Raw genomic sequence first — 72,089 nt, forward strand, 5'->3', positions numbered from 1 at the left:
GAAAATTAAAACTATTTAGGGTTGAATTGTGTTTTGCAAAATAATATCTTGAAACCCTAGAATGTGATCTTATGTGGAAATAGAGTCATTGCATAAGTACTTACTAAAGATGTAGTTATAATGGATTAGGGTGGACCCTTAATCACATGTGACTGAGGATCTTACAAGAGGAGAATGCCATGTGAAGACAAAAACAAAGTGGAAACAACTTGTGATGACAGAGGGAGATATTGGAGCTATATTCACAAAAGCCATATAACACCTGGGTCTAACAGAAGCTAGAAGAGGAAATATAGCACTCTTCTTAAGGATTCCAAGTGATTACTCCTCTACCAACAACTTGATTTCAGACTTCTAACCTCTAGACTTTGAGAACTAACTTACTGTTGTATTAAGCCATATAGTTTGTGACATTTTTTATGACACTACTGAGAAAAAATAATAAAAAAGTTGGCGACACTTTACAGGGAGTCAATGGAAAATCTTTTAACAAAACAAAGTAATAACTGAAGAAAAAGAAACATAAAAGTGGCAACATGAAAGAGAAACTTCATGGGGCTGGGGATGTGTCTCAAGGGGTAGCACGCTCGCCTGGCATGCATGCTGCCCAGGTTCGATCCTCAGCACCACATACAAACAAAGATGTTGTGTCCGCCGAAAACTAAAAAAAAAAATAAATAAATATTTAAAAAATTCTCTCTCTCTTTTTTTTAAAAAAAAGAGAAACTTCAAATTGAAGGTGAATGGAAAACAGCATTGTAAAGCAAGTATAGAAGAAAATCAATCCAAATTTTAATAGTGTGAGTCAAGGTTCAAGCATAATAAGCTATATCAATAACACGATTACATCATCAATTACAGATATCTTCCACTTCATTATGTTTTAAACCTGAAGTCAAACATATTGGAAGACTTACACCACCAAAACAAATTAATTAATATGAAAGAAGGGAAGCAAAACAAAACAAAAACTCTCCATTTGATTTGATAAGATGGCAAGAATTCCACGAGTAAAAATAAAAGTTAATTCCTGGTAAAATATACATACTAGCCTGCAGAACACTAAGCATGGAAAAAGACAGAATAGGGGTAGGTTCCTGATAAGGATGCATCTATGGTTATATATTAGATTTATAGAGACTTAATACAAGTAACTTTATGAGAATTATACAAAGAAGATATGGTAAAGTATAGTAAAACCTATCATAAGTTACAAAGAAAATGAAGCAAATGGAAAACAATGTAAGAGTAAATTTAATAAAAAAGAAAATTTAAGAAGATCATTACATGAGAAAACTAAATATTTAATATTTGGGGACATAGATTAGTTTGAATGAAAGATAATTGAGAATAAGCAGATAGAGTAAGAGTCCTCTGCCCTTCCCTAGTCTGCCTTTGCAGGAAATAAGTTCACATTTTGAAGGAGTCACTGGGCATTCTCTACAAGGAGCAGGAAAGCAACCCTTATCACCCGAGAGAGAGGGATGACAAAACCAACATGATTCAGTAAAAATAAACCTTGTTGTACACATTCTCTGTCATTAATGTTCCCCATATATTAATCTACCTACACTTTTTATCCTTAGAATCCAATCCTCCCTTTTCTTTGTGTAGCTACTGCTCTACAATTTGTCACATATTCTTATAATACTATGTAGCCTCTGACTCTGATATAACTGCTTTGGATTTTAATCTTTGTGTGTGTATCTAAAGTCCCTCGGTAAATAATAATATCATCATCAAATAGATTAAGCATTTCTTTTTTTCTTTTTTCTTTTGTTAACCAGTTTTTTTTTTTTTGACAGTTTAATTTGCAGGTCCCAGTTACTAAATCTCAGTGGGTAAACAAAAAGTATTTTCCTCTTTTACATATCCATAATTTACCACAATGTCCAACTAGAAGTAAGATTTATGTGGGAAATATAAATGTTGCATAATAATTGATTCATAAGAATGACTGCATAATGAGGCTGGTGGAGAAGAGTAGAGTAGAGTAGAAAGGCTACCTGTATAAAATGTTTAATAATAACAAATTGAAAATTCAGTAAATAATCCCTAAACTTAATAAAATATGATATTTGTAAATGCCAGATGAAAGAACTAAACAGTGTAAAGTAGAAAGTTCTGGAAAGTGAATAGAGATATGGCAGTAGGGAGAGAGAGTTCAGGGAACTGCTTACTTTACACTGTCTAAAAACCAGGCCTACTAATTACTATTTTCCAATAAAATTAAAGCATTCTGTGATTTTTTAGCAATGGCTTGGAGAAAGTGTAGCATAATTTTTAAATGGGTTTTATGAATGTAAACTTCTCTTTCTATAAAGCTTTCTTTAGACCCATACCAGGTATATGACATTTATCTCCTCTGTTTCTCATTTTCAGTAGTTCATTTGTTTAGAGTGCTGACTTTGGACTTTGAAGCCCGTCTGTTTAGATTCAAATACTGGTTATGCCCTATCTGGCTACTTGACTTTCAACAAGATACTTAATCTCTTTATACCCTCAGTTTTATTTATTTATTTAATCTGTAAAATGAGCCAGTGTGGTGGTGCAGGCCTGTAATCCCAGTCATTTAGGAGGCTGAGGCAGGAGGATAGTGAGTTCAAAGCCAGCCTCAGAAAAAGCATGGCACTAAGCAACTAAGTAACACCCTGTCTCTAAATAAAATACAAAAAAGGGCTGGAGATATAGCTCCGTGATAGAGTGCTCCTGGGTTCAATCCTCAGTATCCACCCTCCCTCCCAAAAAACATGGCATATAATAAACATGACATAAATATTTGTTGTAATTCATGAAGTCAAGTACAACTTTGGTTAATCTGCTCAATTTGCTAGTTACGTATAATGTAATCAAATAGTCATTTATTATTTATATTTGCTACCAAAGCTTTTTCTAGACTATAGTCTTATAAGTTAATATCCTCTTTAATTAGGTAATTGCTGAGATCAATCTAAGGTTAAAGCAAGCTAAAGACATAAAATACAGAAAAGGAGATATGAGAAAGTAGGGCAAAGGATATAACTTTAAAAATGCAGAGATGCTTAAGGATAGTGATGGGTCTAAAGATCCCTGAGATCATCAAGTGTTTTCAATATTATGAATAGGTATGTAATGATGAAGTAGGGTATTTCTAGAAAGAATGAAAGAACAATAAAAAATCCCTTAAGCCATACGTTTATTAAGGGATAATTTACAGAACATATTTTCAAAATAAGGATTCTTCAAAAGGAAGCATACAATAAAAGAATTTATGTTTTTATCTTTAATCATTCAAACGATTATCTGAAAAAGCCTTAATACATTTATAAGATTAAAGGTAAATGTGTTAAGAATAATGAAAGAAATGAATGATAAAATCAAATGGGTGAAAATAATGGACCATTTGACAGAAAAAAAATTGTTTTATGTCATTTAAATTTCCAATGTAATGACTTTTGTATTTGATATTCCACCATTTTAGAACTAATTCAAAATATATTTTAAGTATAGTTAAACTGTAACATAATCTAAGATCAAAATAAATCCTACAAGAAATAACAAAATAACAAAGTTTATCAGTTATAAAATCCCTCAAACAATCTTTGTCCACAGGAAAAAAAAATGCCAAATTACTTTGAAATTGAACTTTTTATGCCCAAGAAAATTTTAGAGGTTACTTAATTGTATTATGTTGGTTTCTTTGTAAGGTGTCATAAATAATATTTTATCTAGTCTTTTCTAGATAAATTTATAGACTATTGTCCTTAATCCTCTGAATTTCTAAAAACCCTAAAAAGTACATGAGTATTAAACACTCATAGTTTCTGAATAGGCTGTGGCCACTTTTGGAAATCCTACTCTGTCCAATTGACCTTTAAGTAGAAAGCAGTTAGTTTCCTTTATTAAAAGAATGCTAAGTGCCTAGAATGTCTCTGTATAGATATCAATAGTGAGCACTTTATAAATTGAAGTAGATTAAATTAAAGGTAAAATAAAGGTGGTGCTATTAAAATAATCCACCCCTCTAAATTGCCAAATATTATTTAAATGGCTGCATTAGAAACGATGGGATGTTTCTTCTTTCCCTTGTTAGGAAATACAAATGGACCACTAACTTGTAAAACTTACTCTTCTAGAAATATGAGCTATTTCTGTATATATGTGATCATATTTCTCAAAAACATGTCATTTCCCTCAAATATTAGCCGCAACCATGTGTAAAATAAACTATATTTTCCCAGTGAACTTTTAGTGCAAAGGAGATATATTCCTCCAGAAAAATGCAAATTTTTTAGACAGGATTTAAATTAAACCAACAAATAAAACTTTATAAACACGTACATTAAAGAAAAATAAATGCTCTTAGAAAACTATTTACACTCAGAAATAGCCACAACATAAAAGCCATGTTCACTAAAAATCCTGAAAATTTTGACAGAAATACCTGACTTGTGATATAAGGATATGTAGAGACATCATAAATACCTTCAAAAATTTGCTTATTTTTTATAAAAATATAACACTATAAGTTATTTATTCTATGATCCTTTCAAAGATTTACAGAAAATGTACCTGTATTAGCAATATGTAGGCTATTGGAGAAGAGACCAAAAGCATAATACAAGAAATTTACTTAGCCTATTATATGCAAATACCTCCATATTTAAAAGTATGTTTCCCAACTCTTTCTTGTTTCTCCATATTATGCTAATGAATAAACGCAGTCCTCCCTTGGCATGTGAGGAGGATTGATTCTACGTATTCCCAAGATATATACCAAAATCCAAGTAGCCAATTTTCTTGTGTAATATGGTACAATATTTACATAGAGCCTATATTTATTGTTCCACATAGTTTACAACTATCTGTATTACTCATACACTGTAAATGGTATGTGAGGAATTGTTACTTGTTTATGGAATGAAAATAAAAGTATATATGCCATGCAGAATTAATTTATTTGAATATTTTCTATCTGTGGTTGGTAGAAATTACATATGCTGAACTCATGAATATGGAGGGCTAACTAATTTACTTAGGATCAAAAATAAATAATTAAATGAATTATTGTTTGCAAATTTTAAATTATCCAAATATAATTTCAAAGCAGATAAATTTGACTAAATTCTTAGTAGAATTTTAGAGTGTTATATGGACGTAGTCTTTTATAAATAAAGCCAACATGTTTGAAATACAATGTGAATTATCAGATTGACTCTTAGTAATAGTGCTTAATTTAAAAAAAATCATATATGTGGTCCCCTATTGTTGACTGGGAATAGTAGGGTTGGTGGTTGTTTATGGGCTTGATAAAATCATATAATCATGCTTCAAGAAAATTAATATATAATAATATATAATTGTCAAGCTTCAAGAAAAGAAAATGTATGTACATTTCAAATGTGTTATACTTGGCCAGTGTTTTACAGCTTACATTATTCTGTGTATAATTTTTAACTTAACATAAGGTTTATGAAATATGACATAAACTTTGAAATTTGTCCTTTAAACTTTCTATCAGAATAGAGGATCCCACTTCTCTTTACAATTATATATGTACAAATTATTACAAGAATAATTATATAGAAATTTTGTTAGAATTTGTACATAAATTTTCTAGTCAAAGCACCAGAACAAGTTCCTAAGTACTAATTAGCATCTTTTATTCAACACTTAATTTCCCTATATATTATGTGGAAGCCAGCTATGAAACCTAACTGGAAAATGAGTTCATTAAGTTCAGAACAGGTTGAGGCAGGAGGATCATGAGTTCAAAGCCAGCCTCAGCAAAAGTGAAGCATTAAACAAGAAATAAGTATTAATTAGCCTAAGATAGAAATATAATCTTCTTAGTGATACATGTCAGCTGTTTTAATGTTTGAGAATTGCTAAAATAAGCCATGATACTCTTCTAAAAGCTATATTTATATACTTCTGTGTGTAGTAATGGAAATAAATAAGATATTTAAGAAAGTGATGTCACATATTTGTTGATTTTAAACACAATCATTAACTTAAGTATTTTAAGGAGATATATATATATATATATATATATATATATATATATATCCATAAAATACTGACTTAAAAATATATATATATATATATATATATATATATTTGATCATTTGTTTGCCTTTGAATATATTTGCTCTGAAATTTTGTGTTTCTGAAAAAAGAAAAGAATATTGTAAAGTTTAATTCAAATAATGGAATATTTTCAATGTATGAGCAAAAGAGGAAATCCTGATGAATTTATCTAATTTTAGTGAGAAATAATATACCACACAAGGGAAGAAGAACTACTCAATGTTGATAATAGCAGTAAATAAAATTAAAAATGTTTCAGAATGCAGTGTCACACACATGTAATCCCAGTGGCTGGAGAGGTTGAGGCAGGAGGATCATGAGTTCAAACTCAGCCTCATCAAAAGTGAAGCACTAAGTAACTCAGTAAGACCCTGTCTCTAAATAAAATTTACAAAATAGGGATGAGGATGTGGCTCAGTGGTCGAGTTCTCCTGAGTTCAATCCCCAGTACCCAATAAAAAAATAAAATGATATTTTGACACATTAAATTGAAATATCTACAAGTTTTGAACCATGTGATTTTTTTCTTTAAAAATATTTTTTATTAACTGAAGCTGATCAATTTTCTTAGAAGGGACACAGAGCATACAGTGTATTCTTTAAAACATAAAATTTACAAGCTAAAATAGAAGCGTTTTAGTCTTTAATATAAAAAAAAAATGTTCATATGAAACTTGGTTTTCCAACAAGCTTTTGTTTGAGTTATGGACCCAGACAAGATGGGGCTCTGCTGTCTTAAGACAGATAGACCTCACCTGTCAGCCACCAAGGTGACATTTCCCTTAAAAACATTTTATATCATATCATCTCATGTCTGTTAACACAGCAAAGCCCAACGTTAAAATTGTATGAGAAGAGAAAATTATCCCTCAAATATCTGCAGCTGACTCTGATGCCCATGGTTTAGGAAATCAAGTGGTAAGTTGGCATCTACATGCAGGCACTCACCTAATCCCCCATGTGAAGAGTCTCCAGTGCCCAGCTGCAGTCTGTACCTTTACAGAGGCCTTTTTCCTTCTTAGCACAATTGCAAATATGTGTACATAAAATAAGGCCTCACTGCTTACAAATGAAAATATTTCTTAGACATAAAAATGGTTAACTGAAAACAACAGATGTTTAAAAAAAATAAACTTTTAGCTTCTGCTCTGCTTTGGTGTTAAATGCGACCTGTAAAGGATCACAGTCCTCTCTTGTTCTAAGGTGAAGTCACATTGATGTCTGCTTTCTGCCCTCCATATAGATGAGAAATCTGGCATCAAGATAACAATGAATACTCAAGTTGACTTTGTATTTTTTAATGACTGACAAAGGTATTCTTTCGATCTGACTCAAAGTTCTAAGTTACTTCAGGAACTGCTGTAGTGCTCAGATCCAGATCAGTGACCATCTGCTGAGATTCTGCCAGCAACCACTAAAGCTTATTTGTGGGTGAGAAGTCTTCCTTTTTGCTGGAAAATGCTGCATCTTTGTTGATTAACAAAACCTTGGAGAAATTATTTTTATCAGGAGGGGCCTCTGTCTCATCCTTTCTTAGGACAGACTTTGGAGAACTCAAACAGTGGGAATGCTGGATGGAGATTAGCTTACTTGTTGAGGAGTTATATTTTGTTGCACTGACACTTCCTGAACAAGTGCACACAGATTTATGGTGAGTAATTCTTAGCATTTTAGAAGGATTGAAAATACTCATCCATTCCATATCAGACATGTGACCTGGGGCTTCGATTATGAAGTTACTCGAGTAGCAGCACTTGGATTCACAAGAGTCTTTGTCACTCTGACATCCTTCATTCCTGGGGCCACATGAAATCTCAAAACTTTCCATCAGGTCATGACAGTCCCCATTCATCTTTTCAGGTGGCTTTGAATCAGAACAGTTGGCCAGGCCTAGGTAAACATTGACATCATGCCGCTGCTTTACATCAGGTAAAGATGTGGAAGTGTTCGAGAGCTGCTTCTCTTCATTCTGAAACCTAATTCCACCACCTTTTGGTGATGTTTCTTGGATCTTGCACATTGTGATTTTGTTTTTTTTTTTTATTTCTCCATTAAGTATTTGTAAATAAAGATGAGAAAACAATTATACATTTTCCCAATTCAGTATTAATCTGTAGTTTCTTCCCTTTGCATACCTCACAAGAAATCTTGTCTGGCCTATTTTGCTGAGCCAATGTGGTCTCAGATTTTGGATCCTTAACCAGTGACTTCCGATTTTTCTCCCTCTTAGCATCAACTTTTAGGTGGTTATTGTCAAGGTCTGATAAACATATGTCTCTACTGGATGACAGGGCCTTCAATTCCTCAATCTTTGAAGTATATATTTGTATTAATTACTGAGAATTTTCCACATTGAAACTAAAAAACTGCAGATCACTCTGTTGTTTTACATAAATCTGTCTCAAATTATGCAGTTCTGAATTTGTACATTCTTGTTTTGACTTGGTAATATCCAAGTAACTCATCTTTCCTTGTTTCTCTCTCTACTCATGGTCTTCAGAGAGAAGGGAAGAATGTGCTGACTTTTGAGCCATTTTCTGAAGCTGCAGTTGAGTCTTCTGAAAGACCGTTTGACATTCAGTTTGATTGAACTCAAAGACTTTTACCTTCTTCATGAGTGATTGATTATTTCAGTTCTTTTATATAGTTCTAATTTGCTGCAATGTTCCTCCAAATTCAAAACTTTCTGCAAATCCTCTTCCCTTGAAAGAAGTTTTCTTTGATGTATAGCAAAGATATCATTGAGTTCTTTATCTTGATCTTTTAATTCTCCAATGAGCACCTGTAGCTCCTTTCGTTATTTCTCAAGAGTGGAATGCTCAAATTCTGACCGAATGTTCTGCCACCAGGCTAAGAAGGTTGCCAAATGGATCATAGGTGTCACCTCAGCCTGCAGAGAGAATTGGTGCGATGAGTCACCTGAGAAAGGCCATAGGTGCGCCTGGCCAGAGAGGTGGGGGGTGACTTGGCCTGCCCCGGCAAGCTTGGCCAAACTTCCCCACCCCAAGTGATATTTTTAAAAAGGATTTTATTATACTATAATTCTAAGAACCTTATTATTTTCCATTTTATTTAAATATAGATTTGAATAGTACAAAATATTTCCTCCTATTTATCTTTCTGAATATTGAGGCTATCTCAGCACTGAAATACTTTCTGCCAGAATATCTTTGTGGTAAGCTACACTGTAATTGAAATAACAAATGTATCAGCATGCAATAGTGTATTTCCATTTTTCCATGTAGAATGCTCCTTAACTGAACACAAAAACGTACAATAAAAATGAACTAGGATGCCTAAGTAATTTTATATTATAAAATTATTATGTACGTATTTGGGACCTGATCTTATGACAGAATCTGGAGATTTAAGAAAGAACAATATAGACATTGTATCTATTATAATGGAAATTACATTTCAGTGGAAAACAGACCTTGGCTAAATAGTTTCACAACAGTTTTTGAATATTTATGATAAGTGGATCAAATGAAAGAGATTAGGAAAAATGAGAATATATAATTTGGGAGCATAACCTATGCAGAACAAAATTTTCATTGATAACTGTAACCAGATATTCCTGTGAGATCTTTGAATTACATTTTTATATTTGTTGCACAGGTTCTTGGAGATCTTAAGTCATTCGTTGAAAAAAAATAAAATAATTAGCATAATGATTAACGGTTAGTTAAGATTACACCATTTTTTTTCTCTCCAGTTTATGACAATTTCATCAAATAAAAAGAAGGATGATATACTAGTTTTATTCTCCCAATAATGAAGATATTTCATGGATGCTATAGAGCAGCTATAGCCTATTTATTATCATAACCTTTTGCTTAATGTACATTCACTTTAATAGAAAATAAAATGCTTATTAAATATAACAAAAACAACTTGTAAGTTTTTCTCATCTTTATAGTAGAATGAATAAATTGATTTATTGTAAAGAGAAATATTGAGGACTGAATACTAAAATAAGGCTTCACAGTATAAAGATGTAATAAATACATTACTTTTATGTTCAGTAGGGACACTGAGCTGGTTAGTAGGAATGGGACTGAGGACCAGCTAAATGACAGGTGTAATACTTAATAAATTTTTGTATTTGTATTTGATATAAAACAGTTGAAATAAGTAATAGTCTGTGTGAATACATAAAATCATCTCCCATCATTTGTAGGACCAAGACACTAAAACTGAAAAACATAGACAGCATGAAGACATTCCATTTTAAACAAGAATTGTCAAATGAAGAATGATTGTGGATAAAGATAAAGTGCATCACTTCTAGACATTGAAAATTGTTGGATCATGATTGATTTTTTTCTGTATCCAATAAGAATACATTGTTATTATGCTCGTTATATTTGAGTTATAGAGAGAAAGGCATTATCAAGCTTATAACTTACTTTTCTTATCAATGGTGAATGTAATGTTAATTAACATGATTGAACAAAAGCCTCAGACCAGTAGTCCCCAGGAAAGAGGTGACATTAAGTGACAACTAATGGGACAATCTAGGAATGCACTGACTGGCAATGTCTCCCTAATGAAGTTATAGACATCACTTCAAAATAAGTGGCAGGTGTGTTTAACATTTCTTTCTCTTTTTCATCTAATTGTTTTATATGAGATAAACTTCTTGATTGTCAAGTCTAGAGGGTAAAGTTAATATGAATGCTATTTTGCATATTTAATCTACTTCAAAATACATAACATAAGTTTAAATTGTCAATTTTACACCAAAAAATTCTTCTGCTCATGAGTCACTGCAATGGTTAATCTGGATAGTCAATTTGATTGGACTCAGACATGCCTAGGATTAAGACTCTGGTTCTGTCAATGGGAGTGTTTCCAGAGACGATTTGTATGTGGAACAGGAAAGGGAAGGGCACTCCCTCAATGTGAATGACACTATCCAATAGGCTGGGGAAACAGATCAAACAAAAGGAGAAAGCCATGTGGATGCAAGCTCCATTCTTCTTGAGTGGGTGTGTCTATTGCCTCTACCATGTCCCAGAAACATAGGATCTCAGCTCCTTCACTCTTCTAATGTGTACTCTGGTGAGAAATTCTTCAGGGAGTTTCCATGTCTTCAATCTCTTACTATAACTGCTTCATTGGTCCTGAGACTCCAGCTTGTAGGATTAATCACCACCTCTTCCCCAGCTTAAAGATAACTATTGTAGGTCTTAACATGTCTAACTTGAAGAAAATTTTAAATGCACATGGGAAAATGATATATTCTGCTTGTCAGGTGTAGTATGGTATATGATTTTTTAGAACTAATTATTAATAATGTTTCTGAATATTCTTTGAATTATGAATCTTCTGTTTAATATTTCAAAGTGAAGTATTATATAATCTCTTACTATTATGGGAGAGCTCTCCATTTAGATTTTTAAACTCATCAAAGTTTAATTTGCATATATTTTAACTGATATTTTGTACATATGTGCTTATGCTAGATATTGGTTTTGGTGATTTGTAACAGTTATCATTATATAATATCCTACTAGATTCCTTGTAACAATTTTTACTTGAAGATAACTTTGCCAAATATTAATACAGCCACTTATATTCTAGGTTTTTTTTAAATCTCTTTTTCATGGAATTTCTTTTTTCACCCATTTACTTTCAATCTGTGTGCATCTTTAGATTTCTAATGATTTTGTTGTGCTCAACACAGATGGGTTCTGTTATTATAAATATATTCTACCAATCTAACTTTTTAAAAAATTTTGAAGTTTAATCAATTTAGATTTAAAATAATGATTGAGATGTACAGTCAGGAGTACTGGTGTTTGCTGCTACTGATGCGGTTGGTGATTGTTGGGTCTGGAGTGTGGAGGTTCTCTGCAGCCTCCTGATTGGTCACCATGCCTAAGGTAACAAAGAGAAGAAGTACAGGAGGTTGGGGGGTAGTCACCAATCTATATAGTAGATAGGCAGCTCAAATTATTAGAAGAGCCCACAAACAAGAAAAAAAAAATAGAGAGAAGTAAAGAAAAGTTGAAGAATATGAAGGCCTTTCATCTCAGTCTTATTGGTGAAAACTACAGTAGTTTTTAAAATCATCTGGATCCCCCCAAATTAGAGTTTTCGAGAAAGATGCTTGTTAATTAGTGAAAAGTATTTAAATAGATTTATAAGTGAGCAGAAGCAGGTGGAGTTGCATAAGAGCATCAAGGAGAGGCAGGGAAGGTGTCACTATTTCTTGAAAACACTCATTAAGCAGACAATGGAGAGCAAGTGACAGCAGTATGAAGGGTATGGTCTTCAGATCCCAGACATTTTAAATGTAAATAATCTGAAAACTTTAGGGAATGTAATTTTTACCTGAAGAAATTGTCATTTATTAAAACGAGAAAACTTTGTGTTAATGATGCAGTTCCTAAGAAGGCTAAGAGGAAAACTATTCTAACTATAGACAAAAATTTAGGCGAATTGGAACTAAAAGATCAATAAAATTACTTAGATGAAGAAATGATTTTTGTGGCCAAATTGTCTTTATTTGAGGTGAAAATAATTTGAGATCTTCAAGACACCCTCATAAATTATGAGATATAAGAATTTGCTATTTAACTCACTATTTTACATAATGAGAGTCCCATTTGCAGTTAAAAATGTTGATATGATTTTATCTAATAATGATGGTTGCTTTTTATTTAAATTAAGTTGCTAAAGTTGATATAAGGTGTATTATGTTGTTTTCAATTGCTATAATGAAATAACTAAGGCTAGGTTATTTATTAAGAAAAGATATTTATTTAGCTCATGTTTTTGGAGGTCAAAAGTTCACAAGTAACATAGCATTGACTCTGGCAAGGGCCTCTGGCTGTATCAGTTCATAGTGGATGGCATTACAATCCATGCAGGAGGGTGTGTCAGAGGGTGGTGAGGCAGGACACCAGCGAGTGGGAAGGAATCAGTAGTGACTACTCACTAGGACCACCTCTTAAAGGTACTGCCATCTCTTAACATTGCCCACTAGGCACAAAGCTTACAGTCCATGAGCTCTTTAGGGACACACTGAAGCCATATCCAAACCATAGAAGATGTGATCTTCTAAAGACATTTAATCTGTACCTTGTGCTGAGGATAAGTAGCATGTCTGAAGACAAAAGATGCTTTGAATTATTCCCTTATGTGGATTTAGGTTTGCCTAATCTCCCAAAGGATGAATGGTCAGTAAACCATTTTCCAAAAGGTTCCTGTGGACATTTCTTAAATTGTGATAATAGCAAAATTGTGTTAAACTGATTCTTCTCTAACATTAAACCTATATTCTTTCCTTATGAAATAAGAAATGATGTGATAATGAATTCATATTCACCAATAGATTGTACATTATCATTTATTTTTTCCTGAGCCAGTAGTAAAGGTTAAAAACAAAACTAGTCTTTCTCTATGGTTATGTTGATGCTGATGCTTAATCTTTTATCTTTTGAAATGAGAATAAATGTTTCAGGCTTGCTCCTAAAACATATTGTTTTCTATTTTCTCATTGTGAAAAGTGTTAAGTTTCTAAGAATTTAAATTGACATATGATAGTATTTCAAGTGTCATGAAATACATGGATATACTAGAATTTTCTTTTTCGTGGAATTGTTAAATACAAGTATCCATTATCGTATATTTTAATGGATGCAATATAAATATTTTTGAGTATTTTCAATAAAAAGAAAACAGTGTATTAGGGCAATTTGACATCACCTGTCTTGTTAACAGTTTATATAGTGTCATAGCTTTTTTACTTCTAAAAATTCAAAATAAAATTTAATTAAAAAATTTTAAAAATGTGATGATTGATAGAGGACAGTTTTAAAAAATGTGTTTTATGTAATTCTGTAGCCTATGTTTCCTTAGTGTGGGTTACCTGAGATTTATTTTGTTCTTTTGAATAAACTATGTCTTACTGTTTTTTTTTAAAGAGAGAGTGAGAGAGGGAGAGAGAGAGAGAGAGAAAGAATTTTTTTAATATTTATTTTTTAGTTATTGGCGGACACAACATCTTTGTATGTGGTGCTGAGGATCGAACCCAGGCCGCACGCATGCCAGGCAAGTGCGCTACCACTTGAGCCACATCCCAGCCCTGTCTTACTGTTTTTTGATGTCTTCTGATGTTTTGTTGAAATTGGGTATTTGAAGAGACTCCCAACTCTCCCATGTTTTATTATGGCCATACATAGGTGATAACCAATATTAACCAGACTGGTGCAAAATTTCAATGCCTTCTTAAACCTTTTTTCTGGGGGGGATGTGTCTTTTCCAGGGCTATTTTTCATATTCTCCAATTCTTTCATAAGAACAGTTGCATTTATGTTTCTTATTTTCCATAGGTGTCTCAATTCTGCTTCTTGGAGTTTTAGATATTGTATTGTATTCCTCTACTCATACCAGTAATATAAGAACACCAGAGGAAAGTATGAGGGGAGGGAAATAGGAAGTACTTGGGATTGAAATGAAGCAAATATTGTAATGTGTATTTATGAGCATATCAGAATGAATCCCATTATTATGTATAAATATAATGCAATTTTTTTTAAAAAAAATCTCTTGCTTTTGGGCAACAAATAATCTGAAGTACTGCTGCAATTTTCTTGTATCACAAAACTCACTATTCTTTCTGATGCCTCCAACTTGATATCCAAACTATGCCATAATTCTCTCAGTACCCTACATCAAGTGAGATGGAAGTGTCACTTAGGTAGCCCTAGGACAAGTTAGACACTGCAAGAAAGCTCTCATTTTCTCATCCCATTCTGAGATAGGGACCACAAATTGGGAAGTATTTTTCTAGCTGTGTGATATCATGCCATGTAGGTGATAGAAAAAGACTGAATAAAGGTGACATAGAATTAACAATGACTTTTTTTTTTTTTTGATTAGCAGTTTGCATTACTGGTGTATCTTGTTAACTGGTTTCTACAGTTCCCACAAAGATACTCTTGTTTGTCAGTTATTTATTTGATATTTCCATGGAATAAACAGGTTGTGAAACATTCTAATCTGCCATTGTGCAGACCTAATCTGTCATCTTGCTGATGCCACTAAGTGGGATTTTTATAGATTTTTTTTTACCAAGTTAAAGAACATTTCCATCACTTAATTTGCTTAGAATTTGTATTATAAGTGGAGTTCTGTAGAGCATTACTATCTGTTTATGAAATCAGATAATTTTCTTCTTTATGTTTTAAATGAGGTTTACATAATTTTTCTTTATTAAATGAGCATGCATAGCTGCAAAAATTCACTTGATTTTAGTGAATAATTATTTTCATACATTCAGAATTTGATTTTTTGATTATTTTGTGTATTTTTACATTAATGTTCATGAGAGATCACAGTACATACTATTTTCTTCTTGTGAGATCTCTGCCTGGATTTGGTCTTAGTGTAATGATGACCTTGTAGAATGATTTAGGACATATTCCTTATACTTATGTTATGTGGAAGATATTATAAAGAAGTGGCTTAATTTCTGTTCTACCCATTTGTTCAAATTCACCTGTAAATTCATCTAGGCTTTCTGTTCTCTGTTTTGGAAAATCATTAATCATTGACTTAATTTTTTGACAAAGAAAAGTATATTCATATTATCTGTCTTTCCTTGTTTTACTAAGTAAATTAATTTTTTTTTCTAGTTTATCACATTTATGGGCAAATGGTTGTTTATAACATTTTTTATTATCTTGCTAATGTCCCTTGCTAATGTCAGTGGGACATTATGATATCCATTATGATATAGCTGATTTATGTATATTACTTAACCTTGCTAGAAGTTCATAAATTTTATTGACATTTTCAAAGAAGCAACTTTAAGTGTTGTTGATTTCCTCAGTGATTATTATAACTTCAATTTCATTATTTCTTCTCAAAAATTTTATTTTTATTTTAGTACTTTGCTTCTTTTATTTAGTTTTCTTCTCTTGTACTTCTTGTTTACTCAAGTTAAAGTTTAGAATATTGACTTTAGGTCTCACCTCTTCAAGTACGTGAACTAGATGCTCTAAATTTTGTTGTTGTTGTTGTTTGTTTTTATGTAGGCACTGTCTTTGCTATATCACAAAAATTTTGATAAGTCTATTTTAATTTTTTATTTACTTTGAAATATCTCTTTACTTTAAAGACTTCTCTTTTGGCCTTTGTTTTGATTTTAAATATAATATTTAATCTCTAAATATTTGGGAATTCACTAATTACAGTTCTTTTACTTATTTTTGCCTGAATTCCATTGTGTTTCTTTTTATATTTGTTTTCTTGTTTGTTTTGGTCGTAGTTGGACACAATACCTTTATTTTATTTTTGTGTAGTGGTTAGGATCAAACCTAGCTCCTGGCACGTGCTGGTCAAGCACTCTACTGCTGGGCCACAACTCCAGCTCCAAGTTGCATTGTGTTTTGAGAGCATATTTCAAATGAAGTCTATTGTTCTATATTTATTATGTTTTATATTCCAGAGTGTGGTCCACCTTGGCAAATATTCTGTTAACTTCAGAGAATGTTTGTTACTTTATTGCTGGATGAAGTATTTAAAAAATGTGAATTAGATTTAATTGTTCAATAATAAAATTGAATTAAGCTATGTTCATATTGAAATTTTACCTCCAGAGTCTGTGAAACACAGATTAAAAATTGTTGAAGTATCCAAGCATGATTGTAAATTAATCTATTTCTCCTTACATTTTTATTGTTTATTTCTAAACTTCATGTGTTATGATGCTCTTTTGTTAGGGACATATACATAACTTATTGTTATATTAAATCTTAAAAATTTGCACCTTTATTGTTATGTAAAGTCACTTTTTATTCCTGATAATTTTCATTGCTTTGAAGTCTTCTTTGTATAAAGTTAATATGAATATTCCAACTTTCTTTGAACTAATATTATCATTTTACCTCTGTCTCAATCGTTTTGCTAATCTCTCTATATGTTGATATTGAACAAGGATTTCTTGAAGAGAATATTTAATTGAGTTTTAGATCCTTACTCAATATAAGAAACTTTGTATTTAATTGGTATATTTAGACCAATGCCATTTAAACTCATTACTGAAATATTTGGAATAGTTTCTACAAATTTTTAATAGCTTTCTACTTTGTTCTTTTGTCTTCCATAGTTTTTATAACCCTTGGAGTTTTAACTGAGCTTTTTATATAATTTTAATTTTTGACCTCTATTAGCAGATTGACTGTTCTTTTTCCTCCTTTTAATTGTTGCCCTGGAATTTGACATATATTACAACTAATACATGTCTACTTCCCAATAATATCATACCAATTTGTGGTAGTGCAATTATCATAAGAAAGAATATTTATAATCTCTCTTCCTAATACTTATAGCATTGTTATTATTCATTTTATTTGTCCATAGCCTATACTCTCAGAATGCAATTATGTTACTTTTATTTTTAATGAGCGATTTGTTAGATTAATTAAAATGAACAGAATAAAATATTGTTTCATGTTTATTTATTCATTTTCATGCACTTATCTTCTCTTTGTATAGTTTCAAGTTTCTGACTCATGTACTTTTCCATTGTCTAGAACATTTAACATTTGCTGCCGAGCAGATATCTATTAGCATCAAATGTTCCTATGTTTTGTTTGACTAAAAGAGTATATTTTGCTTTCTGTCTTATATTTCATTGCATTTTTTTCATTCTTTTAGATTGGTCAAATTATATGGTCTGTGTCCATCTTTATTCAAGTTTTCATGTATTCTGTCATTTCAAGTCTGTTTTTACTCTCTAAACACTTTTGCATTGATAGTTTTCAAATCTGAAGTATTGATCTGGTCCCTTTTTTTTTGTTTTTCTTGTTCTATTGATATTCATTATGTGATGAAACTGTCTTCCTATATTCTTTGCTTCTTTAAGTGTGATTTATTAAGATCTTGAACACATGTAACAATAGTTATATATTATTAACTGATTAAATTTTAAACATTTGTAATTGCTACATTGTCTTTACTATTTCTGATATTAAGTGTTTTTCACATAGTGTCTGACACATGTATTTATTTCTTCCTGTGTAAGATTCATACATTTCTGTTGCTCTTCATATCTTATAACTTCTTGTTGAAAACTTTGCATTCTCAGGGCTGAGGCTGTGGCTCAGTGATAGTGCACTCGCCTTGCATGTGTGAGGCACTGGGTTCATTCTCAGTACCACATATAAATAAATGAATAAAATAAAGGTACATGCATCTCAAAAAATATTAAAAGAAACTTGGCATTCTAGGTAATATAGCATTTACAAGTATAAATTTTTCTCTGCAGTCTTTGCTTGGTTGTTATTATTTTTATAATGTTTGCTTAGAATGTGTTTTGGTTGGTTGCTATTACTTTTATTATTTACTAGGCAATGCTATCATAGTGAATTTGGTCACCTTTTTAGTATAAAAACATCTGAGTTCTTCCTTGGGACAGTAATCTCAATTTTTTTTCAAGCTTCCTTCTCCTTTTGTGGAACACCAGCTCTGGGTCAAGGGTGATGTGGGTCACAGAATTCTTGACTTACTTGAACTGTAGTCACAATCCTGTATGTAGAGGCTGTATATAATTACAAAGTCCCACTTCTTGGCCACATTCACCAAAAATTAAACTTCTACTTGGAATCATAGGGGATAAAAATGTTGTTTCATATCTTTCTAGATGAGATGTAGTAACCCTTGATTTGGAGATAAAGGTAGAGAGAACCCATTGCCTTAGCCATATCCACCTGGGGTAAATTTCTTTCAATATGATCTGTGGGTGAAGGAGAAGATCTCAAATATCATAGGTCTCTCTCTCTCTCTCTCTCTCTCTCTCTATATATATATATATATATATATATATATATATATATATATACATATATATATATAAATTTATATATATATATATATATAAATTTATATATATATATATATATATAAATACTAGTGGATTTTCTTGATAAATATTTCTTTATATTTTAGACAATTTTCAGAGACATTTCATGGTGGTGTTTTTCTAATGATTTTTGTTATCTTTTTTTTTTCACAAATAATTGAGTATTTGGAGCTCCTTATGCTGTCATACTGGAATTGGAATTCCTTAATTGATTTGTTAAAGTGAACACGTATTCTAGGGTGGTAAATTTCTCAGAAAAGAAGCATTATAAGTGCTTGCAATTGCATTGGTGGGAGTGAGGAATTTTTTTTCTTTTTCTTTTCTTTGTTATGTGACTTATTGTTTTAATTCTTTTTTTTTTAATTTTTTTTATTGGTTGTTCAAAACACTATAAAGCTCTTGACATATCATATTTCATACATTAGATTCAAGTTGGTTATGAACTCCCAATTTTACCCCAAATACAGATTGCAGAATCACATCGGTTACACATCCACATTTTTACATAATGCCCTATTAGTAACTGTTGTATTCTGCTACCTTTCCTATCCTCTACCATCCCCCCTCCCTCCCCTCCCATCTTCTCTCTCTACCCCATCCACTGTAATTCATATCTCTCCTTGTTTATTTTCCCATTCCCCTCACAACCTCTTATATATAATTTTGTATAACAATGAGGGTCTCCCTCCATTACCATGCAATTTCCCTTTTCTCTCCCTTTCCATCCCACCTCATGTATCTGTTTAATGTTAATCTTTTCTTCCTGCTCTTCCTCCCTGCTCTGTTCTTAGTTGCTCTCATTATATCAAAGAAGACATTTGGTATTTGTTTTTTAGGGATTGGCTAGCTTCACTAAGCATAATCTGCTCTAGTGCCATCCATTTCCCTGCAAATTCTATGATTTTGTCATTTTTTAGTGCTGCGTAATACTCCATGGTGTATAAATGCCACATTTTTTTATCCATTCATCTATAATAAGCAAAAATAAATAAATAAATCCAATCATCCATGATTGTGGAGAGCTCTCTTCCGAAGCACTTGCAGAGGGAAGATTAATTGGCACTTAATTGTAAGAAGTAAATGCTCACCAGTATATCAAAATCTGTGAGATAAACAAATTTTTCAAGTGGTAATTTTACATTCTTTACAAAATAAAATGAAAGAACAAATTGCATTATTCTGCTAACATACAAAACAATAAATTGCAACTAAACTGACAAATATGCATAACATATTACTATATTAGATAAAATTAAGCAAATACTTTATAAATTATTTTAATTTAGATGAAATATATAATTAAATTTATATAATTAAATATATATATAGAGAAAAATCCCACAATCACACTGAAATATAAGTGGTAAGATAATATCAAAGTAGCATAGGAAGTAAAAGTAAAATTAATAATTTTGTGACATTAATTTTTACAATCTTGAAATAAAAGATTATTTTCTTAGAATATGAGAATTTAAAAAATAACTCAAGAATTAATAGAAAACTTCAGCAGATGAGGACTAAATTTTAATTTAAACACATTTGAAAAGGGTTATTATATGAAATTTATCTTTCAAAAGAAAATTTTGCATGCAGATATTGCGATACATTTAAGAACAGATAATTTTGGAGTTAATTATTCCTAAATACACAGCAAAAAGATATTGCACAATCATTTTTATGGATCAAGATTGAGTGTAATAAAGAGCACAATATGCTTAAACCACTAATGATTCATAATATGTGTTTAGATAATAATCTTTGCTTTCTTTGTTTTTAAACAATCAAAATATTAAAATCAATATCCAAAAAAGACAGAAACAAGAGATAAGAAGAAAACCAGTCCACTTCATTGATAAACATTGCTGTTTATCTCTTTTGGAAAATATACAATTTAATAGAATCCAGCAAAAAAAAAAAAAAAAATATATATATATATATATATATATATATATATATATATATATATATAAATTACAGCATAGTTGCATTAGTTATTTTGTCATTATGATTTTTTTAAAAATGAATTCTGAGTAATTTATGAGGAAAATACATTTATTTATTTCAGAATTCTGGAGAGGTCAAGAACATGGTACCAGCACTGAAACAGACTACAGATGATATAAAAAATACAGCAGTACCTGGGAGGGTAAGATATCATATGAACAGGCATAAATCAAGAGGAAGAGGTTAGGAAGGGCAAGTAATAATATCCCACTAGGTTCTACATCTTAAAGTTTCTGCAATATTTTTTCTTTGAGCGGGGGTATTTACTGGGGATTGAACTCAGGAGTACACAACCACTGAGCAACATCCTCAGCTCTATTTTGTATTTTAGTTAGAGACATGGTATCACCAAGTTGCTTAGTGACTCATTTTGCTGAAGCTGGCTTTGAACTTGCCATCCTCCTGATTCCCAACAAATTAACCCTTGGGGGGGAATATTCAAATTATTTCCAAACTATAAAAATCATCACTTAGAATTAACCTGGCAGTACACAGGTAAATAAATGTTTATCTACTTACATAATTTACCATTTTTATAAAAATGATCTTAAATAATTGTTAAATGAATTTTATATAATATACAACTGAATTCCTTACTTTTTTTATTAACAAAAAATTTTAAAAGCCAATTTTGCTGTGATACTATCAAGAGATACTTAAACTTAGAAAATCAACATTTGATTACACATAGTATTATCCTATCAACCCAACATACTGACTACTTATAAATGGCATGCCTTTGTGTTTCTGTATTGTCTGTCTCTCAAATTTGAGTTTACTTATTATGCAAACTACCTTTCTGTTTCTCTTTTACTGTTGCTTCCATTTGCTTAGGCATTGGGAAAATGCAATATATGACAAAAAATTTGGTGTATGTTCTTGTTCATTTATCTTATGTCCCTGACTTAGTCACTACATTTGCAAATAATTGCAACCTTTGTAACCATGTTTATTTTTGTTATATTAAAATTTGTATTTTCTGAGGGTATACATATATATTTTACTGACAAATGGGTTCATGTCATGAAAAAGAAGACTAACTATAGCTTATATTTGGCAGCCACCCCCTTCAATGACTCCAGCTCTAACAGTGTTTCAATAAACAACTTCTTTCATTTTTGCTACTTATAACTATTGGAGACAATGATTTTCTTTCTGTTGTTTTTTACTGGTTGCCTTGATGTGCATCATTGGTTCTATTAATGCTGAAATAATACTAAGGATAGTACCATTATGATTTAGATATGAGGTGTCCCTCAAGAGCTCTTTATGAGATAATGCAAGAAGGTTCAGAGAAAAAATGATGAGATTATGCAAGGTTCAAATGAATAAGTGGATTTATCCACTGATGAATTAATTGGGTTGCATGGACTTTCTGTAATCCAGCAAGGAGGTCCATGGAACAGGGTAGAGGAGAGTGTCACTGTAGAGTCACGAATCAAGACCTCTGGAGACCAAGCTGAAAGAGGTCTGATTTCATTGTGTAATTACCATGTATATATATATATATATATATATATATATATATATATATATATATATGGGCAGTAGCTAAGCAGATTATAGGCAGCCACCAATATAATTTTTGGACATTTGTGGCAACCAATTGAGGAGCGGGCAATGGAGCAAGGACTGGGACTGCAACGTGGCATCATACTCAGGTGCTGTGCCTATGGGGTTAGCAGCCTGCTGCTCTCACACCTAGCACAAGGGGAGTGACCTTCCACTCAGGCACCCTTAATGTATAGCAAGTCCTCCATGCACTTGTACCCACATTGGATGGTAAATGTAGGCAAGTAGTGTATGGCTGGAGGAAGTAGATCACTGGAAGTTTGCCTTTGAATTTATATTTTGTCCCTGGTATGGGGAGGTCTCTTAGATTCCTGTTGCCATGTCCTGATCTGGTTACCTCCACCATGCTTTACCACCATATCATTTATCCTCAACTTGGGCTCAAAGCTATGGAATTTGCTAACCCTAGTTTTGACCTCTGAAACCATAAGCCAAAATAGACTTTTCCTTCTCTACATTGTTCTTGTGAGGTGCTTTGGTAGCAGCATTCAAAGCTGACAAAAATATAAGTTGGTGCTTAGAAGTGAAGTTGGTGCTGTGACTATCTTGACTATGTGTTTCAGAAACATTTGAAGCTGGTTTGCTGGAGGGTGGCGGTTGGTGGGGGTAGATTTAGAAAAGTTTATAAACACAAGCTGGAAAAGTTTTAAATTGTTGTAAGCAGAGCTTAATGGGTGATTCTGGTGGGAGTTCAAAAGACCAGAATGTTGATAGGACTAGGTAGAGTAAGATTGGAGTTTTGAGCTTTCAGAAGAGATGGAAGACTCTATTGGAAATTGAATACACAACAGTCATGTTACGTTCTGGCTAAAAAGTTGTCAACATTTCATCTATGTTCTAAGACTTTCTATGAGGCTGAATTTAAACAAGGCAGATTAATTAATCTGAATGCAATTTCAAGGGAACACAGCATTCAAGTTTTGGTATAGAAGTTGCTACCATCTTTTAATCAAGCTTATCATGATGATCAGAGGCAGAAAACAGAGCAGAATCATTTTTAAAACTTGCAGTTTGGCCATAAAAGTGCAACTAAAACTGGGGCTAACAAAGTTGTGACCTATTGGAAAAGGTGAATGAATCATTTTTTTAACTGCCCAGAGACAGAGGCTGACACCTGCCTTGGGAATTTCTCAGAGAAAAGGTGCTAATAGAAAACTTACCATTTAATGGTGACCCCTGTTCTATGGTAGATTCTATGCCCACCAAAGAACTTAATAGTTTAGTATCTTTGATTTCAAATGAGTTCAAATGCCAGCTGCCTGGAAGTAGAAGATATATGGGCACAAGCTGATAAGCCCTAATTAAGCTGTTTTGGTCACAACTTTGTTTTGTTTTTCTTTAAAAAAATAGTTGTTGATGGACACATTGTCTTTATTTTCTGTATCTATTTTTATGTATTGCTGAGGATCAAATCCAGTTCTTCACATGGGACAAGCAAGTGTTCTACCACTGAGCCACAACAACAAATTTTGTTTTGTTTATCTTAAAGAAGCTTTCTCACAGTAAAGCCTTTTGATGTTTAAAACCTATATAATGAATGTGTGGACCCTGCTCATAGTCAGCCTTCTCCCAGCAGGAGTTTGGCTGGTCCATCAAGTTCCTCTTTTCTATATTTGTGTCTGTCTTTTTTTATAACCAATCCCCTTATCAACCCAGGTTCAAGGAAACTGAGTAAATATCATTGCTGGATGTGACAGGGGCCATTAAAAATCATATCCACTAAAGTAATACTATGCACTTTATAAATAATAGGAATCATGGCTTGAGGGAATCTCAGGTATTGGCAATCTCACCTCAGGCTTAAGGGTTTCAAAGTAAAAATTTTATTTGAGAAGAGACCATTGGGGAACCATGCTTGCACATGCATGCCTAAAAAAATGTTGCACTGGACTCAGCTACCCAGGCTCTCAGAGGCTGCTGTGGTCTTGGTTCCAAGAGGTTTGGCTACTGCTTAGTAGGATAGCTGACAGTGACATTAATGTGGTGTTGGGTCTATAGGAATGCAGGATGCTAGTGGTAGGGCTTATTGAGGCTTACACATAGAATTCAAAATAAGGTTTGGGATACCAAGAAAACTATAGCAGGGTCAGAGTCCCTGTGGACAACTTCTGATAGGGTGATGTATGAATAAGTGTGATGGAAGTAAAGCAGCAGTGGAGAAACCTGAGCTTAACAGACTCTGGTAAGATGGAACATCTGCTGAGGTAATCTGAAGAATTTGTGCAAAAACAAACCAAAAGAGAGGCTATGTTGACTATAATCAGCAAGTCCACTGGGTGGAGCTGTATAAGCCCTTTGAAGAGAACATCACAATGCCACATGCCTCAGATATTGCATGTGGAATTGTTGAGAGCCACAGCCGAAGGGGCCCCAGCAAACTTTCAGCTGCCAGCAAACTTCCAGCTGCCAGCTGATGATTGGCTCACAGCGGCCCCAGAAAACTTCTAGCTGCCAACTGATTGGCTCCTCTGTGGTGATGCTCCTTCGGCTGTTTCCCTGCCCTTTCAGACCACGAACTGCTCATTGGGGGACTTTTTTTGGCTCTGCTCACCGACCCAGCCAATCGGCCTCAAGAGCAGAACCGGTGGGGGAGGTTGAGAGGCTTGTGGGAAACCGGTGGTGGCAGTTGGGCTCTGAGGTTTTTCCTGAGGAGGTGTGTGGTGTGGTGTGTGTGTTCTAAAACTAAAGTTCATTTCTTTTGACAAGTGGCTCCTGAATTGTGCCCAGCCAGACTGCGGCATGGAATTACAGAACTTGTTTGACCAGCTGGATTTCAGTCTTTTTTGGGAATCCATTCATTCTCTCTGTGGTCCTATTTCTCCCTTTTGTAGTGAAACACTTTTCTGTAAAGCATTATATATTTGATATATGTAATTTTTTTTTATTTTTACAGACATTCTTTTGAGAGTTTACTTTGGGTATCAGAAAAAAATGGATTTGTAAAGTGGGGCAATTCTTGAGCTGTTAAGATAATACAAACTCTTAGAAATTATTAAATATATTTTTCATTGTGAGATGAGCATGAGCATTGGGGGGATGGAATGAAATATTATATTTGAGATATGAGATGTCCCCCAAGAGCTCATGTGAGAGACAATGTATAAAGTTTCACAGATAAAATCTGAAGTTATGAGAACTTTAACCTAATCAGTAAGTTAACCTACTAATGGATTAACTGGATGATAAATGTAGGAAGTTAGAGTGTGGCTGGAAGAATTAGGTCATTGGGGGTGTGCCTTTGAGATTTGCTTCTTGTCCCTGTTAAGTGATGCTCTCTCAGTTTCCTAGTTGCCATGATCTGAGATGCTTTCCTCAAACATGCCCATCTGCTGAGATGTTTGTTTTCATCTTGGACACAGAGGAATGTGTCAGAAGTGTTGATTTGAATTATGGTCCTTGAACTTCCTGGTGACAGAAGCACTCCTGAGCTGGGTACTCCTGGTGCAAAGACACGAGTTAAGACTACCAAGTTACTATGGTGATACCCTCTTCAAGCAAGGTCCCATGCTTTCCATGAGATTATCAATTCTAACCTGAGTTCAGACACCAGCTGCAGTGATAAAGGATTATGAGAGCAAAGTTCAATACTATAATTAGGCTTTATCTTTCAGCCTGTTTGTTTTGAAGAAACTTTCTCACAAAATAAAAATCCTTTTGATGTTAAAACCTATATAATAAATGTGCTGAGGGGGCTCTGGATAATTGCATTCTTATCAGGGTGTAATGATCCACTGGGCCCCAGCTTTTTCTCTCTTTGTGTATCTGTTTGTCTTTTCTCTATTCCCCAACACCCCTAGCTGCTTTCTGAATTAACAGCTGTCTAGGTTGCACAAGTTGGTGCCTGTACAGGGACCAAATCCAGAGGAACTTCAATTGTCAGATAAAGGAACACTCCTGAGGAAATGCATCCGATAAAGTAAGGTGAGGAGTGAGTATATAGCCTGGTGTAAAATATGGGACAGCTAGGATCCAAAGAAAGGCATATCTGTGTTATTATTCTTATGCTTAAGACTGTACTTAAATCAAGAAAGCTACAATTGTTGCAGTTCTTAAAATTTGTTACTGAAACTTATTTCTGGTTCACTAAAGAGGTAGTAGTAAATTTAGAGATGAGAGCAATTGGTGCCCTGCTTAAAGTAATGCTTAAGGCTTAAGGAACAAAAAAGGAAAAAAAAGGATGTGGGCTGTCCAGGCAAAACATAATACAGCAGATTAAAAAAGATTTAAAAAGTAAGGAATTACTTTTTTATTTAGGGAGGCAGCACCAGAGATTAAACTCATGGGATCTCCGTCACTGAGCCAAATCCCCAGGTCTATTTTGTATTTTATTTAGAAACAGGGTTTTACTGTGTTGCTTAGCATCTCATTTTTGCTAAGGCTGACTCTGAACTTGGGATAATCCTCCCTCAGCTTCCTGAGCAACTGGGATTACAGGTGTGGGCCACTGCACATGGCTTTCCTTACTTCTTAGCTTATGCTATATCTCTATCACTTTTAAGCATGCATATAAAATGGAAATTGAGGAAGCCTGAAAGAAAGAGTTACAGAGAACTAGGTAAGAATAAAGGAAAGGAAAAAAAAATGAGTGTCCCTTCTAAATTGCATGAAAAACTTGCAGAGAATTTGTTATGGCTTAAGGAAAAAAGTACTACTTTTACGTAAACTCTGATTCTGGCATGGCTGACTAGTATATATGCGTTCACACTTATTAGCCTGCATTCTTCACACACTCCTCCGTAATGCTACAGCACAGGGAAAAATGGAATGATCTCACATAAACCAGTCTTCTTTTCCTTAAAAATCTTTACCTAAGGACTTCACAGGCTCCAACATTCCTTAAATATCTGAACTGACTCTAATCTAAGCTAAACGTAAACTCTCATCAGATAAAGATGTTTTGCATGCTCTTTTAAAGAACTTTGGCTGTGTAATTTTTAAAAACTCCTGTTTTTAAAATTCTATATCTTTGAGCTTATGGTTTTATGGTAAATTTACGTTTGATCATAAATGCCTAAATTAATGTATTTTTCTGATCAGTTTCATTTAATCAACCTGTAAAGGTTTTTGCACTCAGACTTTGCTCAGAGACAAATTTTTTAAGGGTTGACTGTAAACCACATCAACAAATCTCCTTTTCCTAAATCCCAAAATGATGTAGACAGAGTGACTTTGGTAATAAATCTGATAGCTATCAAGGACAAAATAACCAGCAATCTGAATCTTTGATTTCAGTGTTTATTGAAGCTGTTTGAAATATTTGATTTCAGTGTTTATTGTGGCTGTTTGACCTTGTGTTTTAGATAGACTTTTTCCTGCTGAGACAAAAAGATCAGCACAATTTTAGAGGGGGAAAAGTATATTTGACAGCTCATAGTTTCGGAGGTCTTAGTCCATAGAAGGCTATCTCCATTCCTCAGGGCTCAAGATGAGGCTGAACATCATGGCTTGAGAGTGTGGCACAGGGAAGCATCTCACATGGTGATCAGAAAGCAGTAAGAGAGAGACTCCACTCTTCAGTTACAAAATATATACCCCAATTTTGTGCCCCAAATTTTCACCTCCTACATACACACCCTCCCACTTCAGGTACCACTCAGTTAATCACTATTATGGGATTAATTTATTGACTGGGTTAGAACTCTTACAAACCAATAATATCTCCTCCAAACCTTCTGGTTTGTCTCATATGTAAGATTATGGGAGATATCACAGCTAAACCATAAGATTCTGCCCCTGGCCCCCCAAATCTAACACTCATTTGATACAGCAAAATACATTTATTCCATTCTTAAGAGGCACCATTGTCTCAATAGTTATGAATTTGATCAAAGCTGAAGTCCAAATTCTTCTCTGAGGCTCAAGACAATTTTGCATTGTAAGCTCCTATAAAATTAAAAACAATTTACAAGTATGCAATATATAATGATATAGAGTAAAGATTTCCATTTACAAAATTAGGGATAGACAAAGAAGAGATAGGAAAAAGAATTACTGAAATTAAGTGAGGCAAACATGTTCTGTAGTTCTGTGTTCAGCACCTGGGGCCTATGGCATCTTGATGTTCTCTCTAAAGGGCTTGTGTAGTTGTGCTCCGGTGGCCTCGTTGGTTGCAGCCCAAAAGGCCATTTTGTTGGCTTTTCTTTGCTGAATTTCTTCAGTTTTCCTAGGATAATGTCCCAAGTTATAGGTATTCCTTAATATTGGGGTCTCCACTGTAGATTTGGCTTCCTTCTCATATCTCCACACTTTGAATTCTCAGGGGGTACCCTCAAGGACTCTGACTCTGCTGCACTTTGTCTGTCCTCCTTGGCCTTTCTTTAAAATCTTGGTGGAAGCCTCCATAAACCCCTAACTTTGGTATTCTGCATTCCTGCAGAAGCAGCACCATGTGGTTGACACCAAAGTCTGCTGCCATTTCAAGCAGTAACCAAACCTCCAGAGATCCTGGCTGTAGCAGCCTCTGAATGCCTGGGTAGCTGAGCACAATGAGAATACTTCCTAGGTCCCCTTGTACAAGAAGGATTCTCTACTTGTCTTTTCTTAAGAGTATATTTACTTTTACATCCTTAAGCCATATATGGGTGTGGTTTTACCAATACCTGAGATACTTTCATGCCATCTTTGTTACTCTCTCCAGGCAAAGTCTTTAGTATTTCTTTAGTGGCAGTAATGTCTTTAACAACTAAAACTTCCTTAGCTCCAGTTTAATTCCCACATTCCAAGTCCAAGTTTTTCAAAACTTTCTGCTCTGCTTTCTACTCCCAATTATCACAATAAATTTAGATACAAGCCTACAGTAATATGAATTCCACTACCTGAATGCTGTACTGCCTGAATACTATGTTAGACATTTGTCCTGCCAGATTAAGAAGTCCATACATTTTTAAATAAGCCTCACTGAAAGTCTTAGGAAATGAGCAAAATACAGATAACTTCTCAGCCAGAACATAACACAAACAGCATCTATTCCAATTACCAGTACTGTCCTCCTTTTCCTTTAAACCCACTTGAGCCCTGTCTTCACTGTTCACAGTCCAATTGGCATTCTGGTCTTCTGAGCTCCCACCAGAATCATTCATTAAGCTTTACTTATAACAACCTAAAGTATTTCAAACTTGCACTGCTAAATATCTCAAAACTTCTCCAATCAATTACAAGAAGCTCACAAAGCTTCTGAACCACATGGTGAGGTTAGTCACAGCAATGGCCCATTACTCAGTACCAATTTCTGTTTTAGTCACATGATGATGATGATGATGATGATGATTATGATGATGATGATGATTTTGATGCTGTGAGTAAAAGGACCTAACCAGAACAATTTTGGGGGAGGAAAAGTTTACTAGAGGTCTTAGTCCATAGAATGTCACTCCAATAATGAGGGCTCGAGTGAGGCTGAATATCATGTGGCAGAGGGAAGCAGCTTACATGGTGATCAGTAACCAGAGAGACAGAGACTCCACTTTCAAATTAAAAAAATATATACCCCCAAAACCACACCCCATTTCTCACCTCCTCCATCTATGCCCTAACACTTCAGTTACCACTCAGCTAATCCATTTGAGGAGATCAATTCACTGTTAAGACTCTTAATTAATTCACTGGGTTAAGACTCTTACAACATAGTCATATCTCCTCCAAACCTTGTATTATCTCATATATGATCTTTTTGGGGGACACTACATCTAAATAAAAACACCTAGCATTTCCAACTGTACAGGCGTGTCCTATATTTAAGTTATAATGTACAAGTCTGCTGGACCATTTCTAATGGGTTAAACCTAATAATGGCTTTAATAAACATCTGTAACATTGCCTCTTACTTGTGGAGCTCCACTTACAAAAAAAGTAAGATCTTTTTTCTTCTCTGTTTTGTGTGTATGTACACACCTGTGTATTGTATCATTGTGTCTACATATGTTCTGCTATTCATGTATCATGTACATGGTATCAAAGTTTGCATATATATAAATGAATGCTGATGAATTAAAACTTAAATAAAAATGGATCCAAATATCTTTCAATTCATGTAACTGAAAAAAGAAGTTCAGGGGGCTGGGATTGTGGCTCAGCCATAGCATACTTGCCTGGCATGTGTGAGGCACTAGGTTCATTTCTCAGCACTGCATATAAATAAATAGAATAATATAATATATTATATTATATAATCCAATATAACATTAATATAATATAATATTATATTATATAATGTAATATAATATTAATATAATATTATATTACATTATATTATATATTTATATATATTTAATTTTTTAAGTAATTCAGGACTGGGATTGTGTATCAGTGGTAGAGAACTTGCCTAGCATTTGTGAGGTACTGGGTTGGATCCTCAGCACCACATAAAAATCAATCAATCAACCAATAAAATAAATAAATATAATCAATAAATAAAATAATGCTATTTCATCCATTCTTTAAAAAATCCTCAGTACTTTAACACATTGAGGATTAAACTTTGGTTTATATCAGTATATTAATATCTGACTTGTTTCTGGGGAAAGAGTCAGTTTTCTTTGCCTATCTCAGCCCCTTTTTTAGGAATCTTAATTATCCTCTTCAAATGTAACAGATGCCTGTGAAAAGAGCCTTTAACAAACACACACATATACATCTGATTAATTTAAAAGTTATGGTGTTAAAACATCAAAAGCTAAATATATAAAAAAATCTGAACTTTTTAAATTCCATAACTAAATATATTTAAACTTTAAATGTGTTTGCATAAACTGGTAAATTAAAAGTTTTGTGATTATTTGTTTCTGTTCTTCACTAAAAGGAAGATTGATGGGAGTTTAGATCCTGTCAGGTGTGATTTATATGCAAAGACTGTAAGAGGTTCCAATTGGGTTTCAATTAAAGTACTATAAAAATTCATATTATTAAAATAATTTATCTAAATTTAGAAATTTCATAAGGATTGTTGAAGAGTATAAATTTAAAAGGGGCCAACAGCTAAAAAATAATTGGGAGGTTTTAGGTATGGAAATATATTTTAATATAGAAAGTAACAGAAAAAAATTTTATTTAAAAAAGTATTTTTTGTGGTAGAGTAAAAAGTTGTAAAATGTCAAAATAAATTACAAAAAGTTTATGGAGGATAAATATCAACAAGTTTGTGTGGAACTAAATTGGTTATCTATAGTTTACACAATCAGCTGAAGTTATTTTTTATTGAAATTTAGTTTATCTTTTTTGCCATTATACATGAGCTCTCTAATTATTATTATTATATTTTTTGCATTACAATTCTTAATACACCTTTAAACCACAATTTATCATATCTCTGATTGTACATAAGGTGTGTTGACACCTAATTCACATCTTCATACATGTATATTGTATAATGATGAGGGTCTCCTTCCACCATCCATGCTATTCCCCTTCTCCCTTTCCCTTCCACCCCTATTCCCTATCTAGAGGTAATCTTCCTCCCTTGCTCTCCCTCCCAACCCCATTTTGAGAGAATTTCTAATCTTTGAGTCTGAAGGCCTTGCACAGGGTATCTGGCATGGAGCATGCTTGCAGAAACAGATAAAAAATGCTCTTTTCATAGGCATCTGTAACATTTCAAGAGGATAATTAGAATTCCTAAAAAAGGGGCTGAGGTAATGAAGAAAACTGACCCTTTCCCAGACACATGTCAGATATTAATGTACTGATATAAACCAAATTATAATACTCCAGTATTAAAGTAATAAGGATTTCTTAAAATATTAATATACTCTTATCTATCAAGAAATTTTATTGTGCTGTTAAGTTTTATTGTTTAGAAATACTAGTCTTAAACAAATTATTTTTTTTAAATTCTGGTTAAACAACAGGTGTTATTTTACAGTATTACATGATATACCAGATTACAAAATTTTCTTTAAGAGCTAATTTTTTTAATATTTATTTTTTAGTTTTAGGTGGACACAGTATCTTTATTTTATTTTTATGTGGTGCTGAGGATCAAATTCAGTGCCCTACTCATGCCAGGCGAGCACACCACCACTTGAGCCAGCCCCAAGAGCTAATCTTGATTAATATAAAAAACATCAGTATAATTGTGGTGTAGTTACTGGTTTCTTTGTATTCTAAAAGTATTCATATATGAATCTGTAAAAATATAACTTTTAAGAGAACACTTTACCATGCTGGTGCTCTTCAAACTAAAGTTTTCTGTAACAGTGGTCTCTTAGAGACTTATATAAAAATATTAAATTCATTTGGAAATTTTTATGTCATTTAATATTTTGCAATTAAGTGAATATTATCTGTCATAAATTGTAAAATTTTGTGTTGCTGTTTACAGAAGAATGGGAACTTGAATACATTTTTTGAACAGCAATAAGAAGAACCTTGTTTATTTAAAGTTTAACAATGTAGGGTGTGAAGACATTTTGCCACTTTCTCAAAAAAGGGAGCTAAAAACACTCTTAAATTGTTTGATTCATATTTCAGATGTGATTATAAATTCTGTTAAGTGATTCTTATAGACTGAGAAAATCATACATAAAAATTTTATAAAATAATATTTGAAAAAGAGACAAAAATTAGTTTCAAAAGAAAAACATCTTATCTAAGATTTGTCAAGAGTCTACCTCACTTGAGTTGACTCTTACTCTCAACTTATTTCATGTTAAGAAGATCACTCAAGATCATTTAAAGTTAGGTTCAAAAGATAGAATTTTGTTATAAAAATTACTATAATCTTAAAATAAACAGGAAATACAGTATATAGCTAAGTAAAAGTTTGGGATTACAAAAAAAAGTATGTTTCTTGGTTCCTAGCTCTTACACAAACTAAATGTGTTTTTACTCTTGTTAACTTTATTTTGTATTTTCCTTGTAAACCTTATAACTGTAGCCTGTTAATGCCTTACAAAAGTACAAAAGTACAAGTTTCAATATAACAACCTAAGTTAATTTGAGATGATAAGGCTATCACCTATAGAACAAACAGATATAAGGCTAACTTCTAGTAATTATACTGACCTCAACTCATAATCTAATTGCTCAGCTTAGTATTAAAGATAAAATTGAGATTATATAATTGGTGGGAGCTGAGTGTTCTTTCATTATAGTATGATTTTCAGTTGTACAACAACATTGGCTTTGGCAAACCTCACATGCATGACAGGTGACTTGCTAATTTTCCTTGCCAGTAGTAAATACAAATCAAGTCATTTCTCCATGTTTAGTTACTTTTGCAGAACAGGGCCTTCCTCTACAAATTGAAAATGATAATGCTCCAACTTATACCAGCTATTATTTTTGACATCTTTGTATTTAATATCATATTGATCACCAATCTGGGATCCCTTATGATCCCCATGGCCAGGCCATTGTAGAACAGACTCACTTGTCCCTTAATTTATAATTATTATAAAAAAGGGGTGGGGAAATAGAACCCCACAAAATTGTTTAAATTATGCTGTTTTGTTTAAAATTGTTTTAAATTGTGATGTTGAGGGTCATACTGCTGCTGAGCAACACATGACTCTCACTGCAGTAGACCCATCAGGCTTTGACTGGTGGAGAAATTTACAAACAGGACAATGGATTCAACAATATCTGGTAATAATGTGAGGCAGATGCCATGCTTGTGTCTTTCCAGAAAGTACAGTTCATCCTATATGGGTACCTGAATGCTGTCCATCACTCATAGAGAATCCTGAGGCACAGTTCAAACAACTGAAGAACCTGATGAATGAAGCTGAGCACATAGTCAAACAGCAGTGAGGTGCTAATATCCAGCCATCATGTTTGTGGCTATGCTGGCTTTATTGAGTAGTGAAATGAGTAAGGTATATGGGGAACCTTATTGGATTTATTTTCCAGATTGGTTTTTGTGCACCCAGCTGAGTTGATTGGAAAATCCATTCCAGTATTTTTTAATGACACACACATGATGGGAGGGTTTTCAGATAAACATATTGCCCCTATACATACAATTGATTTTAATTATAGTGGGTATATCAGGTGTCTACCTATATGTTGGTGCCACAATGATACTGATGGATGTTTAAAAGTGGCCCCAGAGATGTGGCTCAGTGGATGAGAGTCCCTGACTTCAATCACCAGCATTCCAAAAAAGAAATAAATAAGAAATAAAAACAAATAAAATAAAATAAAGGGGCCCCAGAGAAAAAGACAGTATATATGGAGCCAATGGAGCCAATATTGCTGGTCACTAGGATTTAAAATTGTATACCCTAACAATTACAAAAATGGGACTCCCCGATGACATAACCATGTTTCCCAGAGAGTATCCACAAATACCTTACTGCCTTAATCATACTATAACAGAATTGTGTGTTTGAATAACTTTAAGTTGCAGGTAGCAGCTATGAGCAGCTGGGAGTGCTTGAAGAATCCATATTCATTCAGGCTTGAGAGGAACAACTGCAAGATGGGGTGCTCTGCTCTAGCGAGCCATCAGTGAAACCACATCCTCAGCAAGTGTGGTTAGCATTGCCAAAATACCAGTCCAGGAAACTGAGAGTGAGGGGCTACAGGGCATGAAACCCCTGATTCAGTAAGCCACCTCCCTTAGGGACAAGGAACCTTCCAGATTGCTTTCCACCATGACAGCAATATTTAGAGTTTCCTCACAATGTAGTTACATTAGACAGAAGATGTTTGGCTTATGGATATTATCTTATGTATAATTGATGGGAATACCCCACCTGAACCCTATAACAGTTTTATGCATTCCAAAAATAAACTGAGCTACTGGACATTAGCTAGGTCGCCACCAGCCAGTTCTCACCAGCTCCCGGAGTCTGTGTGTGGATTCCACATCTCTACCCCTCTGTGACTGAGGTAGTCAGAGTGACTAATTGACCACACCAGTGACAGGAACGTATGCAATTGTGTGCCTTTCCTAACTGGGTGGTGTGTGCCAATATTTTGCCAGTGTGACACAAAATTGTTGGCAGTAGTGAATATATTCTAGACTGGTCTTGTAGAGTTGATAAGAGATAGTCACATTAGAAATGTATAACTCCCCAATGGCTTGTTAGTTATATTCTGATCTTCAGTGCTGGTAGCATACAGAAAGATCTGTGGCATTTGAGAGCTTTCTTAGATTTCATTAATTATACTGGCAGCTCCCAAACTGATCTTGTGTACAAAAGCTATAAAAGTGGCTCTCTGTTATGGCCTGAAGGCATATGTACAATCTCCTTATGTTTTAATTTCTGGAAATATAAAAGCAAATAAAACCAGAGAACAGTACTATGTAACTTGTCAAAATTACAATATAATTAATTGCATTACTAGGAATAACAGAGAACAAGGAGTATTTGTGTTACTTCACTGTCCTTTGTTTTAATCCCAGGTAACATTTCAGAGCCCTGGTATTCTGATGCTGGAGTTCAAGTCCCACAAAAGATTCATTTCCAGATAAATAGAAACTGGCATGCTCTTGGTCTTATTGAATATGCAGTAGTCACTTTGATATCTGTTTTGTTCTCTGACATGACATCTGCCATAGCCCTATCCAAAAGCATTCAAAAAGCTAATTTTCTTAACGATTTGGCTCATAATATTTCCAAAGCTCTACAGAATCAGGTAATTCATGACAAGAGAGAAACTAAATTAAATGCCCTGGAATCTATGGTAATAAATATAGGAAATGAGCTTGCCACTCTCAAGTTCAGATAGCAGCTTCGCTTACATGCTGGCTGCTAATTTGTTTCTGTTACAGCATAATGCTTCTCAATGGGATTGGGAAAAAGTTATAAATCACTTAATGGAAATTTTGCAGAGAAATAATGAGAGTCTTATGAAATTATGTCATCTCCTCCAGGATATTCAGGATAGCAAGAATGATCTTATGGATCCTACATGGCTTACTGAACAAATAATGAATTAAATTGTATTAATCCTGAAATATGTAAACACATATAATATGCTACATTTTGAAGTTTATGTACTTACTACTAATTATCTTTTGTGTTATAATAATAGGATGCCACATCTTCTGCAAAGAAATCCAAAAACTTAAAATAATATCATATGACTTGTGCTTAAAAATAAAACAGGAGGAGATGGTAATAGCTATGATTTGAATTATGGTCCTAGACTGTCCAGCGACAGGAGTGAGCCTGAGCTGGGAGCTCTTGGTGCAAAGACACGAGTTGAGACTGCTCAGTTAATATGATGACTCCCTGTTCAAAGGAGGTTCCATGCTTGCTACAGGGCTATCAGTTCTGACCTGAGTTCAGACACCATCTGCTGTGGTAAAGAATTATGAGGACAAAGTTGGTAATTATAACGGGGCTTCATACTTCAGCCTATTTGTTTTGAGGAAATTTTCTCACAAAAAATCCTTTTAATGTTAAAACCTATATAATAAGTGTGCTAATGTGGCTCAGAGTCATTATATCCCTATCAGGATATAATGGTCCACTGGGCCCCATCTTTTTCCCTTTGTGTGTCTGCTTATTTTTTCTTCATCACCCATTGCCCTCCCCAGTTTCTGAATTAATGGCTGATCATGTCATGACAGGTATGTAGTCTGTTATCTATGGACTGAGACATCTGAAACCATGAACCAAAATAATCTTTTTCTTCTCTACATTGTTCTTGTCTGGTCCTTAGGGCATAGTGATATGAAGCTGACTGAAACAGCGCTTTTATAACATTTTATTTTCAAATTGCCAGCTGAGTGGGGCTTATGTTTTCTTTGACAATTAGTAGTAAGTATATGGACTTGCTGTTAGGGGCAGGATTTTTATATAGACAGAGTGGGCAGCAGAAGTGACCTGCTATGATTTGATGAAAATTGTGTCAATACATACTTATTTGCTAAGTACATTGTCTGTTATAATGAAACATTGACATTATCAAGTAACTTCTGTTAACAAGTTAAAAGCCTTTAAATTATTTTCTTATTTTAAAATTCAGTTGTTCCATGAAAGTCTAAAAAATTTAGCCCTTAAAGAACAATCATATTTATTTTTAATAAATTGTTAACTTATTCCCTTGCCAGTGTAATCCTGAGTAGTGAAAGAGGGTGCTATAATTCAGAAAGAAGATATTTTTTCAAAAGTCAAGCTTTTCTTTCTGTATAATATTCTATGGGATATCTATGTCATTACTTATAAAGGAAATATAGGGAGTTATATTTCTATATTTTTGAGTTTCAGTGAATAATTTAAAAATTCAGTATATTTGCAAATGTAATAAAATTTATACTCATTTATCAAATTTTGCCCCTATGTTTTTTCTGTTCTTGATTGGGTTAAGTAAGACTCCAAAAATATTGGAGAAATGATGTTTTACTTGTGTACTAGTGTCTAGAGGTCATTAATTTCTGAAAGTATGTCTTATCACACTTAATCCATGGTGTCACCCTCTGTTCCTTCCTAATCTGCTTTGTTGCTACAGAGCCTGACAGTGTTTTAGACATGTGTTAAGATCAAATGCTGAAATCTCTGGGTCTTGTTATGACTTCTATTAATTGGGATCACAGATTGTGAACTCTCCTTGTTTTAAGCCCAGGTTCATTTTGGCCATTATTTTTGTCTAAGTATTAGAGCATAAAGAAAATACTGTTGTTACCTATGGCCCACTGAAACTGTATGGTATTGAGAAAGGAATCATCTCAAATATCCTTTTACCTACACAATTAAATACTTCCAATTGTATACTACTACTATCCCTTGTTGGCATGATACACACTTTGATGATAAGTTTTTGTAGATACACAAATTTTAAAACTTATGTATAAATACAAAGTTTTTCTTTGTTATTTAACTTATAGTATTATTGACTCATATTTTGAATGACCAGAAGAATTGATCTTGTCTTCTTCAATATTTCCATCTCTTCCAATGCCCATATAATGTTTTCTATGACTAGTTATGATGGACTCTTCCTTTATATCACTCTTAGGGTTCTTATCTAATCTATAATAAAGATAGCTAGTGAGAGTACAGTAGCAGTTGAAGACAAAAAGTAACCAAACAATGATTTTTAAACACTTTTATTTTTATTTTTATTTTGTTTTAGTTATACATGAAAGTAGAGTCTATTTTGATATATTTATAAAAACATGAAGTATATTTCATTCTAATTATAATCCCAGAATTGTGTATGTACATGATGAAATTTACTCCAGGGTATTCATATATGTGCATAGGAAAATTGTGTCAGATTCATTCCACTATATTTTCTATTCCTATCCCCCTCTCTTTCCTTTTTTCCCCTTTGTCTAATCCATTTAACTTATATTCTTTCACTTCCCCACCCCTTTTGTGTGTTAGCATCCACATTTCAAAGACCTTTGGTTTTATGTGATTGCTTAATTCACTTAGCATGATAGTCTCCAGATCCATTCTTTTACTAGCAAATTTCATAAAGTTATTCTTCATTATGGCTGAGTAATATTCCTTTGTGTATATAAATGACATTTTATTTATCCATTCATCTGTTGATGAATATCAAGGTTTGGGTTCATAGATTAGTATAGCTATTGTAAATTGTGCTGCTATAAAAATTTATGTGGCTGCATCATTGTACTAATCTGATTTGAAATCATTTGAATATATGTCTAAGAGTGGGATAATAGGATCATATGGTAATTTCATTTGTAGTTTTTTAAGGAATCACCATAGTGTTTTCCCTAGTGGTTGCAGCAATTTGCGTACCCGTCAGCAATGTATGAGTATTCCTATTTCTCCACATCTTCACTAACATTTACCCTTAATTGTATTCTAGATAATTACCATTCTGACTGGAGTGAGATAAAATTTCAGTTTAGTTTAATTTATATTTCTCTAATTGCTAGAGGTGTTGAACATTATTTTTCAAACATTTGTTGACCATATTTCTTCCTTTGAGAGTTCTCTGCTTAGTTCACTTGCCTATGTATTGACTGGATTTTTTTTTTGGTGTTAACTTTTTTAAATTCTTTGTATGTGCTGGAAATTAATGCCTTATCTGAGGTAAGGGTGGCAAACATTTTCTCTTATTATAGGCAGTCATTTATGTTCTTTATTGTTTCCTTTACTGTGAAGAATATTTGTAGATGATATCATTTATTGAATTTTTATTTTACTCTTTTTACTTTAAGAGTCTTATTGAGGAAGTGGTTTCCTAAGCTGACATGGTAAATGCTGGGCCTACCATTTCTTTTAGAAGGTTCAGGATGTCTCAGCTAATATCTAGGTCTTGATCCACTTTGAGTTGAATTTCATACAAAGTGAGAGATAAAGGTTAAATTTCATTCTACTACATATAGATTTCTAGTTTCCCCAGTAGCATTTGTTGAAGAGGCTATCTTTTCTCCAGTGTATGCTTTGGAAACCTTTGTGTAGTATGAGATAACTGTATTTATATGGCTTTGTCTCTGTTTTTTATTGAATTCCATTGGTCTTTATAACTGTTTTAGTGCCAATACCATGCCATTTTACTTTATTTAGCTCTGTAGTATAATTTAGGTTCTGGTATTAGGATGTCTCCTGATTCACTTTTCTTGATAAGGATTTCTTTGGCTATCCTGAGCCTTTTATTTTTCAAAATGACTGCTTTTTCTATTTCTATGAAGAACATCATTGGAATTTTCATAGGAATTTTATTAAATCTGTATAGTACTTTTGGTAGTATGGTCATTTTGACAACATTAATTATGGTTATCTATGAATATGGAAGCTCTTTCCATCTTATAAGGTCTTTTTCAATTTCTTTCCTCAGTGTTCTATACTTTTCATTGAAGAGATCTTTCATCTGTTTTGCAAGATTGATTACAAATATTTTTGGAGGCTACTTTGAATGGCAAAGTTTTTCTTCCTTCACTTCAATTGTTTCATGCTGTATCAGAATGCAATTGATTTATGGGTGTTAATTTTGTAACCTGATACTTTGCTGAATTTGTTTATGAGTTCCAGAAGTTTTCTGGTGGAGTTTTTTGGGGCTTCTAAATATAGGATCATGCCATTAGCAAAGAGAGATAGTTTGAACTCTTCTTTTCCTATTTATTCCCTTTAATTTCTTTCTTTTTGTCTGATTACTCTGGCTAGAATTTCAAGGACTCTATTGAATAGAATGAAAGAGGACATCCTTCATGTTCTATTTTTCAGGGGGAATGCTTTCAATCATTCTTCATTTAGAATGATGTTGGTCTTGGGCTTAACATATGTATCTCTTATAATGTTCTACAAATTTTCTACCCTCTCTATTTTTTTCCAGTGTTTTAAATATAAATTGATACTGTTTTTTGTCAAATGCTTTTTCTGCATTAGTTGATTTAATCATTACTTTCTTGTAATTGATTGTATTGATGTGGTGAGTTATATTTGTTGATTTCTATATTTTGATCCAAACTTGCATCTCTGGAATGGAACCTACTTTGTCATTATGCACTGTCCTTTTAATGTGTTTTTGTTTGTCAGTCAGTGTTTATTAAGATAATTTTTGCATCTAAGTTTACCAGGGATATTGGTCTTACTTTTTCTTTCCTTGATGTGTCTGTTTGGTTTTGGTATCAGGTTGATACTAGCTTCATATGGAGGAATTCCTCAGAAGGAATCCCTGCTTTTTCAATTTTGTGGAATAATTTGAGGAGGTTTGGTATTAATTATTCTTTAAAGTCTGGTAGAATGATACTTCATCTGTTTATTTTTTTTATGTTCTCCTGGTTCTATTTGGGTAGGTCATATATCTCTAGAAATTTTCAGTGCCTTTAAGATTTTCTAATTCATTGGAGAATAAATTATCAAAACAGTATCTGATTATCCTATGAATTTCAGTACTGTCTGTGGTAGTATTTCAGTTTTCATCATGAATGTTAATTATTTTGAGTCTTTTTCTCTTTTTCGTTATCTTGTTTACAGGCTTATCAATTTTGCTTACTTTTACAAGGAACCATGTTTTTGTTTTGCTGATTTTTTGAATTACTTTTTAATCTTATTTTTTATTGATTTTGGACCTTATTATAATTATTTCCTGTCTTCTACTGATTTTGATATTGATTTGTTCTTTCTCTAGAGTCATGATATGTAATCTTACATTATTCATTTTGTATATTTATATGTTTTCAATTAATGATCTTATAAAGTTTCCTCTTAGAACCTCCTTTTAAGTGTCCAAGAGATTTTGCTATGTTGTATCACTCTTCACATTTATATCTGAGTATTTTTTAATTTATCTCAGCCCAATTTTCTCTGATATCCATTCATCATTTAATAGCATATTATTTAGTCTCCAACTTTTAGAGTAGCTTCTATTTTTAAACTTATCATTAATTTTTAATTTCTTTCCATTATGGTCTGATAGAATGCATTGGTATTATCTCTATTTTTCATATATTTTTGAGAGTTACTTTGTAGCTTAAGAATTTTTTTAATGATCCATGTGCTGCTGAAGAGAAGATGTTGTATTCAGTATTCAGGCTTTGATGGATAAATTATTTTATATATGTTGGTCAAGTTTAAACTGCTAACTGTATTTTTTTTAGTTCTATAGCTTCTTTCTTTAGACATTGTTTGGAAAAATCTAACCAGTAATGAGAGAGGTTTGTAGAAGTTACCCAGTATTATTATGTTGTGTTCTATTTAATTATTCATATTAATAAGTATTTGTTTGATGTACAGAGATGTTCCATTGTTTGGGGCATAATTATGATTGTCATCATTTATTGTTGAATAATGCCCTTAATCAATATGAAATGCCCTTCTTTGTATCTTCTGATCAATTTTGGCTTGAAGTCTACTTAATCTGATACCAGGATAGAAACCCTTGTTTATTTATGAGATCCATGAGATTGATATATTCCCCATCCTTTAACCTTCAGACTGTGGATATCTTTGCCTATGAGGTCAGTTTTTTGGAGACAACATATTTTTAGGTCTCTTGTTTTGTAATCCATTCTACAAGTCTTGTCTTCAGATTCATGAATTTAAAGCATAAAAAACTTCTGGGTTTACAAAGGTTATTGATTAATTAAAAATACTTTAAATCATTGTTTTTGTTTCATTTATTATATAATTGCATGAAATTATATAAAAAATTCAAAATTCATAAAAAAAGAATAATTATCCAGTCTATTTTTACTTTTCTTCTTCATGGCATCACAAATGTAAATTGTTACTTTGAAATTTTTAGTTAACATCTTCAATCTTTGTCATATTCTAGGTGATAATTTATTAAGTTAACCTGACCAAAATTATTTTCAGTATAATAAATAAAGTACTAATAAAAATCACAATTTTTTTGTTACTTAAAATTTATTAATGGTACTGTTAATTAGAACCAAATTTGTACCAGCTTCTTAAGAGGTGGCAATCAATGCTACAAATATCAAAGTAGAGTCCAGACATTTAAAAAAGACTTATTATTAAAATGTTCAGAAAACTAAAAGATCTAAAGAAGAAATTAAGAGAGCAAATGCAGGAGATGGAAAAAACGTGTTAATGAAAAATGGAAATATAATAAAGAAACCAGTAAGAACTGGAAATGAAAGACATAATGAATAAAATTAATCATTCAATATGAAGCATCACCAACAGATTACATTAAGTACAAAATAGAACTCCAGTCCTTGAAAATAAGAACCTCCAATTTTGAAAACAAAATACATAAATTATAGTGGTGGAAATAAAATATAGGGAAAATTAATAGAACATTTTCAGAGTATACAAGAAATCTTTGGACAACATTGAGACCAAACCTGAGAATCACTGTGATTGAAGATAACATGTAGATACAAGTGTGAGTCAGTAAGAACATTTTCAATGAGATTGTCACAGAAAATTTTACCCACTTCAGAAAAGAGATAGACATAAACATATAAGAAGGATAGAGGACCCAAAGTAGATCTAAATAAATGAGAAGTTCTTCAAGACACATAATAATCAATATTCTCAACATAGAAAATAAGGAAAAATATTAATAGCTGCAAGAGAGAAACATCAGGTCACAAAGAGGTGAATCAATAAGGCTCACTTCTGATTTCTCAACTCAGACACAAAAATAAAGGAGGGCCTGCAATAAGATATCTCAAGGTTTAAAATAAAGCAACTGCCAACAAGTTTGCTATACCCATGAAAATTCTTTCATATTCTATGGGGAAATATACACATTCCATGGCAAAGTTAAATGAATGTATGACAATAAAGCTAGCATTGCAAAGAATTCCAGGAAGATAAAATTCATGCGGAGGAATACTAAAACAAAATTCAAAACTCAGAAATAAGGAAATATACATAAAAGACTATTCAGCTAAATGCAAATCAAGACAGAATAAGTATAATAAAAAATGGCAACATGTCACAAACACATATCTGTAAAAACACTAACATAAGTGGTCTCAAATCCATAATCAAAATGCATAGACTAGCAGAATGGATCAGGAAACAAAATCAAAATTTATATTGTTTGCAAGAGATTTAGCTTGTAGGCAAAGATGTTCACAACCAGAACATAAAGGCTGAGAAATAGTTTTCATGCAAATGAATTTTGGAAACAATCTTGATTAACTACCCTCATATTTTCAAAAACGCTAAAATACTTAGAAATAAATTAAAATGAAAGCATAGCATATAAAAATCACTAGTGTAGTATGAAAGCAGTACTAAGAGGAAAATTAATTGCATTTAATGCCTACATTTAAAAAATAGACAGATCTCAAATAAAAGAGCTTACACTCTATTTCAAATTGCTATAAAAGTAACAACATAGCTGCTAAGCCAGGAGAAGGCAAGAAATAATAAGAATCAAAACCAAAATTAATAAAAATTGAGAATAGAAAAATACCTAATAAATAAGATAAAAAAAGATTTGGTTTTGAGAAAAGATAAATGAGATTGAGAAACACATAAATTAGTCAAAAGGAGAAATAAAACCCAAATCACCAAGATTAGACAATGAAAAGGCAATGTTACCTTAGACATTTGACATCTAGAGGATTATTAGAAACTATATTGAAAATTTATACTCCAATAAATTTCAAAAACTAAAAGACATTGAGAGATATTTAGACACATAAGAATTGCCTAAACTGAATCAGGAAGATATAGGAAAACTAAACAGATCAACAATAAGTAATGAAAGTTAAACAGCAATCTAAAACCTACCACTACCAACAACAACAACAAAGGCCAGGAAGAGATCAATTCTCAGAAGAGTTCTACAAGACCTTTAAAAAAGTGTTTCTCAAAATATTCCATGAAATTGAAAGATAAGGAAAACTGCTAAATACATTCTATAAAGCCAGTGTAAAACTAATACCAAAACCAGAGGAGGACATATCTAGAAAAGAAAAATACGTACCAGTATCCCTAACGAACAAAGGTACAAAAATATCAAAGGTGTTTTAGTCAGCTTTTTCACTGCCGTGATTAAGGAACCCAACCAGAACAACTGTAGAGGAAAATTGTGTTTCAGAGCTCATTGTTCCAGAGGTCTCAGTTCATAGACAGCTGACTCTATTCCTCAAGCCTTAAGGTTATGCAGAACAACATGGCAGAAGAGTATGGAGGATGGAAGTGGCTCATAGGATCTGATCAGAGAGCAGAAAGAGTGACTCCACTAACTACATAAAAATGTATACCTCAAAGCTATGCCCCCAATGCTCCACTACCTCTAGCCACACCCCACCTGCCTTGAGTTACCACTCAAATAATACTATTATGTCATTAATTCACTGATTAGGTTAAGGGTTTCATAACCCAATCATTTATTCTCTGAACCTTTTCACTTTGTCTCACATGTGAGCTTTTGGGGAAAACCTCACATCCAAATAGTAACAAAAGAACATTAAAAATATATTTTATATATTCCCAATTATATTATATACCCCCAAATCCCACAAGAGGACTGCTAGAGCTGATAAATGAACTTTGCAAAGTAGTAGAGTAAAAGATGAACATAGTATAGAAAAGCTCTATACTCCAACAGTGATTCAGCTGATAAAGAAAACCATCCCCTTCACCATAACCTCAAAAAAAAAAAAAATATCTGGACATTAATCTAACCAAGGAGGTGAAATATTTCTGCTATGAAAATTATAGAAGACTGAAGAAAGAAACTCAAGAGTACTTCAGAAGATGGAAAGACCTCCCATATTCTTAGATAGGCAGAAATAATGTTATAAAAATGAACATACTATCAAAAGCCACATGCACATTCAATGCAATACCAATGAAAATACCAATGACTTTCTTCACAAAACTAGAAAAACATCCCTAAAATTAAGTTAGATGAATAAAGACTCAGAATAGCCAATGCAATTCTGAACAAGAAAATTGATGCAAGAGTTATCACAAAATCTGATCTCAAAATATAATAGGTATAATAGCCCAAATGGCATGGTATTGGCATGAAAATGGATATGAAGACAAATACAATAGAAGACATAGAGGCAAATCCAAGTTTTTTACTGCCATTTAATAACTATACAAAGGTGCCCAAATGTTGGCAAAAAAACAACCTTTCAATAAATTGTGCTGGGATAACTAGATATCAATATGTAAAAGATGGAATTTAAATCCCTTTATTATATCCTGCAAAAAACTTTTTAAAAAGTGGATCAACTAGATATCAATATGTAAAATATGGAATTTAAATCCCTTTATTATATCCTGCAAAAAAGTTTTTAAAAGTGGATCAAAGACTTAGAAATTAGGTCATAAAACTTGCAACCAATAAAAGAAAACAGAATTAATGCACCATCACATAAATTCAGGCACTAACTTCCTCAAGATGACCCCTACACCTCAAGAAATAAAACCAAGAATCAGAAAGTGAAATGCTCTCAAATTAAAAAAAAAAAAAGCTTCTGCACAGCAAAGAAAACAAGATAGTGAAGAACGAGCCTAAGGAATAAAAGAAAATCTTAGTCATCTACTACTCTGACAGGAGATTAATTTCCAGAGTATATAAAGAATTAAAAAATCTCAAAGCCCAAACAAATAGCCCAATTAATAAATGGGCAAAATAATAAACAGCAACTCATCAAAAGAAGAAATACATATGGCCAAGAAACAAATGAAAATAATGTTCAGCATCACTAGTAATTAGCAAATCAGGAGAATTTCATCTTACTCCAGCCAGAAGGCAAATATCAAGAATTATCAAGAACACAAATAATAATGAATACTGGCAAAGATGTGGAGGAAAAAGAAGATACACTCAGATATTTTGGGTGGTACTGCATGTTAGCACAACCACTCTGGAAATTCTGTGGAGATTCCTAAAAAAAAAAAAAAAAAAAAAAAAAATCACACAATATGAATCAGCTAAGCCACTCATTGTAAGATTTAAAATAAGCATATTATAACAATACAAAGTCAATGTTTATAACAGCATGATTCACAATGGCCAAATTATGGAATCAACCCAGAATCCCCAGCAACACATTATTGAATCAAGACAATGTGGTATATATACACAGTGGAGTTTTACCCAGCCATAACGAAGAATGAAATAATGGTGTTTTCCTGTAAATGGATGGAAATTGAGGAAATTATGCTAAGGGAAATAAGCCAGACTGAGCTGATTTAGAGTTGAGTGTTTTCTTTCATTTGTTGAAGATATAGCACAATAAAGGAAAGAGGATGGTTTGGAAGGAGATCAGATCATACAAAAATACCCAGATCAGTAGAGTAGAAGAATGAGAATGAGTGAGGGAGAAATGAATAGAAAGGGGATAATAAATGAAATGATTTAACAAAATTATGCTATATTTATATATAAAGGTAACAAAGGGAATTCAATTTTTTAAGAGAGAGAGAGAGAGAGACAGAGATAGACAGAGAGAGAGAGAGAGAGAGAATTTTTTAATATTTATTTTTTTAGTTTTCGGCGGACACAACATCTTTGTTTGTATGTGGTGCTGAGGATCGAAACTGGGCCGCACGCATGCCAGGCGAGCGCGCTACCACTTGAGCCACATCCCCAGTCCGGGAATTTCATTTTTATATATATGTAAAAGAAAAGTGTTAAGCAGAGTAAGGAAATTAGGGGGAAGAGGAGGGAAATGGAGACAGATATCAAATTTTTTGCATGCATAATTTTACCAAAATGAACCTCATTACTATTTATAATTATGAGGCTCTAATAAAAAAATTAAAAAATAAAAATAAAATTAATAATTCCACTAATTAATTAAAATTTATAGTATTATTGACTACTACCAAAATGGTCCTAGATATTCATGTATATGTGTATATTTCTGTGTGTATAAATATGTAATATATATATATATATATATATAAAACTTGTGTATATATGTACACAAATATTTATTTTAAGATGTGAAAAATTATGAGCAAAGATGTATATTTTTTTCTGTCAAAACACAAAATGAAAATAGTTCCATATTTATGACTGCAGATTAGTATAAGAAGCTAATAGATACCAATAAGATGTTTAGAAATACATCAAAAAATCAAATGATAATAATGTAGCTAAGGAAATGTATCATTTATTTAAGTATGTCTAAACTAAGTGGCAAACTTAGTTTTGGTTTTCAAGAAATATAGGTGATGATATTTCCAAAGATTCTTTCTCTATAAAATCCTTACTCTGCACAGAATGCCAAAAATTTATTTCATATTTTAACACTATAGCTACATGTTTCTTTGCTCTCTTTATAATTACTTGGAGAAAATGGTACCATAAAGGTATAGATTTATCATCTTCTGGTGTTCTTCTCATTTTTGATCCTGCAGTTATGATGTTACATTTAGCTGGGAGTTTAATATCGTCCATTTATATGCAGCCAACAAAACAGAAAATTATGTATTGGAATGCCCTGCTGACTGACATTTTTTAAAGTTGCCAGGACATTTTCTTTTTCTGTAATAGAAATGTGCTGGAAGCACTCAAGGTCTGAAATCTGATTCCCATTAAATGGTGTAGAGTGGTAATTACCAAGAGTTCTCATTAATATTTCATGGCCTAAGTGTACAGTACTTTGACACTGCCCATCTTGTAACAATTTTTCCTAATTCTAAAGAGCACTTTATAATTAGGTATAATATGATAGATGTATTAAGATTGATTATACCTCATTGCATCTTCACAAAGATAATTGTGATATATTAATTAATTTGTGTGTGTGTTCTGTTTACCCTGTATACACTATCATAGAAAGAACTATGCATATGACAATTTGGCATTAGGCCTGAAAATTAACCCTATGCTTCTAAAAAATTATTAATCCAGGTAAAAGCATGATAAATTTACTTAGCCTTTTATGTAGTATAGGAGAATTCATTTAAAAATGAAGATTCAAAATAACCAGGATAAAATCTGTACAGTGAAGTTAAGTTTGCTGAAACAAGTAGGTATTTGGGGAGAAATATGATTGGACCAAAAGGGTATGATCTTGTGGTAATAAACTGTGAGGAACTTCAGTAAGGCCTGTGCAGATTCTTTACTGTGACTTTGTATGAAGTTCTTTCCTCCACAAATGGGGAAGGATTGTTCTCACATAAGGATCTCTGGGGAAGAGGAAGGAGAAAGTCAGAGAGTAACCTCCAAACTAACATATTTATGGTTACTGTTTTCCAAGCCCTAACACAGTTATTCTGCATGTGATTTTCAGAATTATATGTCAAAACAAATAATGATCAAATTTTAATGATGATTTAATGATGATTAGCTTTGACAATAGAAAAATGAATAGATAAATGCTGCTTACAATACAAACAAAAATGATTTAAGAGAAAAATCATAATATCTTAGAGATGGAATAGTGTTAAATACATGCCAATAAAATTATATCATTTGTATAAATTCAACTCATATTGTTTTTAATTAGATTAAAGGAAGCTAAGAGTAATTTCTGTAGTAAATATTACTTTTCTATAATGCAGCTAACTTTAAAACAAAATTGGGAGATCTACATCCAGATATTTTTTTTTTTTTTGAGAGAGAGAGAGAGAGAGAGAGAGAGAGAGAGAATTTTAAATATTTATTATTTTTTAGTTTTCGATGGACACAACATCTTTGCTTGTATGTGATGTTGAGAATTGAACCCAGGCCACATGCATGCCAGGTGAGTGCACTTCTGCTTGAGCCACATCTCCAGCCCCAGATAAGTTTTAATTTGATAATACCAAAAGTATTTTTAAATAGTATGCTCTACATACTTTAAAAATACTTTGACAATATATAAAAGTGGGATTGATATAGGCCCTTTAAAAATTATAAAATATATATTATATATGTATACATATATCTATATATAGATATATGTATATATATATATATATATATATATATATATAATTTATATATACATACAAAGTAACACCATTGTTTGGCGTTAGTGTGAACAAATGAACATGTTACTATTGTTGGTTTGATATATACTTCAATAATAAAAACAAATCCCAAATTTAGTGTAATATTCACTTCTGGAAGTCTGTATGTCTTTTTAAAAGCTATATTAGGATTATTTGGGGACTTGTATAATGGCATCAGAGGTGTACTATGTCAATTAAATAATTTGAGGCTGGTATTACTAATTTAACCTGTGAATTATATATCCCTCATCCTGTAAGAAAAAAAAAGGTTATTCAATAATTTTTCTTAGTAGTTATTATGAATTTTTAGATTAAATTTGATAGAACATAGTCTGAGTACTCTGGTCAACTATTAATATTCATTGTGACAATTATTTCAGATATCTCTGTAACAGAGAAACTAACAACAAAAAACCAATTAGATTCATAATTCAAATTTATATTGTTTTTAAAATAAGTTGCTATTATATTTTATAATTATCAGAATTTTGCATTGAATCTTTACTAATTAGTTAAATTTTTCTTTGTCATTTATTTTAAAACATCAGTTAAAACCTACATACACAAATGTCATACTGAGTGCAGATATTGATTAGGGCAATTTTAACTTTTTCTCTAAGTTAGAACATGAAGAAATGGTAAATTATGATTGCCAGATATTTTGTTTTAGTTGTGGATGGTTGCAATACTTTTATTTTTATGTATTTATTTTCATTTGGTTCTGAGGATCAAACCCAATACCTTACATTATCTAGGCAAGCGCTCTATCACTGAGCTATATCTCCAGCCCCAGACTATTACTTCTAATGTTGTCTTCATAACACAAACTTGTTATTATTTTCTTCAGTTTCTTAAATTTTCAGGTTTTACATTTCACAAAGTTAAATTGATAATGCAACCTTAAAAATTTGGCACACTTCAATTATTGAACTCAAAAAGCGGAAAGATCCTGCATTTCCATAAAGGATTGTTGTGAGAGATTTAATGCAATACTTTAAAAATAATTTGGCAAAGAAAGAACAATGTTCATATAGTATAATTTGTGTGTTATTTTGTGTTTTCTGTGGAATGAAAAATTATTTAGTGGAATTTTAATCATTGATTTTGAAGTTCAAAACTGTAAGTTGTGAGCAAGTTATATTTTTTAAGAACAATATATTTCTACCAGTTATTTCATCTAATTAACAAAATTGTCTTCTGTATGAAAGAATAGCTGCTTCATAAAAGCACAACTTTTTTAGCCTTCAATACAACCAGTCAGTGCAAATAATCCAGGTTATTCAAAAATTTTAGCTCCTTATATAAATATGAAGTGCTGCTTTAGGACTCAATGTGAAATTAATAAATATATTTCTGTACTTAGACTATTGTCTAAAATTCAAAATTTTATTAATGTTTTGTTTTTATTAAAAGCTTATTATTTTGTAATTAGAGTGATAAAAATATCTGCTTGTTTTAGTCAGCTCTGTGTTGCTGTGACCAAAACACCTGAACAGCTGGGACTGGTGATGTATGCCTGTAATCCCAGTGGATGGAGAGCTGGAGTAGGAGAATTAAAGTTCAAAGCCAGCCTCTGCAACTTAGAGAGGCCCTAAGCAACTTAGTGAGACCCTGTCTCAGAATTAAAAAAAAAAAATGAATAAACAAAAGGACTGGGTGCCATGACCAGCATGGCAAAACTAGCAGGTTCTGGCAAGGGGCAATGGTAGATTAGAAAAATAAAGACTCTACATATGCAGATTGTGAAGATAACAGCCGGAATTTAGTGGAACACTACTCTCTGATAGAGAAGTAGGTATAAAGAATTATGACAGCAATATTTATTACATATGTCTCATTAATCAGATTAAAGACTATGCAAACATTATTCGTTGTATTAATGAAAGTTACAGAGTTAGCAATATTATGCAGCTTATTCCTCAGTTACTTACTACTCTTGCAATGTGCAATGTTAGGAGCTTCTTGTAGGTCTCAAGAGAATCCATTGTTTAAAGTTACTGTTATGTCAACAGGTTCAGGAGCAGTGGAACTTGGTGAAACATTGTCATTGTCTGTCTAAATAGTTCCTTTATCCCCAGGAGCTGTGTGCCTGAGATCAAAGTTGAGGCTGATAAGACTCTAACATAGAGCCTCCTCATGCAGAATATTACCATAGCAATTAGGCATCCTGTATCTTTGTACAGAAACTTTCCCAGGCAACAAGTATGCCACAGCCATAAAGTCTTTGGGACCCCAATTTCAGACATTGCTCTCCCATTCACTGTCATGACTCTCCACAACTGGGAATGTGGGTCAGTGGTTAAGCAGCCCTGGGTTTAATCTCCAGTAACAAAAATAAATAAATAAATAGTACCTAACCAGAGCAACTTAGTGGAGAGAGTTTCATTTGGCTTTTGGTTTCAGAGGTTTATTTCAGGGTTAGCCAGTTCCATTGCTCTGAACCCTAGGTGTAACAGAATAACATTGCAGAATGTAGATGCTCAGCTCATTACAACTGGGAAGCATAGACAGAGAGGGGAAGGGGTCACAGGATAGATGCCTCTTGCAGGGCATGTCCCCACTAATTCACTTTTTCTAGCTATAGCCACCTGACTACAATTGTCACCTAGTTCATCCAAACTATGATGGGTTGATTAAGGTTACAGATCTTAAAACTGATCATTGATTTTCTTAATATTTCCTAATTAGTACAAGAGCTTTTGGGGGAACCTTATGGTCAAAACATAACATTTTCCCCATGGCCCCCAAAACCTCATGCCCATATCACAATGGAAAATGCATTTAATATAACTACAAGAGTACACATGGTGTCAAGAGTTCCAGCATTACCCAAAAGTCCAACCCAAAACGTCATTTGATCCTCAAGGCAAACTCTTGACTGAGAGAACCTGTAAAAGCAAGTTATATGCATATGTCCAATATGTCATGACATAGGATAGCCATTCTCATCCAAAAGGAAGAATAATGGTAAAGAAAGAAGGGATGCAACTAAAACAAGCCCATAATTCAGCTAAAAAAAACATTTTCTATAACTCCATCTCTGGCATCTGGGACACATTGTAGTGAGGTGTAATCACCAAAGGGCTTTGGCTGCCCTACATCTTAGATGTTAATGTTTGCAGCCCATGTGAACTCCATTTTAGTTTGGATCTGTCCACAGCTAAAAATGTTTCCTGGAAGACATTCCACATTACTGGCATCTTTAGTTCTTGGGATCTCCATTCCAGCTTCATTTTCACCTTCATGGCTTCTTGCATTGCCCACTTTGGGGAACCTCACTGAGATTATGACCCTGCTACACTTTGTCTGGTTTCCCAGGACTACCATTTGGAAGCCTATATGACCTCTTAACTCTGGTGTCATGCATTCCTGCAGAACCAGCACCACATGATTGATGTCAAGGTCTTCCACCAGCTTGAGCAGTAGCTGAACCCTGGAGTCATGTTTGCAGTGGCTTCTGACTGACTACCTATGTATCTCAACGAAGTGACATAATTTCCTAGGTGTACTTTTGCAAGCATTGTATCCCCATGATTTATTCTCAGAAGAATTTTACTTGTGCACCCTTCAGCCTGTGATGGATATGGTCTTGCCAATTCCTGAAATACCCTCAATTCATCTTTCCTATTGTTTCTGTGCGAAGTACTTAGCATCTCTTTATTGACTATAATTTCTCCAATAATCAATCCTTCCCCAGACTCAGTTTTACACATGCTTTCTGGATAAATCACAGCTTCAAAAATCATTTTGCTCTGCTACCTGCTCTTGATTTTCACAGTAAATCTAATTAAAGGCTGTCAGCAAAATTAGTACCACAGACTGAATGTAGTGCTGCCTGGAAATTTTTCCCATCAAAATAATTAATCAATTGCCTTTAAATTTGGTCTTACCCAACATCTCAGGACATAGGCAAAATGTGGACAAGCACTTTTTCAGAATGTAACATGTATGTTCTCCAGTACAATTTCTAATAGAGACCCCAGCAACCTATGAAATGTCATGAGCACAGTTTTTATTGTGTGCACTCCTATTAGTATTCTGGTCTTCTGAGCTCCCACCATAGTCACCATTAAACTTTGCTTACAGAATTCTAAGATTTCTCCAGTTTTCATCTCCAAACATTTCCAAATGAATTCCACAAACTATTTCCAAAGACAACTTCTGAAATTTCTGATCAGGTTAGTCACACTAACAACGCCATTTATCAGTACCAGGTTTATTTTTATTTTTATTTTTTGGTATTAGTCAGTTTTTTACTGCTATAATGAAAGTACATGAAAAGAAAAAAAAATGTTAGAAGAAAAAAAGTATATTTTGGCTAACAATTTCAGTATTTTAATCCATGGTTGGCCATTTCCATCTCTGTGGGCCCAAGGTGACACAGAACATCATAGCAGATGATAGCTGCTTAGCTCATTACAGTTAGGGAGCAGAGAGAAAGAGAGAAAGGAAAAGGGGAATATGAACTCTTTTAGGACACAGAACCATTGACCCACCTACACCAGGCATGTCCCAACTTCCTATAATTACCACCCAATTTGCCCATTAAAACTTTGATGGACTGATTAGGTTATTTTCATCTTATACTTGAACCTCTGAATATGTCTACATTAGCGCAGGAGATTTGGGGGGATACCTTACAAACAGTTCAAAATAATATTCCACATCATATACATTCCTAGTATCACGGCATTTTAAAATAAAAGTTAAAATACATTTTAATGGCTCAATAATAACCCATCTTTAATTGTTAAAATGTCAATGTTTTATATAAGAGAAAGATACTCATTATAATATTTATCTTAAGATTTTCAGTGGCTGGGGATGTGGCTCAAGCGGTAGCGCTCGCCTGGCATGTGTGCGGCCCCGGTGCGATCCTCAGCACCACATACAAAGATGTTGTGTGCACCAAGAACTAAAATAAACATTGAAAAAAAAAATCTCTCTCTCTCTCTCTCTCTCTCTCTCTCTCTCTTAAAAAAAATAAAAAGATTTTCAGTTGTATGACCAAACACAATGTTTGATATAATCTTATCTTTGCTGCATTCACAATTAGAAAAAAAAACTCATAGTTAAATGAAATTTCATAAAAGTTTAATTTCGGTTTTTTCCCCATTTTTACAAACTACAGCACAAATAAAAACTAATTCTTTCAGCATGGGTTTATTAATTGCTTCCTACCAAATAGGTTTTTGCTTATAAAATTAGGAAAAAACACTAATATTAATCAGATCAGAAGACAAGATTTATATTTGCTATGGACACACAGATTGATCATATGGAAAATGTTTAATGCATAAGATTTTTTTTGATAGTGCTTGGGATTGAGCAAAGCACTCTACGAACTGAGCTGTATCCCTGTTTAATGTATAAATAATACAACTTCCTTATTTCTCTTAGTGTCAGAGAGAACATTTGCACAATAATAATCCCATGGTATTAAATACATATTCATGGAATAATGTAGATTTTTTTCATGTATTCAATTAGTCTTGAAAGCTAAAATTCTTTATGTTCTTGACTAATAATGGAAATAAATAAGAAACACAATTTATAAAATTTGATTGCTATTTACTTCAGTAAAAATTTGTAAACTAGTTATGTATTGGTGGTTATAGTATTTAATTGGTACATTATATCATTTCTTATATACTGGCAACCTATAATCATTGACTTCTATTTTCCTTAGAGATCTCTGATCATAAAGTTTTGAAGTGATGTGAGAAATCATCAGAGTAAATGTTGATGTTTTATTAAAGCACAGCAAAAGTAAGTTATATAAAAGAGTTCTCTTATAGCAAATAATTGTTCATGAATACTTTTAAAGCAATACTAATGATAAAAATATAATTAATTAAAAAGATTAATGAGTAATGAATAACCATTACACTTCCTGATTGTTTTGCTAACTTATTTTCTTTCTTTCTTTCTTTCTTTCTTTCTTTCTTTCTTTCTTTCTTTCTTTCTTTCTTTCTTTCTTTCTTTCATATCAGGAATTTAACCTGAGGCACTTAACAAATGAGCCACATCCCCAGCCATTTTAATTTAATTTAATTTTTAAAATTTGATACTGAATCTTGCTAAGTTTCTTAGAACCTTGCTAAATTGCTGAGGCTGACCTTAAATTTATGATCCTCTTGCTTCAGCCTCCTGTGTCATTGGTATTACAGGCATCTGCCACCAAGCTCAGCTCTATTTTTTTTTTTTTTTGTGGGGAGTGGTACCAGGGATTGAACTCAGAGAAATTCAACCATTGAACCACATCCCCAGCCCAATTTTTGTATTTTATTAGAGAGAGGGTCTTACTGAGTTACTTATTGTCTCACCATTGCTAAGGCTGACTTTGAACTAGAGATCCTCTTGTCTCAGCCTCCTGAGCTGCTGGGATTAGAGGTGTGCTCCACTGTGCCTGGCCTCTATTGGTTTTTTAACTCATGATTTCTATCACAGTTATTATTAGAGAAGCATAACTGTTTATACTTCATAATTAAATAAAAATTTGTTGTCTTAAAACAAGGTAATTGTGGTAATTATACCACAATATTGTAAATGTCACTACTTAAATTATTTTTTGATAGGCACTTTTATGAGAATTCAACCTCAATAAAACAAATAAGAAAAAAAATAAGAGAAATAACAACAAACCAAGATGTATCTTTATGATATTAATTTAGTTTGACTGATTTAACTAAACAGCTTTTTTATTTATGATATATTGAAGTTTATCTGCTTTTTCATTCTACCAATTTAAAAAAAAATATTTTTAATTGTATCTGGACAAATATCTTCATTTTTTTAATTTTTTAATATAGTGATGGGTATTGAAGACAGTGCCTCACACGTGCTAGGCAAGGACTCTACAACTGAGCCACAACCCCAACTGCTCATTCTACCAAATTTTTATGAGCAACTATTATGTTCCCAGTAGTGTGATAGGTGCTGTGAAGATAAATAAAAGTCACAATGTCTACCTCAAAAAAGTAAAAATGGAGTTGAAATACTTGTTTTAATGTTGAATATTTCTTCATTGTAAAACTTATAATTTCCTTGGATGGTATAATATATTGAATAACTCTTCTTAAGAGATGTCCACATCTTAATCACAAAAAACCCTGAATATTTTACATAGCTAAGCAAGAGGGATTTTGCCCACTATATCTTATTTATATTTCATTAAATATAATAAGCTAATGATACTTTGAGTTTTCCATTATATGGGACATAACAATTTTTTATTTATCATGTTTCTTTTTAATCAGATTTTTGTTAAGCACAATATTTTCTGTCATTAATAAACTACATTTAGCTGATTATTTCATCCTGAAATTATAATTACTGTAAAATAGTTTTAAATTATTCAAAAATGTTTACAGATTTTGCCAAAATGACCCTCAAACATAATTACAATTTTCACTTCCAACACTCATTAATAATGACTGTAACTCTTCTTCAGCAATAGATATATTTGTTTTACTTTTAAATAAATAGGGCTGTATAACTAATGTGATCCTGCAATCTGTACACGTGGAAAAATAAGAATTCATACCCCATTTGAATCAAATGTATGATATGTCAAGATCATGGTAATCTTTTGAGCAACTAATATAAAAAAAGAAAATAAATGGTATTTGTAATGGAAAAAAATAAAGAAATAGGGATAATCTTTGCTATACTGTTTTGCTTAATTTTTTTTTACTAGTAGAATATTGCTTAAATATCAGCTTATCAATGAAAACTACCTTAACAATTGTATTTAAATTGCATTTATAAACACCACCTTTTTGCCCAATCTTGGGCTTTCACAGTCTCTCTAATCATACTATATATACATATAATTACTATTTCCTACTTTCTATCACACTAAATAATTATTGTTCTCTCACCAATTACAAAAATTGACTCAAAATACTTTAAAGACATTAATGTAAGATCTGAAACAAATTATTAGAAAAATAGTATATAGAAAATTTATAGGACATTGGAATGAACAAGGACAGTATATCCCCAAAACACTTAGAACCAAAACAAAAATGACAAAGTTACATCAATCTAAAAAGTTCCTGAATGAGAAAGGTTTCAATTAAAAGAATAAAGAGACAACTTACATAATGAAACATAGTGTATTCAAACTCTACCTTTAAGAAGAGTTCAATATCCCAAATATATTAGGAACTCTAAAACCTGAATTGGAAAACAAACAAAAACTTATTAAAACACTAAGTAGATATTTTCACAAAAAGACACACAAATGGCTAATACGTATATGAAAAAAAAATTGTCAACATCACTAATCACCAGGGAAATTTAAATCAAAATCACAATTAGATATCACTTCACCCCAGTGATTATCAAAGAAAGAGGAAATTCAAGTGAGAATATGGAGAAGAAGGAAAAATTGCACACCATTGGTTATGATTTTAATTAGTAAAGTCATTGTGGAAAACATGATAAATTTTCCTTAAAAATAATGTAACCATATGATCCAGCAATACTACTATTGGGTATTTGTCCAAAGGAGATGAAATAAGTATGTCAAAGGGACATCTGTGCTTATATATATTGCAGAACTATTCACAATAGCTAGAAAGTACAAACAACCTAGGTGTCCAGAAACAGATGAATAAATGAATGTGGTACATACATAGAATACTATTCAGAAACAAAAACAATAGATACAACATGAATGGAACTGGAGATCATTATGTTAAGAAAAATAATTCAGGCACAGATAAATACTACATAATATTACTCATATGGAACTTAAACAGTTGATCTCATAAAAGTGGAGAGTTAAAGGGTGATAAACAGTTGAGAGAACACAGGGGATGTGTGTGGAGGAATGAAAAGAGTTTGATCAATGTGTACTAAATTACAGTTAAATAAGTAGAAGCTCTGAGCTACTATTGCACAGTGTAATAACTACAGGTAATGATAATGTACTGCATATTTCAAAAAATTAGAGAAAGTATTTTGAATATTTTCAACAAAAAACCCACAAACGTCTGAAGAGATAAGTATGTTTGAACTGGTTTAAACACTATGGGATATACACAAATATCAAATAGTCAATGGTATCCCATTAATATATAACACTTTTGTTTCTGTGTATCAATTAAAAATAAGATAGAATAAAATAAATTTGGAGCCATATGAGAGAATTATTCTAACACTATCTTCTCCAGCATAATGCTAAACATGTGTTGCTTACTGTTTTTGCATAATATACCCACAGATACTACTTGAATCTCTTCTCACTCAATTTTTAGTTTCAAAATTGAGATGGTTAATCTGATTGTCAAATTGATTGAATTGAGAGATTGATTGAAAATGCCAAGGATGAAGATGACTCTGGGTGTGTCTATGAGGGTGTTTCAAGAAAGTTCTAGAACATACTCTCATGTGAGACAGAAAACTGAAGTGGGAATCCACCCTGAATATGGTTAGCACTGTCCAATAGATTGGGAGCCGCATGGGGGGTGGGGAGAAAGGAGGAAGTCATGAGAGTGTAAATTTGGTTCTTCCTGAGTAGGTGAATGTATTGCTGTTGCCATTAACCATAGACATTGGACTCTAGATTCTTCACTTTTCTGAAATGGATGCTCACCAGTGACTCTCCAGGGAGTTTTCAAAGTTTCTGTCTCATACTCAGGTTAAATCATTGGCCCTTCTTGTTCTGATGCTTCAGCTTCTTGGATTGAGCTACTGTTCCTATGTCTCTCCCTTATGCTTTTCCAGCATTCAAGCAATGATTTCAGGACTATATGCAGCTTCTGATTGTGTAAGTCAATCTAATAAATACTATTTTATAATTATAAATAAAAAAATATATAATGTAATATATATTATATGTAATATATATGTCATATATAACATTATATATATATGGTAAATATATATAAATATATATTTATATAGATATATATATATATGAATATACATATATATACATATATATATGTGTGTGCATGCTAATTCTGTTCCTCTTGAGAATGCTAACTAATACAAAACCAAATATAACTATTTTAAAGATCAGTGTCTTTGGAATTTAAACGATGAAAACATTTTAACTATGCATTCAGATATCAAAAAATAGATTTTTAATAATGATTTACCATAGTGTTGGGGATTTTAGCCCCCTATTCCCTCCTGACCTGGGGGAGGTTGGGGGAGCACGCCCAGACCAGGAAGAACCAAGAAATGTAAATGTCGACTGGCCACCCACACCCAGCCCTCCCTCACCAGAGGACAATCAGAGGCGCCAGGGAGAACAGTCAAAGCAGGATCTCCTTTATTGAGAAAACACACACAGCTAATATAATGTACAGGAGCCAATCAGGGTAAAGGTCAGCAGGGTGGGGAGAGTTCATGTGTACACCCATCTTACAGGCAGTAATGGGAGACATGAGCTGTCCGTGAGGGCAGAAGGATCTGAGCCTATCCTAGGGGTAGTCTGATTCTTCATCACAACCCAAGGCAATGCCTTCTGGCTAATTGCTAGGTGCTCTCTTAGCCACATGTGGCCCCAGGACTGGGAAGCGGGTAGCAGCCAGCAAGTTAAGTTTCCTCTTTTCTGATGCAACATGTCCCACATAACATTATGCCCTACACCATAGTGAATGTATACATTATAACTTGTAGTATCCTTTGGCAAAGTATTCAGAGGTCACTTTTTTTTTATGTAGTTTGCCTTCCTTGATCTGATTTTCCTCAATACCCCTGGATAGAGCAACTTTCCTAAAATAAAAATGTTAAATACCTTTGATCCTGAAAATTTACCTGTCCTGATCTGTAAGATATATTAATCAATGTTCTTGCTATGCCAATAATGTGTTTATTATCACTGATTTATGATTTTATACTATCTTAAAATTTCATAAATATATTTCTTTCTCACTAGTGGTCATTTGCCTTGTTCCACAGTTGTTGTTGTTGTTTTATATATATATATATATATATATATATATATATATATATATATATATATATATTACAAAAAAATGCTGCTGTAAGCACAGCATCATATCTTCTATTGGACTAATGGTTTTCTCTAGATCAGTATTTTAAAAATTATTTTTCTTAAATATTTTTTAAAAGAGTTATGTAAAACTATATCCCTTTCACATAAGTTTTGGTTGGTGTCTAAATATTTTACTCAATATAAGTGTTTCAAATGAGGTATTTTCTAGTATATTATAAATTTGTCTTAAATGTATTTTCATCAGATACATGGAACTATAGTCTTGGCTTGTGCAATTTATAAAACTGTCCACAGTATATACTATAATTGGCAAAAACAGCACTCACTATAAGCATTAAGCCAAATTTAATTCACATTGTTAATAAATACCACTTAATTTATCAATCTAAACACAACATAAGATGCACCATTAATCAGCTTACTTCCAAATGTTGATAGGTAGGTATAAAAACAAATACTTGATGTATCCAGTTATTGATTGATACAAAGAAACAGAGATTTTTATACTTATTTTCAATTAGATAAAATAAAACCAAGAGCTTTTTTTGTTTGCTTTTATAAAAATCTATCTCAGAAACTTTTTATGCTCAGATTGTTCTCTTCGATCATGCCCCACAACATTTTGCATTCTAATATACTATAATAATATTTAAGATAACAGAAATCATGCCTTTATTTTATTAAGTCTGTGATTAATGAGGAAAAGGAAGAGAGAGCCTTCCTGAATTTACTGCTCTGGTATATTGTGAGAATAGAGTGTATATAATTAGGAATAGATGTTAAAGATTTGTAATTTTTAGAATTTTACTTTGCCATGATACCTTTAACTTAACTTTTAGGATTGTTGTACCAATTTATATTTCCAGAGCTCTCTTGACTCCATATTGTTAGGTAATATTTTGGATGTGGTGTAAAGATATTATGCTATTTTTCTAATTTCCAGATTCATAATGAGATGATCATCTCTAAATGCTATTGCTATTCAGATTTTTTCTTTCTGTCAAGTGCCTTTTTGCATCTTTTTGGTCATTGTCTTGTTCATATGAATGGAGTATTTAGTATATTATGCACATTAAGTATATTTGTTTATGTGATACAAACACCCACACCCAGAGAAATAATCCACTTTATAGAGTTTGTATGATAATAAAACTGTACAAATTAAGAATGGATGGATTCATCAGTGCTCACTATTTTTTGTTTGTTTTTTACTGTTAATTATGTGATTGCTTTAAACTCCTAAATAAAGGGGGTTGGGATATAACTCAGTTGGTAGAGTGCTTGCAATGGATGCAAAGGCCCTGAGTTCGATCCACAGTACCCCCCCAAAAAATTACTAAAATCCTAAGTAAAGATCATACAAATATCCTCATATATACACTTTGAGAACCCAAAGTTTTACTTTAAAAATTGAATATTTTACATTATGGGAAAAATCACTTTTGTATGTATTATAAGGGAAATAACATTTTGACTAATTATAACAGTAATTTCTGCTGTGATCATTATAAAATATCTGGTGTTCTTACCTATTTTTTTCCTTATTGTAGCATTAATGTTCTGTGCTTATGCTCAAACTGCATAACCTTAACTGAAACTATTTTGTTACAATCTTATTATCTCATACTATAAGTTTCCCTTTCCTCAAAGTATCATTCTTAAGCTATTTTGGCTATGCTTAATTGTTTGAACTTCTTTTTATAATTCTAAAATGAACTTAAGCTAAAACTTACCCCATAGAGATTTCTCAAAATTAAGTTTAGAACATCATAAGCATCTCACTTTTTATTCATCAAATTAATTACATTATTATTGATAAGTAATCTAGTTTTTTACTTCTTGCAGTTTTAAATATTTTCAATTCTCCATTTGAGATTTCTTATTCAATCTATGTCTCAGGTAGAAATTTTATTGAAATATTTAATCATATGTTTTTGTGAGTTAGTTAGTTTGTTCATTAGTTATTTACAAATTTATGATATTGTAGTCAGTGATTTTCATAGATGTGAAATGAATCATTCAGTGTTATTGAAATTTGTTGTATTTTTTTTAGATTGTTGATTTTCACAAATATTTGTGAATTGCTTAAAAGTACATGATATTCAATTGTTTGGTTGATATATATATATATATATATATATATATATATATATATATATATATATACATTTATACACACACACATACACACACACATATATGATCATTTGATGATTTTTGCTGTGTTTTACTGAATTAATCCTTATCATGATTTTTTGTCTGTTTCATCCATCAATTTTTGAAAGATTGTACTGAAATCCTCACAGGTGTGTTAATTTTATCCATACATATATTCCTGGCAAGTTTTCATATTTATATAGAATGTATGTATAGCTCTGTGTGTCTGTGTATATGTATGTTTGTATATATATATATATATATATATATATATCCTCATATAGGTGTACAATACATATCTAAATATGTACATGTGTGTGTAATGTATAAAATATATCACAACATATAATATATGATATATAATTTATATTATATATACTATATAGAGTATATAGTATGTATAAAGTATATATACTATATAGTATATATACTATTACTAGTGGTACTATATTAGTATGTATAATATATATTATATACTCTATATAGTACATGTAGTATATATCATATAGTATATGTTGTTATATATTACACAAAAATGTACTTACGTAGACATATATTCTGAATTATTTAACACTTATTTTGAAGAATGTCATTAGGCTAGCATATATAAAGTATTAATAATTCTGCTTTTCTTTTTAGTGGAAAATTATATGTGTTCAAAGACTTCTACTTTAAAAATAAAATGAAATATTGCACCTTTATTTTAAGAAAACGTATTTTTATTTTAATATTTCTTGTGAGTAGGAATACACTTTTTAAAATTTTCACTGATAGATATAGAAAAGTTGTACATATTGATGTGGTAACATGTGATCTTGGACCCATGTACACATTTCATAACATTTAAATCATTTTAAAAATATTAATCTTTCAAAATTGATTAATTCATTTTGGTAAAATCTTTCAAAATATTTTCTAGATTTTTGAAATGTACTGTACATTATTATTGGCTATACTAAATGTACTATGCAATAGTATTAAGCTTCATGCTCCAATCTGACTATAGCATTATACCTGCTTATCCCTGTACATCCTTCCCCATCTCAATTTTCCCTGGACTCTGCCAACCACCATTATATTTTCAACTTTAGTAGAGATTCTGCATAGACAGTTTATTTAGTACTTTTTATCTTCTATCTTTACATACCATTTTATAGTTTGTAGGTATTAACATAATTTGACATCAAAATAATACTGTTTATTCAGAAAACTTTTGTATCTACTTATATGTGAAAAATAAGAACTTGCTGTATTCTAGGACTTACTCATTTTCACAAGGTAACTTAATAGAGCTAGTCCATAGAATGATTCATCTCAAATTAATTCAAGTTATATTGAATTTATATCATGGGCCAAACAATATAGTCAAGAATGTGAATAAAAGAATGGACAATAAATTCACTCAATTATTCATACTGTAGATATGAATTAAATATCGTTTTACTCTTTTTATCTAATAAAGTCAAAAAACCTAAAGAGAACACACATGCTAAACTCAGAAATTATATGATAAATTATTTTGTGATTATAACCCCCCAAAATTCAAGGGCTTGACACAGTTGACTTTTTTTTTTAGATGTTTGGAAAATAGTTTATGTGCTAAGAAATAAGAGTCTCTTCCACATCCTAAACTTGTGTTTACAAAACACCTTTCCATCCTCCTTCTCATACATAAAATATGACACTTCAAATAAACACCCAAATTTACATCTGGTCAATGAACATCAACATAATAACTTAAATGTTCAAGTGAATAGATATTTCTTATATTTGTCAGTATGATTTTGTTATGGAACAAATATATATGAAATAAAAGGACAGTTTATTTTACCATTCCCCCAAAATAATATGATGGTTTTACAATAGGATTATAATAACAATCTTCCATTCATAAACAAAATATAATGTGAAACACATAACATCCAACTGACTGTAACAATTACATAATGCTGCTAAGCAGGCAATGTGGAGGCCCTTAAACCTTGTTTTGAAGCAATTTCCTTGTTTATACTGATTAATGAGTAAAAGTCTTTTATATATTGTGCATCATGATCCCAGCTCTATCTTCTGCACAATTCTTTCTTGTCCATTATTCTTCATGACTTAATCATTGGGAAAATACACATTACATTTTTTAATTAATTTAGTAATCCTAGAAGTGGAAATGTTATAATTATAAAGTGATGTAGTTATAATAGTATGTGAATAAAAAGAGTTGAAATGAATAGCTTCTCCTACATATGGTGGTTTTAAAAATACACATTCCCCTTTTTTTGAATCAATAGTAATTTAGTTGCTCTAGGAAGAGCAATCAAATGTCCTCTTGCAACCTCTATTTTAAATAACCCTTGAAAATAAAATGCTAGTTTTCACACATTGAACTATATGAAACCTCAGTCGTGGAATTACTTCATATATTCAGTGATGAAAAGATTGTAAGTGGTTTCTCTTTTTAAAAAATATTTTTTAGTTGTCAATGAACCTTTATTTTATTTATTTATATGCAGTGCTGAGAATCAAATCCAGTGCCTCACACATGCAAGGCAAGTGCTCTATCACTGAGCCACAACCCAGCCCTGTATGTGATTTCTTAAAATTTATATATCTCATTAAATTTTTATCTGAAAGAAAGTGTGAATGCAGCTTCTTCCATTAGTCTCTGTCAATTTTTGCCTAGAATGTGCTTCATTATGATTAATATATTGAATTATGCTCCTGGAGCATTAAATGTGGGATGAAAAATTTCTCTTTATCCCAATTTCAATAATCTTTTTTAATTTTTACTTTGTTATAAAAAGTATAGTAGTTCTCTTTTAAACATTTGAAGATGACTATGAGAGGTTATATAAATATGCAATGTTTTCTGGAAAACACAGACAAAAATAGATAAATTCTTTCCTTTTATATGATAGACTGATGAATTTTCTTGCATTGCAGTTTGAATGGTGTAGATACAATCTTTTACTCAAATAAAGCTTGAAGTTCACATATTTCTTTTCTGTTTTACATTAAAAACATAAATATAACTTTTTATGAGCTATATAAAAGTGAAGTTGGCAAACAACATGACATAATGGGGAATAAGAGGCATGAGGAGAAAGCAGTAAGGAATTACATTGTTTTTTCAACAGGAAAAAAAATGCCAGGTTTAGTGAAAGTAAAAAAAAATATATATATATATATATATATGCAGGATAACAATATTAGTAAATCAATCTTTTTAAAGGTACTTAAAAATGTATCTGGCATCTTACTGCTTAGGTTTTTTTTTGTTTTTTTTTTTTAATCCCAATACCAGGAACTAGTATTGTTTACTAAGCCTGGCTTTCTACTAATTCCAATAATGTTAGTTTCCCCTACATTGCATTTAATGTAACCATTTCCTCATTTCCCAGGGAATAATTCTCCCTCAACTTATATTTAATTTGTCAAACGTTATTTGAAACATGCTGTCAAAAATAGTGTCAAATTTATGAAAGTTATAAAGAAAACTATGAAAAGAAAACTAACCTACCATTTTTAATTTTATATGACTCTAGAAGGCATTACAATTCTACTTACACATATACAGCAGAATTTTTCATATCTCTGGTTGTATACGAAGTATATTCACACCAATTTTTGTCTTCATACATGTATTTTGTATAATAATGATCATCAGATTCCGTCATCATTTCTAACCCCATGCCCCTTCCCTTCCCCTCCCACCCCAATGATTTTAACAAGAGCATTACCAGAAGTGCCTGAAAATTTTATTTGATTGATTGACTGATTGATTAATTTTACAGTGCTGGAAATTAAAACCCACATCCTTATGTGTGCTAAGCAAGGAATCTTCCACTGATCTACATCCTCAGCCCCTAGACAAAACTTTTGAAAAATTTACTTCTTCTTCTTATTATTATTTATTATTATTATTGTAAAACATAATTTATTGATTTGTCATTTTTCTTAAATGTATTTCTAATATTGTTGTACATTGATATGAAGCTATAATACATTACTTTTATTACTGTATAATAATTCTTCCTTTGTATGTACTACAAAGCACTTGTTTATTCTCCTAGTGGTAATTAATTGTTTTGTTTTCATATTTTATTTTGGAAATTTTCTTCTTATCATTCATATACATATTTCTTAATTACAAATGTACATTTTTCCAAGTATATACTTGAAAGTTGAAATTCTTGGTTATAGTGTATATTCATGGTAATCTTTAAAAGAAAAAGCCAGTTTTCAAACTGTGCAAGTTAAACTTGAAATATAAGAACATAGAAGCCCCTTTGATCCATACATGTTAAAATGCATAAAATTTCAAAACTTATTTTTGTGGCCTAGATAGTGTATATTTCTCCATATATTTAATTGTATTTAAATATATTTATTCACTTCATTGGTGCATTACAATTTTATATAATATCCGGATTTCTTGTTATATAGTTGTACATTCATATAGCAATTTTGTAATTTTTGTTTCACAGTACCTTCCCTTTTCTGCTCTTCTCTTCCTTTTCCCATTCCTCTACTCTACTTATTTCCTTTATATTTTTATGAGATTGTCACCCCTCTTTTATCCCTCTAGGTTCCATATATGAGAGAAATACTATATGACACTTTTCTTTCTGATTCTGCTTGATTTTACTCAAGTTTGATTCATTTTCTTACAAATGACATAATCTCTTCTTTTTATGGCTGAATAAAACTCCACATATATACATAAAACGATGTGAATGTGTGTGTATGTATGTTTGTGTGTGTGTTTCTATATATCACTTTTTAAAATTCTGTTGATATTTAATTACATTAGACATTAAAAAATAATTTCCTAAAATTCCCAATTGCATAGAAGCAAGGGGAAATTTGGCATATTGTTAGAAAAATCTAATCTTGCCTATTTTTTTCATATTGTCTTTTTAAATTATTTTTTATTTTTAAAAGTTTTTTTTTTCAATTTGTTCTAATACATGATAGTAGAATGCATTTTGACACATTGTACACAAATGGAGCACAGCTTTTCGTTCATGTGACTGTACATGGTTCAGAGACACACTGGTAGGGTAATCATACATGTATATAAGGTAATAACATGTGTATCATTCTACTGTCCTTCCCATTCACACAGCCCCACACCTCTCCTCACTGCCCTCTATATAACTCCAAATCCCTTAATTCTTTCTTATCTATCCCCCTCATCGATCAGTATCCACTTATCAGAGAAAATATTCTGCCTTTGATTTTTTGGAATTGACTTATTTTATTTCATTATTCTCTATTTTCATTCATTTACTTGCAAGTGGCATTATTTCATTGTTTTTTAAGGCTGAGTAATATTCCATTGTGTATATGTACCATATTTTCTCTATTCTGTTGAAGGATATCTAGGTTGGTTTTATAGTTTAGATATTGTGAATTGAACTCCTATAAACATTGATGTGGCTGCATCACTGTAGTATGCTGATTTTTAGTCCTTTGGGTTTAAACTAAGGAGTGGGATAGCTGGATCAAATCTGGTTCCATTCCAAATTTTCTGAGGAATCTCCATACTGCTTGCCAAAGTGGTTGCACCATTTTGCAGTCCCATCGGCAGTGTATGAATGTCACTGTTCACCGCATCCTTGCCAGCACTTATTATGGCTTATATTCTTGATAATTACCATTCTAACTGGAGTGAGATGAAATCTTAGAGTAGTATTGATTTGCATTTCTCTAATTAGTAGAGATGATGAATATTTTTTCATGTTCATTGATAAATTGTATTTCTTCTTCTGACAAGTGTTTATTTCCTTAGCCCAATTAGTGATTGGGTTATTTTTTTTGTGTGTGTGTGTGTAAAGTTTTCGAGTTCCTTATATATAATGGAGATTAGTGTTCTATTTGAGGTACATATGTAAAGACTTTTGCCTTTCTGTAGTCTATTTCTTCAAGTTATTGATTGTTTCCTTTGCTGAGAAGAAGCTTTTTAGTTTGAATCAATCCCATTCATTGATTCTTAATTTTACTTCTTGTGCTTTAGGAGTCTTGTGAAGGAAGTCAGATCCTAAGCCCACATGATGAAGATTTGGGCCTACTTTTTTCTTCTATTAGGTGCAGTGTCTCTCTTCTAGTGTGTATGTCTTTGATGTACTTTGAGCTGATTTTTGTGTAGGGTGAGAGATGGAGGTTTAATTTTATATTGCACTGATGTAGTTCTAGTTTTACCAGCACCATTTGTTGAATGGGCTATATATTTTTTTTTCCAATGGATGTTTTTGGTGCCTTTGTCTAGTACGAGATAACTATTTATTTGGGTTTGTCTCTGTATCTTCTATTTTGTACCATTAGTCTACTTGTCTATTTTGGTGCCAGTAACATGCTGGTTTTTGTTACTATAGCTGTACTACAAGTGTAGTTTAAGGTGCAGTATTGTGATGACTCTTGCTTCACTCTTCTTGCTAAGGATCATTTTAGCTATTCTCAGTTTTTTTTTCCAAATAAATTTTATGATTGTGTTTGTAGTTCTATAAAGAATGTCACTGGCATTTTAACTGGATTTGCATTGGATCTGTATAACAGTTTTGGTAATATGGCCATTTTACTATATTAATTCTGCCTATCAACATTTTTAACATGGTAAAATAGTTCATTGTGATTTTGATTTACACTTATATAATTGGTAATTAGTAACAAGTTTGAGCACCAATTCAGTAACAGATTTTATGTAACACCTGTTCCTGACTTTGGTTATTTTTCTTTCCAATGTTTTGTATGTGGTCCCTTTTGATTTTCAGCCCTTATATATACAGATTACCTTTTAAGTAATAGGTACTGCAAATATTTTCTTCCACTTTGCGTATTGTCTTCTCTCTCTTTCTCTGATGTTTCTCATAGAAGAAATGTTTTAATGTCAAACATAGCAACATTTTTATGTCTGACTAAAGAAATCCATGTCTCCCACAAATGTATAAAAATATGCTTTCATTTTAAAATTTTAAAGTGTTTCCTTTGTTTTATTTATATTTTCAAAGTTTTAAAATATCTTCTTGTTTTTCTCTGACAAGTACACTTTTCAATAGGAATCTCATGACACAATAATTTCAAAGACTCAGATGTAAATTTAAAATATAATATTCAGAACCACAAAAAAAGATGCCTGAGGCAGGCAGAATGAAGAAATCATCTGTAGAATATATGAAATAGATAATTACTACTTCTTATTGGAATTAGAAAATAAGTACAGTGAAATATTAGTCATTTGACATGAAAAAAAATCTTTTATGATTTAGATATGACGGATCCCTAAAAAGCTTATTTATGAAGCAAAGAGAGAAAGTTTAAAGATGAAATGATGGGTTATGACAGTTTTAACATAATCAGTATATTAATGCCCTTATAAAGATTAAATTGGTGGTAACTGTAGGAAGTTAGACTGTGACTGGAGGAGGTGAGCTGTTAATGGTATGCCTTTGGGGTTTAAAATTTTTTTCCTGGTGAGGCAGAGTCTATCTTTGCTTCCTGATTGCCAAGTCCTATGCTGACTTCTTCCAGGACACACTTCCATGATGATGTTCTGCTCATCTCAGATGCCAAGTAATGAAGTGAGTCATCTATGGACTGAGACCTCTGAAACTGAGTCCCAAATAAATTTTTACTCCTCTGAAATTGTTCTTATTAAAACTTTGGTCACAGCAGTGAAAAAGCTGATTAAAACATCATTTGGTACTCAGAAGTGAGGTCATTGATGTAAATAAACTGACCTCATGATTCAAAAGCCCTTGATGCTGTTTTGTACTGGGAAGAATTTTGAAAAGTTTAGATATACAAGCTAGAAAAATGTTAGAATATTGTAAGTGGAGCTTAATGAGTAATTCTGGTGGGAGTGCAAAAGACCAGAATACAGAAATAACTGTGGACATTTAGTAAAGACTTGATTCATGAGGTTTTAGAAAAGAAGGAATACTCTATTGGAAGTTGGAAAATAGGCCATTCATTTTACATTCTGGCTATGAAATTGTCCACATTATGCCTGAGTCCTGAGACTTTCTACAAAGTTGAATATAAAGATGTTGCACTAATTAATCTGGTAGAGGAAATTTCAAAAAAGCACAGCCTTAAAGGGGTGACACAAATATTGCTGGGGTTTTTTATCCAAATTTACCATGATAATCAGGAAGAGAAAGCAAAGAATAATAATTAAAAAAAAAAGAAAAAAAAAAAACCTGCAGGTTTGCCAGAAAACTATGAGTAAAAGTGGATGTAAGAAAGGTGTGGTTGTTAAAGAGGATTACAACCACTAAAAAATGTATAAAACATTTAATCAGAGACAACAGAAAAAATAAATTGAGGGCATCTCAGGAATTGGCAATATCACACCCATCTCAGGATCAAGAATGTGTAAATAAAAATTCCTTTGAGAAAAGATTAGTGGGGCACCCTGTTTGCCCAAGGAAGGGGTATAGAAAGTTGTTTCACCATGCTCAAACACCCAGGCACACATCAGCCATTGTAGCAATGGTACCAGGAGGTTTAGCTACTGCTGGATATGGTGGCAGACATTGGTGGCAACCACATGGTGCTGGTTCTATAGGAATGCAGTGTGCTTGAGTTAGGGGGCCATGGAGGCTTTCACCAAAACTTCAACCCTGACCTGAGTGACCAGGTAATTTAGAGTAGGATCAGAGTTCCTTTGGGCAGCCCCTAAAATGATGATGTGTGAACAAGTGAAAAGAAAGCCAAAGATGCAGTGAACATTACAAGATTAATAAATGCCAGTATCTTGGGATGTCTGCTGAGGAAAAGAGTCAATTAGAGGCAAACCAAGGTAGAGGCCATGTAAGCTGCAATCAGCAAAAACATAAGAGTGGAGCTACACATGTCCTTTGGAGAGAAAAGCATGATGTCATGTGCCGGAGATAATGGATATGGAGCTAGAGAACTTATTTGATCAGCTGAATTTCAGTCTTGTTTGGTAGTATCCAATATTTCTATGCCTCTATTTCTGCCATGTAAAATAGAAATGTTTATTCTGAGCCATTATATAGTGAATGCATGTTACTTGGTTTTAATTTGTACAGGAACTCAGCCTGAGAGTGTGTCTTGAGCTTCAGAGAAGACTTCAGACTTGGACTTTTGGGCAATCTTTGAACTATTAAGATTACAAGGACTCTGGGAAATGAATTATGTGTTTTACATC

The 72,089-nt window shown here is 32.3% G+C and overlaps 2 pseudogenes; one reads left to right on the forward strand and one right to left on the reverse strand.

Moving 5' to 3' along the window:
* Window positions 1–7,408: 7,408 nt before the first annotated feature.
* LOC124081590 (coiled-coil domain-containing protein 62-like) lies at window positions 7,409–8,534 on the reverse strand (annotated as a pseudogene).
* Window positions 8,535–11,948: 3,414 nt separating this feature from the next.
* LOC124081591 (translation machinery-associated protein 16-like) lies at window positions 11,949–12,537 on the forward strand (annotated as a pseudogene).
* The last annotated feature ends 59,552 nt before the right edge of the window (window positions 12,538–72,089 follow it).

This window comes from Marmota monax, unplaced genomic scaffold, assembly GCF_021218885.2.
Source record: "Marmota monax isolate L192 unplaced genomic scaffold, Marmota_monax_Labrador192_F-V1.1 WCK01_AAM20220418_F8-fsc00067, whole genome shotgun sequence".
Lineage (NCBI taxonomy): Eukaryota > Metazoa > Chordata > Mammalia > Rodentia > Sciuridae > Marmota > Marmota monax.